The sequence below is a fragment of the Herpailurus yagouaroundi genome, unplaced genomic scaffold (genome assembly GCF_014898765.1).
Source record: "Herpailurus yagouaroundi ecotype Mexico unplaced genomic scaffold, PumYag 77, whole genome shotgun sequence".
Taxonomy (NCBI): domain Eukaryota; kingdom Metazoa; phylum Chordata; class Mammalia; order Carnivora; family Felidae; genus Herpailurus; species Herpailurus yagouaroundi.
Genome location: NW_024412388.1, coordinates 91,593,446 through 91,665,534, shown reverse-complemented (window position 1 = coordinate 91,665,534; position 72,089 = coordinate 91,593,446). Strand labels below are relative to the sequence as shown.

General features: G+C 36.6%; 1 pseudogene; it reads left to right on the top strand.

Annotated features, from left to right (window-relative positions):
* The first annotated feature begins 22,828 nt into the window (after positions 1-22,828).
* LOC121017907 (BRISC complex subunit Abraxas 2-like) lies at positions 22,829-51,506 on the top strand (annotated as a pseudogene).
* Positions 51,507-72,089: the final 20,583 nt, after the last annotated feature.

Below are 72,089 nucleotides of genomic sequence, written 5' to 3'. Positions count from 1 at the left end.
GGCCAGACATTTATAGGACTATTGGGCATAAATCTGAGTTGACACTGATGACTGGTCCCAGTGTCATCATGGCTCCCCTGCTGGAAAGATGATAGTTATCAACTGTGGCTGCCAAGGCAGAAAATGTAGTTCATTCAACTAACTTTCTTCTTGTACATTTCCTTAATTAACAAGACAAACCAGTGTTTGGCCAAACTTTACATTAGAAGGGAGTGAGCAGTGTAAAAGAATAAGAAGCGGATTATAGTGTTGCAATGGGCTGCCTGGATCCCTTCTCCAGTACAAAGGCACTCACTCCACCAGCTTCCAGGAACACTGGTTGCTGATGCTTACATCTGTATCTCTCACCAGTGTCTGCCCTTGGCTTAAGAAAACTGTCTTCCCCATGGTCGACTTGCTCTCATTTCTTTCCTTGAGCCAGCTTGTAGATGTGCCAGTTTAGAGTTTTAGGAGCCCATAATCACCTCCAGATGCTGGCTACTCCAAAATGTGCTGCCATACTGCTGCTGCTGTGAAATTAGACGGAGGCCCTGGTGAAGCCGGTGAAACTCAAACAATCCAGAGAAATTTAATACAATTAAATGTTACTTAATCCTTCAGGGGCTGCCATTGATGCTGAGCTGTGAGGCTGTCTTGAATGGTCTTTTTAGGCACTAGAGCTATGACCCAGACAAATTCTCCTAAGGTTGGGAGACCACTAAGATGGGAGACTACCAGATGATGGTTGCTCAAGAGACTTTGTGAGACTCTGTGGCTTCTATCATGACACAGCTGTCTCAGGTTACATGCACACACACACACACACACACACACACACACACATGCACACATGCATATGCAAACACATACACACCCCCCACACCATCATTTTTCACCTATAGAGCTACATGGTAGGTTGGAACTGGACAAGATCATCTGTCTGGGCTCCACTCTCTAAAAAGGAAGAAATTAGGATCCTAATCATTTTCTTCCTGGTTATATCTTCATGCCTTCTGCTATTTTTTTTTTACATTATACCCAGAAAATTGAATTCTACATACCAAGAAATTTGGGGTGAAGCAATTTCTGTTAAAAAACAGAAACAAAAACTCATAAAACCTGGTAAAAACTTTCTCCAAGGCAATGGATACTCACTATCTTTCATCTGTTATATGAGAGGCCACATGAGAGAGATTCTTTCCAAAGCAAAAACAATAATATCAAGGAGAGTTATATCTCTGTGTTAGATCTAAGGTCTGGTAGTCTTAAAAACTAGGTTTTTGCTAATAACAACAAAAAAATATTTTATGTACAACCTTATCAAACATTCTTTAACATGCATATTAACTTTGTTGGTGAAAAAGGAAAAACAAACTAGATGTAAGTGTTTGAAAATAGATTAATCATTATTATGTTATGCTATCCAATTAATCAATTCAAAAAAGACGATCCAGTGTAATAACTTGTGTCATTTAACTATTTCATTATTGAATACATTTTTCAATTTAATTTTCACCTGTTTGCTACAAAGTATACAAAACAAATATACAAACAAAACAAACAAAAATATACACATGTATATTTTTATAAATATATATGTGTATTTAAATATAATAAATATATACTGGAGGCAAAGTAAATGGTGGTGAGTTTGCAGCAGAAATGAAATGTTAGAACTTAGGTGATAACAATGAATTAGAAGTGAAGTCAAAGCTTCAAGAAAGTAGCTTCCCTTGAAATACACTGATTGGTTGTCTGCATTTGATAAATATATTTTTATAATTGCTCAAATCATATTTCAAACTGCTTCTATGAATATATCCTCCCTGGAATATTTTAAATCTTTCAATGCGTTTATTAGGAGCATATATTATAAAGTACGAAATGATTATTTAATGAACTTTCTCTTCTGCTTCAGCTCCTGCTATGACGCACCACCCACAAAGCTACATTGAAGTGAAAGCAATGTCATAAATAGAACATTCCTAAAGATGTAATATAGTATCATTTTAAAACTTTAAATTGCTAGCAGGTGATGCATGAGGTTCTAGATTAAAAAAAAAAAGCTTCGACTGCTGTTTTATTGGATGTCAGGGTGCAGTCTGATATGGGACTGCAGTGATTCAAAGGTAACGTTCAGAGCTGCTGCACCCAGAGGTGGTGTAAGATGGCAAGTGTTAGGAGGTCATGACTTCTGCATGGATGGAGGTGATTTTTTTGTTCATATACAGGACAGAAGTTCCTGATAAAAGAATAGGGACTACAAAATCTTCCAATCACTGCAATGAAATTCAAAAATTGATGTTTGAGACATGGTAAAAAATAAAGGCCCATTTAAAAAAGGCAGAAGAATATATAGCACCATGCAAAGAGAAATAGCATTTAGTAGCAGTGACCAGTGGCCTATGTTTGCAGAGTATACTGGAAGAACAAAAAAATCTCGGTAATGCAACCAAAGCTGTTCATAATTTTCCCTACCTGTACCTGTATCCCTACACAATGTACCTTGTAGTTTTTTGCAGGGGTGAGGATTTCAAGGAATAAAAATAAATATACAGAGTAACTCTGAAGTAGGCATTGGAGTAAACTCAAAGGCCACACTAAGGTGTTTCAATGAACTATAAGTAGGAAAAGAGGAGGAAATGGCAAGAAGAAGCATGGTCTCCACCGTGTTCTGTGATATATTATTGTTAATAGCAGTGCTGATAATCTGCCTAAAATATTTCTGTCTCTGTTTTTTGTTGAGTCCATAGGAGGATTATTCATTGCCATAAATTTGGGAGTGGGTTTGAGGGTAGAAACAGCACACATAATGAATAGTCCACTTAATCCTGTTAAATCTTTGGTACATTTTCTTCTTCTCAAGCAAAACAAAACCTAATACTTCAGGTTTACATAATAGTGTCATAGCCAAGCATTGAACAAAACCCATATTAATTAGTTCAGAATAATTAATGATTTTTCATTGTAATTACTTTCAGCCTCATCTTTCAAAAACAAAATTGTAAATATTAAGGACATAAAACTGAAATACAAATTTGGACTGGAGTGGTAGTCACTAATAAAAAGAAACACATTTCTGCAATTATACTGGGTCCTTGCTGACCTTACCTGGCCAAAATCGGAAAATCAGAACTAGAGTAGGAAGAAAAGTACCATTGAAATAAAGCTGCAAATTTCTCTTTTATTATTACAATATAAAGTACGAAGTTACTGAGGTTCAGAAATGTGTTTTAATTTCAACAAACAAATATTAGACATTTATTACCTGCCAAGTGCTATGTGCTCGTTGCTCAGGATAAGAAATGTAAATACTACACAATTTTTTGCCCTTGACTTGCTTACAGTGTAACTGTGAAATTGTACAAAGGTTCAATTAACAGTGTCAGGTGTCCTTGTCGTATGGGTGAAGTTGTGACTTAGCGTGACTGCAGAGATGGAGCCAGAAGAAGCTATAATTTTTTTAAGCTACGGCTCTTGAAAATCATGACTACATAGTCTGGGAAGGAAGGAATGCTGTCAATCACTAGCTTGAAGATCAGGCAGGAAGAGACAACAGGAATGAGAGCCACTACCAGCTTACATCAGGTTTCTGCAACATGGTTTCCTTACTTGAATGGGAGTGAATGCTAAGATTTTTGGAAATACCCATATAGAAAAGCTATACTCACGGCCCAACAAAACCATAAACACTTTTTGTATTATCTGATACTTTGTACTATTCACGCTTCAGCTCCTCTCCATTAAAATAAAGACTGCACGTTGAATACCGGTGCACTTGCTTTCCATTTCCCCTCTGTCAGTGTGATTAAAAGGTGAACACATATTATTTAGCCCCAGGCAACATCTTGCACAGGATCTCTGGCATTCAGTAGGGAATTATTTTGCAGTTAATGAACTACTGAAAACATTTCTAGCCAAGCAAAATATTTTATCAAACTCATTTTCTACTTTTAAAATATATACTCATTATTTTTGGCACATGAGGGAAATGCCAATTAAAAGAAAAGTCATTTAAAGTTAAAAATGGTTTCTAATCAAACATGGTTGGAGGGGAGAGGCAAGGTAAAAAGTAAAGCATTAAAATAGCACTGTCCCAAACAGCATCATGAGCATAGACTCCTCACTCCAACCCTTCTCGAGAGAGCCTGAATAAGCAGATGGCTTTGAATTTTGCTTACGAAGGATGAACATATATTTTTAAGAAAGGGAACACTCATAATATTCACCGGAGAGAGTAATCAAAAAAGAGTAACTTGCTATTTTCCTTTTTCCAAACATAAATACTTTTGCTGTTTTCACTTGTAAAAGTACTTCATGCTCGTTGCAAAAATCTGAACAAGTATGAAGAGAAAACTAGCTTCCCTGAATTCCACTATGAACAGTTGGGTGTAATTCACTCTGCTATTCAAGCTGGCTTCCTGTTTCTTCTAGAACATTCTATGGACTTCCCCTGCCTCAAGCGTTTGCATTTGCAATTCCCTCTGATTGGAATTCCATTCCTTAGCTACTTGAGTAGCTTTATCTCTACTCCTCACTTCTTACAATTTTCTTCAGACTTTAAAGAAGCCTGCTATAACCACTCTTACTAAAATACTAATTCCCACCCATGGCTCCCTATTCTCCTTACCCCCATGAGTTTTCTTCACAGCACTATTTTCCACCGAGAGAGGATATATAATGTATCCAAGTTCATACAGCCAGAAGTGGCAGCCTCAGGATTCACTCAGGTGATCTGGCTACAGGGTAGGTGCTTATAATTGCTATAAGATGCTGCCCTTCTGTACTAGACATTTAATACATCTTCTGGGGGTGAATTCAGTATATTTGCTGACACATTTCTATGTACATATACTTTCTGTCATAAGTGAAAGCATATGAAATATACTGTATTCTCATCTCTTAAAATATATCAAAAGTCAAATTTCTATGCTTCTATGTGGCTTTCTCTCTATATATCTGAATCTGTGTCTATCTATAAATCCTAACTATTTGGATCAGTCCATTATTGTTGGATACTTTAGTGGTATGCACAAGTTCACAGTTATGGTTATTATAAGACTGTTTTGAATACTTCTCCAATTGTTTTAGAGTAGATTTCTATAAGTGATATTAACAGGTCACATTTTGAAGGCATTTAAAACATTTTACAACTTTCAGAATTTCTGAGCTGACTTAAACATCCACTAGGAGGGCCTGAGAGGGCTTGTTGTGTCCTGCCTGATGGCTAATACTTGCCAGTTATCCATGGGCAGCAGGGCAGTCCAGCTGTGTGCCCCCCTGATGCTGCCTGAGTAAAATTCCAATTTTGTCATATCTTCACTTTCTTGGCTATATAATTTTAGGCAAGCTATTTAAACTCTGTCTTCTACTTTGTATTTTAAAATACTGCATTTACATATAATTAATACTTTATTGTACATGCTATATGATTTTGTCACTTCAATTTTTTTGTCATTTATCTTAGTTTATGGTATTTGTTTTCCACACACTTTACATTTTCTTTCTTTTTTTTTCTTTTTTTTCTTTTAAAATTTTTTTTTCAACGTTTATTTATTTTTGGGACAGAGAGAGACAGAGCATGAACGGGGGAGGGGCAGAGAGAGAGGGAGACACAGAATCGGAAACAGGCTCCAGGCTCTGAGCCATCAGCCCAGAGCGTGACGCGGGGCTCGAACTCACGGACCGCGAGATCGTGACCTGGCTGAAGTCGGACGCTTAACCGACTGCGCCACCCAGGCGCCCCTCTTTCTTTTTTTAAAAAGGGAGCTGTTTTTGAAGTTTTGTTTTAGTTTTTATATAGTCACATTAAGTAAATATCGTGATTTCTGCCTAAACATGAAAATGATAATTCATACAGGTATAGTCTCTTCATTATTATATCTTCCCCTGCATGTTTGGACTATTCTTATGTTTGGAAAGTTAGTCTTTATTCATGAATGTATTCTAGTACAACTTACACAAAATTTGTAACGGCAAATTTGTGAGAAATTCCAAATTCCGTTTGTGAGAAACTCAAATACAAAAGTATAATATAAGGAGCGGAAGTTCTAGTCTTCTTTTACCAATTCTAAGATTAATTGCTGTGAACAATTTCTTTGTATCCTCTGGACTTCCTCTGATATACAAATTCTATCCATTGTGCCATAATTTGCTCCTCACTTAACATGTAGTAGAATCCTTCCATGTCAACATATAACTTATTATTTTGATTGCCTATGTAGATTTCCATAATTTGAAAGTATTAAAATGTATGTAATTATTCTTAAGTGATAAACCTCTAGACTGACTCTAGTTTTCACTACTGTACAAGGTTCAGCTGTTTTTTTGTTTTTTGTTTTTTTTTTTTTTTTTTTTTACCTATGTCCCTGCACATTTGTACCAATATTTATGAAGGAAAACCTGGAAAACCAACTGATCACTCAAAGGATATGCACATTTAACAGTTTTGTAGAAAATGTCAAATTGCCCCCAGTTTGCCCTTCCATCCATCCTTAAAAGCATGTCTGTGGTTCATTCTTTAACAAATGTTCAGTATTTACCATCTGCTTTTCTATCTAATGTAACTAACTTATTTTTTTATTCTGAATATAATTTGAATTTCTTTTTATTCTTTGATGTCCCAGATTACATGAAGACCTGTCCTAGATTTGTCTCTAAGGAAACATTTTCTATACTGAGTATTTTATGTTTTCTCCTTTTCCATTATTTCTATTCCCTATTTGTAGTATACTTGAACTGCTTGTGAAATTTCTATTAGAGATGTACTGGATCCTTCCAATCTACCCTCTATGTCTTTTGAAGCTTTTTTATAGTTTTATATTATTTTTTATTTTGAACTGTATATTGGAAAAAAATAAGTATATCTTCTAGACTATGAATTCCATCTTAAATTTAATTTGTTCTTAAACTTATTCTCTATGTAGAAATTTGGAATTATTTTAGTAATCAGGTTTTTAATTTCTGAGAACTAAAATTAACATCTTTCCATGTATTAGTTACTGCTAGTTTTCTACCATTTCATCCTTCTCTTCTTTGTCAAGAGAATATGGAATGGTAATATGCTCAGCTAAAACAAAAACTAAGACAAAAAAAAAGAAAGAAAGAAAGAAAAAAAGAAAGAAAGAAAAGATAAAGGAAGGAAAGAAAGAAATGAAGGAATGAAAGAAGGGAAGGAAAGAAGGAGAAAGAAAGAAAGAGAAAGAAAGAGAGAAAGAAAAGAAAGAAATGAAGGAAAGAAAGAATGGAAGGAAGGAAAGAAAAAGAAAAAGAAAAAGAAAAAGAAAAAGAAAAAGAAAAAGAAAAAGAAAAGCCTTAATGTTCCAGCCTACTTGCAGCAGTATTGTGTTCTGGTAAACAGTTGACAATGGGCTCTATGGAAGTAAAAAGCACAAGCTTTGCAGCTTTTTCTGATTCCATGGTGTAAATACTCAGAGCTAGAGTTACCTGAGTTACTTCCTTAATTCTCTCTCTGGCTGAAAAGTCTGTTCTTAAACTCTGTCAAGGAACATGTTTACATTATCTCTCTATCTCTCTATCTATCTAGTGTTCACTGAGAACAAACACCATAGCCAGGCACACGGAATACTTGTCTGGAATGAACTAGCTGCTGACTACTCCTTGGTTTATTCACTCCCTCCAGCAGTGATGAACCTAGATCTTGGGTCCAGATTCCTGACAGGCAATTCCATTTAATTCAGAAACTATCCTATTAGGACCAATGGAATTGCATGCTGTTTTTGTTTGTTTGTTTGTTTGTTTGTTTTGCTCTAAGTTTCTGTCATTAATCCAGTGCAGTGCCCTTTGTATTTTCAGATTATTCCTCAGTGGATGGCTCCTTCTTGGTTTTATATTGAAACTGTGAATTGTTTTTATATTTATATTTCTTCTGTTACTGAAATCACCTTCTGGGGAAGAAGTGTGTATTTTATATGTTGAATTGGAACCAGGTAAACTTTAGACTCAGACAGCAACATTTTATTTATTTATTTATTTATTTATTTATTTATTTATTTATTTATTTAAATGTTTATTTGTTTTTGAGAGAGAGAGAAAGAGAGGAGCGAGTAGGAGTGGAGGAACGGCAGAGGGAGAGGGAGACACAGAATCTGAAGCAGTCTCTAGGCTCTGAGGCGTCAGCAGAGCCCAATGTGGCCTCAAACCCATGAACCCTGAGATCATGGCCTGAGCCAAAGTCATATGCTTAACAGACTGAACCACCCAGGTGCCTCAGACAGCAACATTTTAAAGGTCATGATCTCACAGTTCGTGAGTGTAAGCCCCATGTTGAACTCTGTGCTGACAGTGTGGAGCCTGGTTAGAATTCTCTCTCCTTCTTTCTGTCTTTCCACTCCCCCCCACCAAAATAAATAAATAAATTTTTAAAAATGCTAAAAAAAATCGTATGTTGAATAGAATTTCATAAATGCAGTACATAAGGAAAAAGACATTAAAGTTCTATTTGCTATGGTCCTACTTTGTGAACTTCTTAGTGCTTGTAATCACTTAAGATTTTATACTTGGTAAACACTTTCCATGTCATTAATATTTGAGAGTATTCTTTTATTCTACAATATTTTAGTTACTTGCCTCTTTTAGAGTTTTAGGGAGCTTATTTTTCTGTTGGTTATCTTGTTTTACTTTTTAAGCAATATCACGGTGAGCATCATTTTACCTAAATCTTTGGTTACATATAACTAAATCTTTAGTATAATTTTGGAGAAATGAAATCAGACCAAGAATTTCCATTTTCCAAATAAATATTGATATAAATAATTGAATTAATTGGATAGTGGTATTTCAGGTGGAGATGCTAAGTAAGACAAAGGATTGGGCTTAGGAGTGAAACAGATGTGGTTTTAATCTTAGTTCTGTTTACAGGCTGAATGAATTTGGGAATACCCTTTAATCGCTGTATGTAATTTGGAGACTATAGGGGCACCTGGGTGGCTTGGTAGGTTAAGTGTCAGACTCTTGATTTTGGCTCAGGTCATAATCTCATGGTTTGTGAGACTGAGCCCCATGTTGGGCTCTGTGCTGACAGCATGGAGCCTGCTTGGGATTCACTCCCTCCCTCTCTCTCTTTGCCCCTCTTCCACTCATGCACACGCATGTGGCTCTCTCTCTCAAAATAAATAAATAAACTTAAGAAAAAAGGAGGTTGTAATGTCTTGCACAGGGGAGTGTTGAGAAGATGAAATGAATGCCCTATGTAAATCACTCTGTACTTGGTAAATAGTGATTCCTCAGTCATGTTTAGGTATAGAAGTTATATGCTGCAATAGTACACATCTGTGTGGTCATACAGCATCAACTCTGGCTGAAAATAAATGCTCTTTTTATTGATATGTTATCAATAGTTTTACAGAGTTTCAATAGTTACCAAAGGTTTTGAACTCTTTTATCATTAGTGTTCTGAACTAAGCCATTTAGTCCATTACCTCAATTTTCTTCCAGTTATAGTTTCTCGGTTCTAATTTATAATTTGATTGAATTTCATCTTTAATTTTTCTATGAGTGAGCTCTGCTTTATGTTAACTGGCTTCATGCATATTTGCTCAGCATATTTTTAATGGAGCTTTTGTATCTTCAGAAAAATCACTATAATTGTTACTTCCACCCCTCTAGGCTTCTCCAGATTGTTTGAGAAGGCAGGGTTGACTCTGTGGATAATTACACAGTTTGTGGATAATTACATGAGAAAATTATTTGCTTTCTGGGAATTTTTTTTTTTTTTTTGGTAAAAGTCTAACATAGCAACACTTGAGACAAGATCATATATACCAACAAGAATTCATATTGTCACAGTTAAAGAATAGAACAAGTGCTATCACTGAATTTTGAAATAAATATTGAATACCTACCACGGAGCAGGCTTTTTACTAAGGATCATAAACAAGACACATATGGCCCGTAATCCCCTGGATTTTATATTCTAAAAAAAGTAACAAGAGTGACTCACATTCCAGAGCCAAATGGCTCCATGGCTCATTGAAGCTATACATGAAAATTAAAGTCTTCTATTAACCCATTAGAAGGCATCCAAATTAATGGCATATTCCAATACACTCGAACAAAGAGAAACCTGATAAACAGTTACTCTTGCCAGTGATCTACATATATATATATATATATATATATATATATATATATATGGAATAAATCACAAACTTCCCCTTCAGCTTTATATGCACATTACAGCCTTTAAAGGAGTGGGCTCAGCAGAACACCATTGCCGTTGTAACTGTTTTCCATTTCCCAGTCTGCAAAATGACATGAACTAGAATTCTTACTTCTCCCTGAATATCCATGACCTTAGGGAAGCATCTGAGGTTTTTTGGCAATGGGGCAGAATATTTGAAATTTTTATAGTTTTGAATAAATAGAATTTATATTATATTATTTTAACACATATATGAAGTGTAATGAACATAATATATTAATAGATAAAAATACATTTTTATATTTTATACCCTGTGTGCATGCTGCATGTTCCATTTAAATCTCTTTATCCACCTTACATTTGGATTTTAATAACCTATTAAAATTTGTTTAATACCATTTAAATGTTAAATGTTAAATTGATCTCACTGACAGAGAAAATGTATGCCAAATCATTTAATTCTTGTATGATCTTCCCATGAAGGTGGACAGGAATGTCCCTTGATTGGACATGGTAGCTTTTGAAAGCAGCCTAATAGTGAATGGGCCTTTTAAGCAAATTAATTTCACTATTGCACATATTGAACTTGTGGTTAAGTAAAGCCTTTCAGGGTTTCCTCACACACATTGCTGTCAGATCAGATCTCTGTAATGATCTGCCTGGCTCCTGTCCCCATTGCATGCCAATCCTGAGGGAATTGAGACCCCACAGTAAACTTTAAAAATCCTTTATTGGGGCCTTGACAATTTCTCATTTGTTCACCAGCAGTTTTGTAACGAGGTTTCTGTTTTTTTCTCTTCGCTTTTTGGATGGAAGTTTTTCCTAGAGAGCTCGGTGTTAACAACTGGCACCATCTCTTGTCTCTCTAAGTCCTGAACCGTATCTTCATTCCTTAGTTCAAGTCTTATTCTTAAACAAGATGTGTGTCTAATCAACAAAATCCTGTTTCTTTACATTCTCCCCATTGCATTCTTTTTTTTTTTTTTTTTAACGTTTATTTATTTTTGAGACAGAGAGAGACAGAGCATGAACGGGGAGGGTCAGAGAGAGGGAGACACAGAATCCGAAACAGGCTCCAGGCTCTGAGCCATCAGCACAGAGCCTGATGCGCCAGATCATGACCTGAGCCGAAGTCGGCAGCTTAACCGACTGAGCCACCTAGGTGCCCCTCCCCATTGCATTCTTAACTGATAGAGACATCACTCTTGATTTGTAAGCATGCATGCTAGACTTATGTTGTTAACATGTTCTGGTTCATTTTAAACTCCTTGCCTTAGGTACCCTTCACTGTATACTTATCTATTAGTCCTATTTCTAATTCTCCTTAAAAAAAAAAGTCAAGCTTACTGGGGTATAATTTGTGTAGTGGGCAGATCGTAAAATAGCCCCCAAAGATCTATCCCCTGGTATTCACATATTTGCATTATTCCCTCCCTTCATGTGTAGGCTGGATGTGGTGACTCATTTCTGATGAATAGAATAAGGCAAAAGTGGTGGACTGTCATTTCCAAGGTTAAAAATTATGGTGGATTCTGTCTTGGGCTGCCTTCTTTTGATCTCTTGCTTGGTCATGTTGTGGGAAGCCAGCCGTCGTGCTGTGAGCTACACTACGGAGACACCCACCTCTCAAGGAACTGAGGAAGATCCCTGGTCAACAGGCAGTGAGGAACTGAGTTCTGCCAACACCCACTGAGTGGGCTTGGAAGTGGATTCTACCTCTACTGAACCCGGCGATGACTGTAATCCCAACCCACCACTTGACTGCAGCCTTGTGACAGACTGAGCCACAGGCGCCCAGCAAAACTAAGCCTGGATTTCTGATAAACAGAAATCATGAAATAATAAGTGCTTATTGTTGTCAGCTACTACGTTTGGGTATACTTTGGTAGGGAACAATAGATAAGTAGAATAATTCCCATACAGTATACTTCACCTTTTTAGATATACAGTTCTTTGAGTTTTGGCAAATGCATACATTTCTGTGCCAACATCACAATTCAGATACGGGACTTTTCCATCCCTCATCCCGAAATGTTCCCTTTTGATACCTTCTTTTTCTTTCTTTTTTTCTCTTTAAGTCTATTCATTTATTTTTGAGAGAGAGAGAGAGAGAGAGCGAGCAGAGGAGGGCAGAGAGAGGGGAGAGAGAGAATCCCAAGCAGGCTCCACACTGTCAGCACGGAGCCTGACGTGCAGCTAGAAGAACCTCACAAACTGTGAGATCATGACCTAAGCCAAAATCAAGAGTTGAACAGTTAACCAGCTGAGCTGCCCAGGCACCCCCCCTCTTGATACTTTCAAATCAGTGTCTTCCAGCTTCTATAGCCCCTGGCAAACTGATCTGTCTCCTGTCCCTATGATTTTGTTTTTTCCAGAATGCCATATAAATGGAATCACACAGTACGCAGCCTTTTGTGTCTGTTTTCTTTCACTTGAGTGAAAGGAGTTGAGTCCTTTTTACTGCTCACCAGTATTCCATTTCATGTATGTAGCACAGTTATTTCTCTATTACCAGATAATGAGCATTTGGAATATTTCCAGTTTGGGGTGATTATAATAAAGGTACTATAAACATTTGCAAATGCTTTTGCGTGGCCATATGTTTTCCCTCTTGGTTAAATACCAGAGGGTAGGGATTATATGGTTGCATGTAAGCATAGGTTTAACTTTATAAAAACTATTAATGTATTTTCAAAAGTGAGTACACTTTACATTACCACTATTAATGTCGTGACAGTTCCAGCTGCTCTGTATCCTCAACAGGTGTTGGTATTATCAGATTTATTTTCCATTTTAGCCACTGAAATATATTTTCTATTTTCGCCATTGTGAGTCTAATTTGTATTCTCCTAATGATGATGTGAAGTATCTTTTCATTATTTGTTTAAATTTATTTATTTATTTATTTATTTATTTATTTAATCATTTATTTGAATTTATTTATTTCAATTGCTGAACCAAACTTGTGATCCTAGGATAAAGCACACTTACTTTTATGGTGGATTTTATGGATTCAATTTTCTAATAATCTATGTTATGAAGTATGTTGGTCTGTACACTTCTTTTCTTATAATAGCCATGTCTTTTTCATATTAGTATAGAGCTAGTGAGTTGGGAACTCACATGATGACTTGAGAAGTGTTTTTTGGAAGAATTTGTGTAGAATTGGTATTGTTCTTATGAGTATAGATATTATCAGAGATATATCAAAACTAGAAAATTTCTTTATTCTTCTTTCAGTTAAAAGTTAAATGATTCTTCAGGAGTGTTTTTTTTTTTTTTCTTCACAAACACTTGATTCTTTCCTCTTTGCTCCTTTGTAGTATAGATTAGGAAAATATAGTTTCTCTCTTTTATTTTAGAGAGAGAGAGAGCGGGAGAAAGGGAGAGAGAGAGAGAGAGAGAGAGAGAGAGAGAGAGAAAGAGAGAGAATCCTAAGGAGGCTCCATGATCAGCACAGAGCCTGATGCTCCAGGATCCAACGCCCTGGGATCATGACCTGAGCTGAAATGAAGAGTTGGACACTCAGAACTGATTCACCCAGGAGCTGCCCCTCTCTTGCTTCTCCATAAGGAATCATCCTAACACTCTTCTCCAAACACCAGGATTTATTCTTAGATTTGTCTCACACACACACACACACACACACACACACACACACACACACACACACTTTTTGTTAAATACTGGCATTTCCCTTTCTATTCAGAAGTATTTACTTGAGATTTCTCATTCTATTCACATGTTATTTGTCAGTTCCATAGCTCCAAATTATGTTACTATGCACAAAACTATATTTGCCTACTTGTGTTAAAATATTAAGCCCCAATTTCTCACCCTTATTTGTGCAATGACAAACATATAGTAGCAACAGTTAATTCATAGATTCAGAATTATCTTCTCACTGTGTACAGGTATTGTGCTTAGGCAATGAGGATAGGACAAGGAAGACAGACATGTTTTCTACTCTTATGGGACTATAGACAAGTGGGGAAGACAGTATTTTTACTAAACCACATAATTCCAATTTTGCTTAGATCATCCCTGTCTTTTGGGTACCTGGCTTGCTCAGTAAGTAGAGCATGTGACTCTTGATTTGGGGGTTGTGGGTTCAAGCCCCACATTGGTCATGGAGCCTACTTAAAAAAATAAATTAAAATAAATTAAAGAAATAGATCGCCCCCCCCCCTTTTTTTCATCCTAATATTGGGGGAGGTCATTGAAAGGACATAAGCATGGTCTGAACTTCAATCTAGACTTGGTAATAGGAGGCTTCTCACCCCCCTCCGCTGTCCTTGGAATGTGTGTTTTCTTTGCTTTCCCTGCTCCCAGAAGCTTCCACAAGGATATAGCCTTAAGATAGTGATGTGGTGTTGAGACCCTCTGGATGACATATGTGACTGAACCCGGTGAGGGCTTTGTATAAACTTTTACAATTTGGCTGACAAAGTACAGAGATAACTTATCCACTGTGCCTGTCCAAGACAAGCATCACACGTAAATTTCCTTGTCTATTAAACTTGCCACCTACCAATCTGGAGTGGCCTGCTCCTTAATATCTCCTTAACTGCTGTGTGTGGGTGCTGGTTTCAGATTACACCTGAGAAGCTTCCAAAGTTGCAAACGAGCACCTAAGAATGCTGGAAGTCTTCTTTACTGAGATTTTTCTCTCTCATCATTTTTTTCCTTTAGTATTTACTTTGCATACAGGTGAAAGAATGGAGGATTTTCTTCTTACCCTTCATATTTCAATTGAAAATTTTTTTGAATGGTCATTGAAAACACATTGTTTATAACCCCTTATATTGTTGACAAATGTGGCATAGGAAGTCAAATCCATTTGCTTAGTGATTTGCACATTGTTGGATTTTACGAAAGTCTCAGTCACAGTTCAGGAATAGAGCATACCTCTGTCTATGCCAGCAGACTTACATGGCAGTATTTTACCTATCCTGCAATACTTCTGTTTTTTCTTCCCCCTTCTTGGAGCAAACATGAGTTTCACTTTCTGGATTAGAGGATCTGAGTTTTTATGTCTTTAGCAATATTCCCTGGTACCTGTTTTGACTTGAAATGAGGCATAATTCCTTTTGACATTTAGTACAATCCAATTCATACCATTGGTCTCTTAAAACTGGGTTTCATTCCATTCCAAACTCACTGAAATTATGGTTTTTTAAATGTTTAGGGTTTTTACCATAAAAGCAATGCATATAGCTTAAGATATATGGATAAAAATGATGCAAAGTTAAAAAGTAGTCTTGGGTGCCTGGGTAGCTCAGTCGGTTAAGCATCCGACTTTGGCTTAGGTAGTGATTTCATGGTCCGTGAGTTTGAGCCCCACATCAGGCTCTGTGCTGACAACTCGGAGCCTGGAGCCTGCTTCAGATTCTGTGTCTCCCTCTCTCTCTCTGCCCCTCCCCCGTTCATGCTCTGTCTCTCTCTGTTTCAAAAATAAAATAAAACATTAAAAAAAAAGTAGTCTTGTGGATATCTGGTGGCTCAGTCAGTTAAGCGTCAGACTCCTGCTTTTGGCTCAGGTCATGATCTCACGCTGATAGTGCAGAGCCTTCTTGGGATTCTTTCTCTCCTCAGCTCTATGTCCCTCCCCCGTTTTCCCTCTTTCTCTCAAAATAAATAAATAAGCTATAAAAAAAATTTTAAATGTAGTCTCTTTTCAAAACTAATTTTTTTGAGGTGTGCTTACAGAAATTAAAAATGTTTAACAAGAAATAAAGAAGACCTCAAATATATATGAATAATTGCCTTTTAAATATATTTTTTCTGGGTATAGAATTCCAGAGTTTTTGTTGTTATTGTTGATAAAAACTGTTCCATTGTCTTCTAGCTTGCAGTTATTCTTAGGAGGAGTCTACTATTATTTTTATTTTTATTCCCTTTTATGCTATGTTTCTGACTGATTTTAATATCTTTTTCTTTGTCACCGGTTTTAAGCAATTCGACTGTGATGTACCTTAGTATAGTTTTCTCATGTTTGGGGTTTGTCAAGCTTCTTGAATATTTAAGTTTATAGTTTTCATCAACTTTGGAAAGGTTTGGCCGTTATGCCTTAAATTTTTGTTTAATTTTTTTTCCTGTTCTCTTATCCCTGTTTCAGAATTCCAATTATACATATGTCTGACCCATTAAAGTTCTCCCAAATCTCAATGATGTATTCATTTATTTTAGGATTTTTTTCCCTCTCAGTGTTTCATTTTTTATTCTATTGCTATGTTGTCACATTCTCCACTGTCTTATCCTATAGTATTTAATATGCTGTTAGTCATATCAAGTATATTTTTAATCATAGACATAATTTATATAATCCCTTAAAGTTCAATTTTTTAGAAAATATATTTCATGGCTCTGCTTAACATACTCATGCATGCTTCCTCTACTTTCTTGCATACTTCCTTTAATTTCTTGACACATCAAATATAGTTTAAGTTATTTCAAAATATCCGGGTCTTTTGATTCTATTGTTACTGTCATTCCTATTGATTGACTTATCTCATCATTATACATGATGTTTTCCTGCTTACTTGCCTGCCTGCTAATTTCTGATTGGATGCCACACATTTTGAATTTTAATGTTCTGAGTGCTGGATTATTTTGTATTTTATACACTCCAGTTTTATTCTGGTATAGGTAAATTATTTTGAAACAGACTGATCCTTTCAAGGCTTGTGATTAAGCTTTTTTAGATTGGATTTGAGTAGTCTGTAGTCTTGTTGCACTAATGAAGCAATACTACTCCTCAGGTGCATGTATCATGAGGCTTGCCACTGTCTGCTGGGACATGCGCTATACCTAAATTTGTGTTACCCCTAGGAATTCTTTCTTCAGTTCTTTTCCTGTGATTCTTTTCTCACCCTTGTATGATAAGTACTCAGCTGAGGACTCATGGAGAATACTCTCCAGCTTTCCCAAGTTCTTTCTGTGCAGTACCCCTCTCTCTAATACTCTTTCTGCATAGTTTGGCTGCCTTTCTCTTCTTGAGTTCTCAATAATGTCTCCTCAGTTCATGAAGAGGACCAGGATATGTTTATGGTTCCCTTCCCTGGGCAGTGGCCTGGAAATGCTAGTCCCCTGAGACAATGGTCTCATCTCATTGTTTCCATTTATTACCACAAACAGTGGACACTTTCTATTTCCTTACACACTTGGTAATAATGGATTTTGATATTCTTATCTGTCTATGCTCACTGTCTTGTGATATCTATTATTGAAGGTCTGAAAAGCATTAATTTACATATTTTGTCTGGTGTCTTACTTCCTTAAAGTAGGGGTTAAATCTGGTCCTTTGTTACTTCATCACAGAAGATATAGCCAAAGTCCCCCAAGATAGAGCATGTTTTAGTTCTAATATGCCACTATGTTCTTTTTCTAGAATTTCCAAGTTTCTACTGGGATTCTTTATTTGTTCACTCATTCTGCCATCTTTTGCTAAAAATCCTTTAACATATCTATTATAGTTCTTTCAAAGTCCTTTTCTGCTAATTTCTGCACCTGGGACATCTGCTTGTATGCTTTTGTTGACTTTTTTTCATGATTATGGGCTACATTATCCTGTAATTTTTAATTGAGGTGGCTTGCAGATACTCTGGATTTTCTTACCTCCTCTATATTGGAATTAATTCTAGCTGGCAGTTAAAGTTTCATAACCATTTATTTATGTATTAACTGATTTGTTAGATTTTGTTACAGATTCAGGATACAAACCTTTGGTGAACGGAATATATGTGTTACAAATACCTTTTCCAGGCATGCCTGGTTAGCTCAGTAGGTTGAGTACCCAACTTCAGCTCAGGTCATGATCTTGTGGTTTGTGGGTTTGAGCACCATATGGGGCTCTGTGCTGACAGCTCAGAGCCTGGAGCCTACTTGGGATTCTGTGTCTCCCTCTCTCTCTCTGCCCCTCCCCTGCTCATGCTCTATCTCTCTCAAAAACAAATAAACATTTAAAAAGATACCTTTCACACTCTGTGACATACCTTTACTTTCTCCTAATAATAACTTTTGATTAAAGAAGTTTATTATTTTGAAATAGTACAATTATATGTGGTTTTTTTTTATGTTACCCTCTATACATATTGTATCAATTTGTACTACCACCAACAGTGGATACTTTCTATTTCCTTATACATTTGGTAATAATGGGTTTTGATATTTTTATGTGTATCCATATCTTAGGTAAGAAATTGTATATTATTTTTTCAATACATTTTATTCAATAAATATTAATTCAGAATCTGTTGTATAGCTAAAAAATTTCTTTCTGCATTATCTGAATAGACTATACATCATATCTGCAAAGTTACAACTCTCAAGTATGTTCATTCCAGCTCCAGGATGGGATGGGATTGGAGGGATTGGAGTGGGAGAGCTAGATATAAACCAATAGCAAACACAATAAGGTGGTAAAACTATGCAGGAAGTTAAAACAGAGTTATGTGACAGACATTGGATAGTTGGCAATTTTATTTTGGGTAGACTGGAAATGCTTACTTGAGAGACCGATTTTTAAGCTAAGATTTAAAAAAACAAGAAGGAGCCAGTCATAGGAAGAAAGAAGGAAAAACTACCAGAAAGAGGGAAGTGCTAGTGCAAAATGTGTTACTCAAGTATGAATTTTATTTGTGAAACAAAAAGGGAAAACACTGTGGCTATGGCAAACAAATATGTGGGGGCAAGACAAAAGTGATCAGAACTCAAATTTAGTAACTGGCACATTAAAGTTGAAGGATGGAAAGATATGATAAGAAAGGTGCTCAGGACAAAGGGATGAATTGCAACAGGTCCAAACAAGTTCTAGACATTTAATTCTCAATTTCTAAATCTTCATTGCATCTAGGGTTGGAAATGCCAACTAGTTCTAGCCAATAATGTATATGGGGAAGTGAGCTGTGGAGGGGCACATTAGTAAATGCTTTTGTTCCTAGATAAAAAAAACAAAACAAAAGAAAACAAAAACAAGATGTGCATCATGTGTTCTTTCAGCATTGTTTCCTGGCTTTGAATATTCTGATGATGTCAGACACTATGGTGGCTTTCTTCAAGCCGTGTGCTTATAAAGAAGCCAAAAAATATTTTAATTTATTTATCCAACAAATATTTGGCTTACTGAAAGGGGGAGAGTGGAGTTGCCCTCCATCGTGATGGAAATTTGGTAGTTGAGCAGAGTTTCAATGGTAGATGAAGTGTTCAGTTTTAGACATGTTAAATTTGTGATCCTATTTGACAGTCAACCAGTTGAACTCATGGGAGAAGTGGATGGTAATAGGGACGTTCATTGGAGAACAGTGTAAAAATGTGAAATATGGGAAACTGAACAGAGCAGGGAAATGCAGGGTTATTAGGAAACACTAAGCCATTTAATGTTGGAGATCATGAATTTACATGAGTGTGGTTATAATGAAAGACTGTGGAATTTAAGTTTAACAACGATGGAAGTCAGGAACTGAGGGAATTGAGGGACAGCAAAAAGTAACTTTAATGCATTAAAGTCCCCTGGAAAAGAGACACTAAAATGGAATAATTGGAAATTGTCTTCAGGGACTGGATGAATGAAACTTGGTTTACAAATTGGATGTAATTAGTAGTAATGTTGAAGTCTAAGGAATAAGCCATGGGATCAAGTCACCAAAGTACACTGTAAGATCAACTTGTTGGAGGGGAGGTCAAGGAACTGAGAGGCCAAGGGATTGGAAAGATCACATGAATAGATAATTAAGTTACCCAGAATTATGACAGGAGTGGCATTGGTGAAAGTGATCATGATTCAGGAGCTAAAATATTTAGAGAGTTACAGTGAGGGTCTGTGGGTGACTGCAATATGGAGGGATAGCTAGCGGCATAGTTTAATGGTATACAATTCAAAGTTGGGAGAGGTAAGGAAGAAGGGAAATAGTGTCATATTAAACTGAGACTGGAGAAGTAGATTCATGGATTTAAATCAACTGAGCCCTTCCTGACACTGTCAAGTCCCTGGCCTACATAAATCTTGTCTCCTATTACGTAACATTATTTTTTTTAATTTACTTTATTTTTAAAATTTACATCCAAGTTAGTTAGCATATAGTGCAACAAATGATTTCAGGAGTAGATGCCTTTACCCATTTAGTCCACTCCCCCCTTCCACAGCCACTCCAGTAACCCTCTGTTTATTCTCCATGGTTAAGAGATATGTTTTGTCCCCCTCCCTGTTTTTATATTATTTTTGCTTCCCTTCCCTTATGTTCATCTGTTTTGTCTCTTAAAGTCCTCATATGAGTGAAGTCATATGATATTTGTCTTTCTCTGACTAATTTTACTTAGCATAATACCCTCTAGTGCCATCCATGTAGTTGCAAATGGCAAGATTTCATTCTTTTTGATTGCTGAGTAATACTCCATTGTACATATATATCACATCTTTATCCATTCATCCATCGATGGACATTTGGGCTCTTGCCATAATTTGGCTATTGTTGATAGTGCTGCTAAAAACATTGGGGTGCATGTGCCCCTTTGAAACAGCATACCTGTATCTCTTGGATAAATAGCTAGTAGTGCAATTGCTGGGTTGTAGGGTAGTTCTATTTTCAATTTTTTGAGGAACCTCCATACTGTTTTCCAGAGTGGCTGTACCAGTTTGCATTCCCACCAGCAGTGCAAAAGAGATCCTCTTTCTCCTCATCCTCACCAACACCTGTTGTTGCCTGAGTTATTAATGTTAGCCATTCTGACAGGTGTGAGGTGGTATCTCATTGTGGTTTTGATTTGTATTTCCCTGATGATGAGTGATGTTGAGCATTTTTTCATATGTTGGTTGGCCATCTAGATGTCTTCTTTGGAGAAGTGTCTGTTCATGTCTTTTGCCCATTTCTTCACTGGATTATTTGTTTTTAAGGGTGTTGAGTTTGATCAATTCTTTGTAGATTTTGGATACTAACCATTTATCTGATATGTTGTTTGCAAATATCTTCTCCCATTCTGTCAGTTGCCTTTTAGTTTTGCTGATTGTTTCCTTCTCTGTACAGAAGCTTTTTAATTTGATGAGGTCTGAATAGTTCATTTTTGTTTTTGGTTCCCTTGCCTCCAGAAACATGTTGAGTAGGAAGTTGCTGTGGCCAAGATCAAAGAGGTTTTTCCTTGCTTTCTCCTTGAGGATTTTGATGGCTTCCTGTCTTACATTTAGGTCTTTCATCCATTTTGAGTTTATTTTTGTGTATGGTGTTAAGAAAGTGGTCCAGGTTCATTCTTCTGCGTGTCACTGTCCAGGTTTCCCTTCCCTTCCCTGAAACCAAGTGTCCAGGTTTCACCACTTGCTGAAGAGACTGTCTTTATTCCATTGAATATTTTTTCCTGCTTTGTCAAAGATTAGTTGGCCATACGTTTGTGGGTCCATTTCTGGGTTCTCTATTCTGTTCCATAGATCTGAGTGTCTGTTTTTGTGTCAATTATCATGATTGTAAATTCTGGTTCAGACATCTTGCTTCTATTAGTGTTGGTTAAGTCCCTGGCTGTTGTTTCTCCCTGCTCTTTCTTTTGGGGTGAATTCCTTCATTTTGTCATTTTGAAGAAATAAAAGGAATTAATAAGGTAAAAAAATTAAAATGAAAAATTAAAAAAAACCCACACATACACAAAAATCAAATAAATGATGGTAGATCCTGGGTGTGTTTTGGTCTGATATTGCAAGGAGCTTGATAGATTAGAGGAAAAAAAGGGGGGGGGAGGAAAATGTTTGAAAATTTACAAAAATGAATAAAATGAAATGATAAAAGTAAAATAGAATTTTAAAAAAATTACAAAAAAGTAAAAAAAACAGTAGAATAAAAAAGTTAAAGAAAATATTTTTAATAAAAATTGAATGCAAAAATAAGGTTTTTCTTTCTGTATTCAGGAAAAAGAAAAATGAAAAAGAAAAAAAATTGAACAGATGGACCAGAGAATAGTCTGAAATATGATTGAAATTACATCGTTTTCCCTTAGAAGTCAACTATGAAGTACCTTCTAGTCCGTAAACTAAGCAGGCAGAGAGACTTGTGTTCTTAAAGGGAGATTGGCCCAGTTAGGCGGGGCTTAGTGTAATGGCTCCATTCTCCACTAGATGGCGCTGCTTAGCTCACTGGGGTGGATTGTTGTGGCGCTCACAGGTGAGTATGGGTGTGGGCAGGAGTGTGGTAGTGATGAAAATCGCCCAGCTACCCAGTGTCTACTATCCCAACGCTACTCTCCTGGATCAGCAATTGCCCACCCGTCCTTTGTCTCTGGCTTCCGTCTACTCCCTGCTTTTACACTGTTTGCAACCAAGCCGTCAGGTTGCCAGGCAGTACCTCCCTCCTGAGTTTTATCTCAGATGCGGCTATGTTTCCCAACCCCTCACTTCTGAGGGACTGAGGCTTTGACTCGCTCAGACCTTCTGGGAGAGGGTCTCACCAAGCACTGGCTGGGTGCTGGCTGCACCCAGGAATATTCACAGGACTGTGCTCCTGCCAATGCCCAGAGACTGTTGCTGGGTACTAGCCCACCCCAGAAAAAGTTCACGGGATAGTGTAGCAGCAGCGTTTCAAGGATTATGGAAAACCACAACACACAACTGGCACCAGGCTTCACCCTTTACCACCTTGTTCCAGCATCAGCGAATGTGGTTGTTCTCTGGGGTCTGCTGGGACCACTGGGGTTTGCTGGGGTGGCTGCTAAATGTCCTCCCAGCAGGGGAACCACCTCTCCCCAAGTGACCCGAAGATCCCCGGACTCAACTCTGCTCTTGGGGATTCGCCCTTGTCAGGAGCACTGCCAGGTATCCAGCTGTGGAGTTTCAGACTCTGTGCTCCCCCTGTTTATAGAGTCTTAATGGAATTTAAACCCTCCCCCCCCTTTTTTTTTTCAGTCCCTGCGGCTGTTTCCACTTTTCCACTTTCTCTCCAGCTACTTTTCGTGGTGGGGGTGCTTTTCCTGAACTTCCCCCCCCCACCATCCTCTCTCCTCAAACAAAAACAGATTCCTGCCATCTTTGGCTTCTCTCTCCCCCCAGTTCACCTCTCTGCACCACATACCTGCTGAGTTCTGTGGTTCAGGTTGTGCAGATTGTTGTGTTAATCCTCAGATCAGTTTTCTAGGTGTGCATGATGGTTTAGTGTTGATCTGGCTGTATTTCATGGATGTGAGATGCAAAATAAGCTTTCATGCTGTTCCTCCATCTTGGTCCCTGAGTAACATTATTTGCTTTAGCCTCTGCTTTTTCGGTTTGTTGTTATTTGCAACCAAATTGATCCTAATATAACAGATATGGGTTGTTTTTTAGCAGGTGTCTGATTTAATCTAATGTAAATTTTAAAAAGAACATTTTTGCTGCCCCATGGAAAATGTGATACATGGAAGCAAAGATAGAGGCAAAATTACTAGTGGCCAATAATTCAAGAAAAGATGCTCAAACTGACTTTTAATATTTGTTGGCCATTTGCTTGTTTTTATGTCAGTTGCTTGATGTGTGTTTTAAAACAACAGAAATTAATTTTCTCACAGTTCTGGAGGCAAGGAATCTGAAATCAAGTGCTGGAAGGGCCACACTCCTCTGAAGCCTCTCAGATAGGATCCTTTCTTGCCTTTTCCAGCTTCAGATATCTCCTGGCATTTCTTGGTTTGTGGCAGCAGTAAGTCCAATCTCTACCTAATTCAATGGCCAGCTAACCTACCTGTCTTTGAGCCCAAATTTCCCTTTGCTTATAAGGACACTAGATATTGGGTTAGGCCCCAGCTCAACACATAATACTTGGTTATATCCTCTGTTTAGTATTTTTAGTGGACTATTTGTTTCTTTCTTACTATTATTTTGTAAATTCTTTAAAAATCTAATTTAAAAATATGCTGCAATTTTCCCTTTTTTTAATTTAAAATTTAGTTAACATATAGTGCAATAATGGTTTCAGGTGTAGAATTCAGTGATTCATCACTTACATACAACACCGAGTGCTCATCACAGCAAGTGCCCTCCTTCCTACCCATCACCCGTCTAGCCCATCCCCTGACCCACCTCCCTCCATCAACCCTCAGCTTGTTCTCTATCATTAAGAGTCCTGTGTGGTTTGTTTCCCTCTCTTCTCTTCCTTCCCCCTCCCCATATGTTCATCTGTTTTGTTTCTTAACTTCCACATATGAGTGAAATTATATGGTATTTACCTTTCTCTGACTACTTATTTTGCTTAGTGTAGTACATTCTAGCTCCATCCATGTCATTGCAAATGGCAATATTTCTTTTTTTTTTTTTTTAATTTTTTTTTTCAACGTTTATTTATTTTTGGGACAGAGAGAGACAGAGCATGAACGGGCAAGGGGCAGAGAGAGAGGGAGACACAGAATCAGAAACAGGCTCCAGGCTCTGAGCCATCAGCCCAGAGCCCGACGCGGGGCTCGAACTCACGGACCACGAGATCGTGACCTGGCTGAAGTCGGACGCTTAACCGACTGCGCCACCCAGGCGCCCCAACAAATGGCAATATTTCATTCTTTTTGATGGCTGAGTAATATTCCATTGTGTATATATTCTACATCTTTGTTTTCCATTTGTTAGTTGATGGACTTTTGGGCAGTTTCCATGATTTGGCTATTGTTGATAGTGGTTCTATAAAGATTGAGGTGTAGGTACCCCTTTGAATCTGTTTTTGTATCCTTTGGGTAGTTAATAGTGCAGTTGCTGGGTCATAAGATAGTTCTAGTTTTAGTTTCTTGAGGAACCTCTATACTGTTCTCCAGAGTGGCTGCCCCAGTTTGCATTCCCACCAATAGTGCAAAAGGGTCCCCTTTCTCCACATCTTTGCCAACACCTGTTGTTTCTTTTGTTGTTAATTTTAGCCATTCTGACTAAATTTGATTTGTATTTCCCTGATGGTGTGTAATGTTGAGCATCTTTTCATGTGTCTGTTAGCCATCTGGGTGTCTTTATAAACATTTTTTTAAGTTAGTTTTTACACTTCATTTAGGAAAAAATAGCTATTGGAAACCTTTACTTTTTAATAAGTAGTAGTCCTTCTTTCTTGAAATGATAGCATTTTGTTACTTATGATATATCTATCATTCCAAAGTTGTCTTCGATGTACACATTTTAATCAATTATCTTTTTTTTTTTAATTTTTTTTTTCAACGTTTATTTATTTTTGGGACAGAGAGATACAGAGCATGAATGGGGGAGGGGCAGAGAGAGAGGGAGACACAGAATCGGAAACAGGCTCCAGGCTCCGAGCCATCAGCCCAGAGCCCGACGCGGGGCTCGAACTCACGGACCGCGAGATTGTGACCTGGCTGAAGTTGGACGCTTAACCGACTGCGCCACCCAGGCGCCCCATTCAATTATCTTTTTAATATTTAAAGAATTGAATTTTTGATTATTTTGGAATTTACTTTTATTGATATCCTAGTTATGTTATATTACATCATGGTCTTTAACCCCTTTTATTAGCAAAGAGATCAACTTGTGTTTATTGTCCACATAACCAATTCCTGCTTCAGGCCAGGTTGATGCATAATATAGGCCCTTCCTTCACCTGGAATGGTCCCCCAATGTTCTTTCTTCCTGTTTATCAGGATGAACTGAGTTATTTATGATATATTCCCAAAAGCTTCTTGCTAAGCCAACTTGGAAATTTCTAGGCTTATTCCTTCTAGTCTGAAGTACAGGTTTCTCCCGGGAAATTCTGCTCTTGCAAATTTAACTTTTCCATGTGTGTATGTAGACAATCACTAAATGGGTATACTCTTGAGGGATTTAGGGGAGGAAATATCCTTGAATGGAGGGGTAGGGCATGGATTATAGAGTAGAAGAAACTCCAAGTCTCAATGCCCAGGAGAAAAATGTTAGTGAATAGAGTTCTTGAACCGATATGAATCACAAGTTGTTACTGTTTGCACATAGATTTTTCTTTATTTTTCTTCTTCTTCTTCTTCTTCTTCTTCTTCTTCTTCTTCTTCTTCTTTGTCTTCGTTGTCTTCTTCTTCTTCTTTTAAGAAATAAAGACTTTGCAGTCAGGCTTCCTTTAGTGGCCATAAATCTCTCCCAAATGCTAAGAACCTGCTCAAATTTGGCAAGCCAGCTGAGTGAAAAGGTCATCTTCTTGCCTACTGGCAGATTCTGTAGTTTTTACCACACAATTCCCTTTATGGTCATAATTGTCCCTTGCAAAAATATAGTGTTACAGCAGAACTCATAAAACTGCTGCCTCTGGAATAAACAAGAAAGGGCACATTCTTATTTCAAAACAACTTATGCACCAATAGAGTTTAGCTTCAATTTAAAATGGAAAGTAGTGATTCCACTAACAATGCAATATCTTTGATAGACGGCCCGTTTGACCTTTTAGTACATAGATGAATCTGTTTGCACTTATTTGGATACGTATGTCTTTTAGATTGTATCTAACAGATGATTCTCTCATATATTTACAGTTCCTATAGGGCAGCAATGCTCTCTTTCGTTAATCCAGGACTCAGCACACTTTTAAGTGCAAGGAGGAGCTTAATAATACATGTGTTTTCAGCATTTTCAGTCTTGAAAAGAAGCAAAAAGAAAAAGAAAGAAATAGTGCATGGGGAAGAATGGGTGCAGCCTCAGCCTGAAAGAGAATTTAAATTGACCTCCATACTTTGAAGTTGGCAAGAACACGATGTGTGGGAAAATAAACGATGAACAGTAAGAATCACATATGCAAAACTACTTCTAAATCGGGTGGGGTTTCAGTGAATTATTTCACAGATACAGTAGCCAAAGCCCTATTTTTTGATGGAGGTAATAGTAACTTTTACATTCTGGGACATGAAAAAGGAAATAAAAATTTTGAGGAGCAGGTTAACGAGGCAATAACTTTCCTTCCCAAGGTACCTGACCTGTAGGGAAAGAAGATCCCACAGATATTAGTGACAGGGAGGAGAGGCCATTAGACCACATGAAAAACATAAGACAGGGTATAACTTTTGTGTTTTAAGCCCTGTGGCCCAGTTGTGCTTTGGCTTTGGTAGATGATGGTGTGCAGATGTTGAGAGCTCTAGACCTAGACTGGCTAGATCCGAACCCATATTCTCAAGTCCCTATTCATGTGAGCAAGTCACTTAACTTGGTTCTACTGCAGTTTGATCTATCTATAAAACGGGGCTAATGATAGTGTTTACTTTATGGGGTCTGTGTTAGTATTAAATGGGTTAACATATGTAATGCCCTTAGATCAGTGCCTGATACTGCATAAACACAAACATTTCAGTTATTGGAAGTAGTTGTAGCAACAGTAATACAAGTTGCATTAGTTTGCTTGGACTGCCATAACAATGTGCTGCAGACTGGGTGGCTGAAACAACAGAAATTTATTTTTTCAAAGTTCTGGAAGCCACAGCTCTAAACTTAAGGTGCCATCAGGGCCATACTCCTTCCTTGCCTCTTCTGGCTTCTTCTGGTGGTTCTTGGTGTTCCTTAGCTTGTGAAGACATTACTTCAGTCTCTGCCTCTGTTTTCACCTGGCCTTCCTCCCTGTGTCTCAATATCCCTCCCCTTTATCCCATTTAAATTCAAGATGATCTCTTCTTTTTTTTTTTTTTTAATTTGTTTTTTCAACGTTTTTATTTATTTTTGGGACAGAGAGAGACAGAGCATGAACAGGGGAGGGGCAGAGAGAGAGGGAGACACAGAATCGGAAACAGGCTCCAGGCTCCGAGCCATCAGCCCAGAGCCCGACGCGGGGCTCGAACTCACGGACCGCGAGATCGTGACCTGGCTGAAGTCGGACACTTAACCGACTGCGCCACCCAGGCGCCCCAAGATGATCTCTTCTTGAAATCATTAACATTACATCTGCAAAGTTCCTATTTCCAAATAAGGTTAAATTCATGGGTACCTGCGATTAGCACTTGGGCATATCTTTTGTGGAGGGACACAGTTCAATGCACTGCATACCCCATGCCTAGTGGTTCAGGTATGGTTTATCACACACAATATCCCCACCTCCACCCTGTGTAAGTGTTTTTACACCTGAATTTTTTTAAAGTAGCCTGTCTTTTCAATCTCAGCAATAGGTTTAGAATGGGTCAGTAATTCTAATTTGGCCAATCAAACCTTTCCTGGAGTTCTAAGACTTTTCTGATATAATGATTTACTATTGGTCTTACATAAGCAGGAGTTAGTTGAGGCCATTAGGCCCAACCACACTTGAAGAAGCCATTTACTTTCCAGTATGATGAAGGCAGCTTGCAAAAAGAAGCACAACTTTGGCAGTGGGAAGCTGGGAGGGAGGCAGGAAGGGAAGGATGAAAAGGACAAGAAAAAGAAAGAGAATACTTTCTTTTTGTGGTTTAAACAAAAGTTATCTCTTCCTCACTTATAGTGCTTATCACTTTATGCCATTGTATTATAGACATTGCCTGCATGTTTCTCTCCTTTATTAGGTGAAGGATTGAAGACTCCTTGAAGGTCAAGCCTGAATGTGATTGATCTTGGTGACCTCTCACAGTTTCTATTCCATTCCACTGGGAACTCAGAAGAAATTTATTGAATGAATGGGAATGGGTGGGATTAAGAAAACTACTCTTTTAAAATCTCTTACTATGTTCTACACAGTGTGCTAAGTACTTTCTGTAAATTATGTCATTTAACCCTTGTAACATCTTTGGAAGGCAGGCATTATTATCTCGCTTTTAGAGATAATTGAGCTGCCACTCAGAAAGTTTCTTTGGATTTCTAAACACCATTTAGTCTCAGTGGTAGAGTTAGGATTTGGACCCAAAGCTGCATAGTTTTAAACTTGGCCTTCAAGTCTACCTGGTCCCCAAATTTAGTGTTCTAGCAGAATTTATAACAAGGAGGAACATTTTGGTCAATTTTTATGAGGATAAATGATAGAGGTGGGACACTTGATTTGAACTTTGAAGAATGGATATAATTCCTATATCTAGAAAAGTATTTTGAAGATGCTTAAAATATATAAAAGAGCTCAAGCAAATTCCTAGTTCAAAACTCTTCAGTAGCTTCTCCTTATGCTTGGGATAAAATCCAAACTTCTGACTGTGTCTTAAAAAGCCTTTCATGACCTGTCATTTGCCTTCTAGCCTAACCTTATGTATGCCTTGTTCCCAGACATTCTAAAGCTTCCTTTCTGTTCCCCAAACACACTCAACACACTCCTGCCTAGTCACACTAGCATTCCTTTTCTCTGATGCACTCCCCTGAACTCATGACTGGTTCTTTTCTGTCATTCAGATCTCAGAGAGGTCGCACATCAAAAGCAGCTTATTCGCTGTCGTCAAATAAAACTATTTTAATTTTAAATTTTAACACTTCACTCTATTTGACATTTTCTTGTTAGTTTGCTTACTTGAATGTGTTTGTCTTCTATTTTCCCACTCCACTTGGAGGGAATGTAAATTATCTTAAAAGCTAGACCACTGTCTATTGGTTGCATCTCCTCTCCCCACATCCCTGGCAATCATATGGCTTCAGCAGCTATCTTTTGAATGAATGAACGAAATTATAGTAGCTTGAAGTGGCTATGGATTGGCAGGACCCACAATAATTGAACTCAAGATCAAATGTAACGGAATAAATATTTGAAAGTAATTGGCTGGCGTACAAGGTGCATTAAGGATAGCAGGAGGTAAAGCATTTTCATATGGCCATTTGGATGCTGCAGTTTTGTTTTGTTTTATTTTGTTTTTTTGATGCATTTATATCAAAAACGGTTCTGGAAAAATAGATGCGACAGTGATGAACATACCAGATGGCAAGTATTCATAGGCTTTTCTTTTCTTCTGCCTGCAAAGGAAGGCATTTTCTCTGCTCATGTTCTTGGATTTCGTTGTGTTGATCAGATAATGGGAGTTACCTCCCATTGGAGAGGTATCTTTAATATCTTTGTCTCTGATAGAGAAGAATGGGAGGAAAAAAAAGACGTGGATTGATTTATATAAGAAAGGTGATGTAGTAAGTCATGAAAGGAAAGCATTTATCAGGAAGGCAAAGAGGGAAAGAGGGCCAGTGTTCAGAGAGAAACAAAGAGGTTGAGGGAATAACAGCTGTCCTGCAAAGAGGATTTTTGAGGGTTTGGAGGGATAAATAGAACTGATTAGGACATTTGGAGTGCTTTCTGTGATGTGTTTTCCCTGCTTCTTCACCTCTTCAAGGTACTCCAGTACAGAGTTGTATGATTTTTTTCAAAGCTACTGGAGTTGGATTTGTGTTTCTCCTCGATGTGACAAAGCCCAGAGAAGCCTCTAAAATAAAAATTTTACAACATAGATCCATCTGCTCCATGTGTATGTTTATTTTTAAGTTTATTTATTTTTATTTTTGAGAGAGAGAGACAGAGAGAGTGAGTATGGGAAGGGCAGAGAGAGAGAGAGGGAGAAGGAGAATCCCAAGCAGGCTCTGAATGTCAGCACAGAGCTCAACATGGGACTCAAACTCACAAACCGTGAGATCATGATCTGAGCTGAAACCAAGAGTGGGACACTTAACCAACTGAGCCACCCAGGCGTCCCAGTATGTTTTTATTAGAAAGGAAGTCATGCTACAACGTGTATCTCAGATGTTAACTTCTTTCTTACCCCCATTCCTGCTGCTCAGTGAGCATCACTTCTTTAAAGCCAGAAAACAACCAATACCAGGTTAGCATTTTAAGAGTTTAATGCCTGATGATTTTTCATCATAGTAAAAATATTTAGCAAAATAAAATACATTGTATGTATGCCATTGATTATTAAGGGAAATAACAAAAATGTTACTGAGAATGTTTTGTACAATTTGATGCTGAGATAAGTAATCATACCATGACCCAACTCTCTGCTGTGTTTTCCAATAATGCCACTTTTCTTTCAGATAAATATTCTCAATGAAATAGCATTGGTCAAATAAGGGGGTTTACCAAAAGCAATTTCCCATAGATATAAATAGGAAAAGTACTATCACTAAGCTAGTTGGTCTATCTATTCCCATTTGGAAATGATATTTCTAAGTGAGGAATAAAAGACCAAGAGTCAGGCCATACAAGGTATATGTTAATATGGAGATAATAAGGAAACACTTAGCTTATATCGATTAATGGTCTTTCCTGAGATAAACAAGGTTGGTGACATGTCTCCTGATGATATGTGATTTGTCTGCTAGACATTTCTCACAAACCAGTTCATTTTTCAGTCCATTTCTTGCCTCATATGTCTGGCCTCCATGTCATCTCATTATCTGCCTTGGGTTGATCATAAAGTGGTAGAGTTTAAAGATGGAGTGAGGCTGAAAGTGAGGTAAAAATATATGTTTTCCAGAATTCAAAGAGTTGAAAGTTTGGTTTTTCACTTATTTATTTCAAAATAACCACATCAAAGACATTCAGTTAAACTGTTGTGGGTGTTAGTAATCAGCTGTATCAAAGTAGCCACTCTAAATGCCACATTTCCAGGGGAAGAGCTGGTAAGATTCATAAAGGGCCAAGATTAGATTTAAAAGACACATTTGTGTTAGATTCTGGATGTTTGAGTAAAAAACATATGCATTTGGCCTCGATTCTATAAGAAATAGGAAAATAGAAAATTTTCTTTTTTAATCTGAGTCATAGAAATAAAGTGGCATATTTACTGTATCCAGTAAATTCCAAAGTTAGTTTCTTGGGTATTAAAAAATCTTACTTGGAAAAATAAAAAGAAATTTAAAAAAATTCCATAGTCAAATATATTTGGGAAACACTAAGTTAAACACAGCCAAGCAAGCATATTTCCAAGCTGCAGGGTCTCCAGGGCCTTCAGAGACTTTTGATACTCCATAAATGTCCCAAAGGGGGATAGTTGACAGTGTTTCCTCAACTTGGGGAACTAGTGGTTTGAAAACACACTAGTCTACAGGATGCAAATGATTTTGAAGGTAAACAGAACTGGAAAGTAGAGGAAATAGTAAAAGGATTATCCAAATAACTCAGAAGGAAAATAATAATATCCTGCCTTAGAAGTAACAGGATGAGGGGCACATGGATAGTTCAGTCAGTTAAGCATCCAACCCTTGATTTTGGCTCAGGTCAAGATCTCATGGTTGTGGGATTGAGCGATGCATGGGGCTCTGTGCTGAGCATGGAGCCTGCTTAGGATTCTCTCTCTCCCTCTCTCTCTCTGCCCCTCCCTCACTTCCTCACTCTCTCTCTCTCTCTCTCTCTCTCTCTCAAAATAAATAAATAAACATTGAAAAAAAGAAGTAACAGGATGAGATTGAAAAGGAAGTTCTCCATGCTGGGGTATATAAGAAGTATTCAAAAAATTGGTGTAAAATAGACACTCTTGATATTTTAACAATCCCTTTTATAGGTATATGTGTATACATACTTAATTTTTTATTAACCTATACTTCTGTCAAATTGAACATTTCTATCGTTAATTAAATGTGACATGTGCCAAACTCCTTATACTTTGCTGTACCTACTCGCTTCCTATGTGACTTATTCACCTAGTGCCTCAGTCTCTCAAGCTCTAACACATCAGATTCTTCTATGACTCCTCCTTCTCACCGCCTAAAAATTCACAAAAAAACTGTCACTTTTACCTCCTCATTATTACTAATCTTTGTCCACCTCTTCATCTTCTCTAACTTCTCATCAAATTCTCTTTCCAAAATTATCTTCTTAAAAACAAGTTTGATGGTGTCTGTCACCTTTGTTCTGTGCTTGAAATGCCCTTCTATGTTGCCTAATGGATAGAGTCATCCTTCTAAGTGAAGGCTCACATAACCTGGTGCAGACTGCACATTAGCCACATTAGCCATCTCTTCCTCAATTGAGCTGGGGCTGTTCCCTGACACAACACAGCAGGCATTAGGTCCCTGTGCCCTGTGCACATGCTGTCTCCTCTACCTGAAGTGTCCTTCCCTCTCCTCTCTATTTGCTGAAATCTTGCTCATTCTTTAGAATTGTTTGCTTCCTCTTCCATATCAGTTATGAAGATATTAATCTGTCCTGTCACTCTCCCTCACATACTTCAAAGCTGCTATCATATAGGCAAAGAAAAACAATATGGTCCTACCTTTGTTTCCTCTACCGAAGTCAGTTTGCTCTTCATGAATGAGTAAGCATTTTCTCTAATCTTCTGGTGAATTTGTCGGTCTGGAATCTTCCCAAGACTTTCTAAAGGTTGAAATAAATTATTCCCATTGGTTCCCCTTTGTCTTCTTGTTCTCCAAAATATAAACACCACTTAGTTAAATTTAATTCCATTTTTGGCCCATTTTGCCTTTTTAAAAACAATTAAAAACTGCTTATTTCATTACTAATATTTATCACATAATTTACTAATTTTCAATTCGGTAGCAGCAAACCAATTCCAAGGTCACTTTCCAAGTCTTTTTAAAAAACGAGATGGCAAAGTGCCAACAGTTTGGTGCAGTGTCCAATTCTAATGAAAGATTAAGCATTTTAGCCAGCAATTCCAGCGTCCTCTGACTGCTTTAAAAACATTTGGTTGGATGCCATCTGTTCTTGGTGATTTATTTATGTTTTGTTTGTCAATTTTTTCTAAAGTATCCTCTCGACTTATTCATTTATTGATCAATTTCTCTGGCCTATGCACTATGAAAGTCACTAAGAATGTATTAAACAGCTAACCTGTGCCCAGCATAGTGCTGGGTAAATGTGGGAAAGGAAAGACATTTGAGATTATGCATCCGTCCTCCAGGAGCTTGTCTTTAGTTGGGGTAATAAAGCAAAAACAAAAATATGTAGACCATGTGACTTAAGTGACCCAGGTGCTATTAGCTGCAGGTACAAAATACATTAAGGTCCAGATTTCAATGTCTCTTGGGCTCCTTCCAGCAGTCCTCTCCACTTCCCTGCCAAACCCGTCCATTTCTCTGTGGTGTTTCTAAGAGGTGGTGTTTCTAAGAGGTGTTCTCATGTGCTCAAGAAAAGTCTACTCATATTCTTTTGTGCTAGCATTGTCTTGGACATTTATTGCTTCAAAATGTTTTGAGAGAGATATTTCACTATGGCCACTGCTGTCAGTGGTCTTGAAATTTTTGCTTTCTGTCAGGCATAGGTGCAATTGCTGATGCTTCTTGTTTTCTCTACAAGCTGGCTTGATGCTGCCGTTTAGTTTCATGGAAAGATTGGAAGACTTTTGTTCATCCTAATTCTGTTCCCTGGGCTCTGAAGTGTTCCTGACTGCATACCTCAGCTCTCACTATCTTTTGAAGAAGCAATCCCTCATTTTCTGTCTTGTACCTCTTTTTCATACCTTGGGGTGGCTGGACGATAGACTTCATCTTTTATTTCCTCAACTTGATTTCCTCTGCCTCTGGTCACCATGCACCATTCTTTTCCTTCCTCTTGCAACCAAAAATAAAACTCCTCATTCATATAGACTCATGCAAAACAATGCTGGGAGGTATCAGTGATCCTACATGTCTAGTCTTTGTTACTAAATCCACAATGCATTGCAATAATCCTCACAACGACCCTACAAGTTGGGCACTGCTATTCATGCTTTACAGCAAAGTGTACTTAAGTTTAGAGAAACTAGGCTTAAGGGTACAGGACTAGTGAGATTCCATTATTAGAAAACATTGGCAGTCTATTCCATGAGTGGGAAACTGCAGCAGTGTGATTGCTTTAATTTGCATTCCTTTTTGTTATATATATAAAAATAGTAATGTCTTGATTATAGAGAAACCAACAAAATGAATTTTATTTTGATAGAACTTTAAGATAGAACATGGTATTACTTTAAGTTACATTCATGGTGGCTGATTGGTCCCTCCGTCGGAATCTTTTTTTTTTTTTTTAACTCTAATGTAACCCTCTAAGCCAAATTTGAAATCAGTAAACAATAAGGGCACTGCTCAAATCAGGCATTATCTGCTTCAGAACTTGTCATGTCTCAGTTTCTGATTGGCAAGTGAATTACAGCCAAATACTTATTAAATGGTTAGGCTCCCTTCCAGTGCAGTCTTCAATTATCTTTGTTATTGTACAGCAAAGAACATTTGCTTGATGAAGTAGGGCTGATTTGCTTATTGTATGTCTTTGCATTCTCGTTAATCTCTTCAATTCTGCAATTTGTATTGGTTTTCTAGTTATTAGTGTGAATTCATGAGACCATGCTTTATTATTAGTGCTATCTCCTAGCAGTACGTAACCCTTTGGAATATGCAAAAAACATGACAGATCTCTCAGCCCTGAAGTCTTTGCAGGCTGAGTATGAATGGCTCCACTACAACAAACAGACAGGGAAGAGTGCTAATGTTTTAACTGGTAAAGTGAAAGAGTGAATAGGAATCTATTAACATTCTTAGACATTTAAACAGTCATCTCTTCCTTGTTCTCATCCCTGTGGCTTAAATGTAGTTTAAACAACGTATTTTCATCTGTGTGGGATTGTCACTTCTTTGCTGGTATTTGGTAGATTCATAAAGATGCTAGACCTAGTCTCAATTTTACTGTAGGACTTTAATCGGAGAACCCCTTGAGCTTCTTAACAAAGATTTCCCTGTTAGGTGACCCACATGAACTCTCTAGCTTATAATTAAATATTGATTAAGAAATGGTCTTAGTATATGTCTTCAGAAAATCCCAAATAATCAAATGGTCACATTCTTGAACTTGGGGGATAACCTGTCTTTTCCTTTCACCAGACATTCCTAAGCATCGTCAGACAGTACCTTACTGAGGACAGATATAGGTAGAGAGATCTTGATATCTCTTGAACACTACTTCAAGGAGAAATACAACACTAATGAATTTCAAAGATATTCTAATCAATTCTTCTCAGTGGTGAATTATTTCCATAGGACAGTAGAATTCTTACCTTATGACTTGAGAAACGTGAAGTTTGGCATGGGATATGGGGATACACCTGCAGCTTATAATGTTGTGACATGTGAGTAATTACAAAAATAAGATTACTGGAAATAAGTTTTTGGACAATGTTGACTATTATATCTTTTCAGATGCCAGTGAAAAGTGATCATTTCTCCATTTCTAATCAAGTCTTTCTATATTCAATATTGTGCAAAGATGCCCTGAGAGGTAAAGTGTATGAATAATGATATTTTATGACTGCAATTATTCTTCGGTTGATTATTCATTACTCATAGTGTGAACTCTGAGTGAAATTTACATTCTCTTCCTATAGTTAAGTGTTACTATCAATTTAGTGTTATAAATTTCTGCCGGATGTAAACTAATCACGCCTCATTTCCAATATCGAATTGTCTTTGAGTGAGTGATCATATGTCTTTACCAAGCCTTTTCTATTAATTACTAATATTTTCAATCTTGTGTAGAACCATAAATCTTATCATTAAATGAAAAATCATGGTTAATTCTGAATCATTAAATGAAAACGAAAGACTAAATCTAACTCAATTCATGATAGTATCCTTCTAAACTTCGTGTTTGCCCTAATTTCCGTGAAACCAGATGCATTTATATGCTTGCATCACATTTGGGTTTTTTTTGCAACTGTTTAGCTTTTATTTATTTATTTATTTATTTTTAATTCAAATTCAAGTTAGTTAGCATCTAGTGCAACAATGATTTCAAGAGTAGATGCCTTAATGATCCTTACCCATTTAGCCCATCCCCCCTCCCACAACCCATCCAGTAACCTTCTGTTTGTTCTCCATATTTAAGCATCTCTTATGTTTTGTCCCCCTCCCTGTTTATATATTATTTTTGCTTCCCTTCTCTTATGTTCACCTGTTTTGTACCTTAAAGTCCTCATATGAGTGGTCATATGATATTTGTCTTTCTCTGACTAATTTCGCTTAGCATAATACCCTCTAGTTCTATCCACATAGTTGCAAATGGCAAGATTTCATTCTTTTTGACTTCCGAGTAATACTCCTTTGTGTGTGTGTGTGTGTGTGTGTGTGTGTGTGTGTGTGTGTGTGTGTGTATACCATATCTTCTTTATCCATTTCATCCATTGATGGACATTTGGATCTTTCCATACTTTGGCTATTGTTGATAGTGCTGCTATGAACATTGGGGTGAATGTGCCCTTTGAAATAGCATACTTGTATCCCTTGGATAAATAGCTAGTAGTGCAGTTTTTGGGTCATAGGGTAGTTCTATTTTTAAATTTTTGAGGAAGCCTCATACTGTTTTCCAGAGTGACTGCACCAGTTTGCATTCCCACCAGCAATGCAAAAGAGATCCTCTTTCTCTGCATCCTTGCCAGCATCTGTTGCTGCCTGAGTTGTTAATGTTAACCAGTCTGACAGGTGTGAGGTGGTATCTCATTGTGGTTTTGATTTGTATTTCCCTGATGATGAGTGATGTTGAGTAGTTTTTCATGTGTTGGTTGGCCATCTGGATGTTTTTTTTGGAGAAGTGCCTATTCATGTCTTTTGCCAATTCTTCAATGGATTGTTTGTTTTTTGGGTGCTGAGTTTGATAATTTCTTTATAGATTTTGGATACTAACCATTTATCTGATATGTCGTTTGCAAATATCTTCTCCCATTCTTTCAGTTGCCTTTTAGTTTTGCTGATTGTTTCCTTCACTGTGCAGAAGGTTTTTAATTTGATGAGGTCCCAATAGTTCATTTTTATTTTTGGTTCCCTTGCCTCTGGAGATGTGTTGAGTAAGAAGTTGCTGCCCCCAAGGTCAAAGAGGTTTTTCCTTGCTTTCTCCTTGAGGATTTTGATGGCTTCCTGTCTTACATTTAGGTCTTTCATGCATTTTGAGTTTATTTTTATGTATGGTGTAAGAAAGCAGTCCAGGTTCATTCTTATGCATACCACTGTCCAGGTTTCCCAGCACCATTTGCTGAAGAGACTGTCTTTATTCCATTGAATATTTTTTCCTGCTTTGTCAAAGATAAGTTGGCCATACGTTTGTGGGTCCATTTCTGGGTTCTCTATTCTGTTCCATAGATCTGAGTGTCTGGTTTTTTTTTGTTTGTTTTTAACGTTTATTTATTTTTGAGATAGAGAGAGACAGAGCATGAATGGGGGAGGGGCAGAGAGAAAGGGAGACACATAATCAGAAGCAGTCTCCAGCCTCTGAGCCATCAGCCCAGAGCCCCACGTGGGGCTCGAACTCATGGACCGCGAGATCGTGACCTGAACTGAAGTCGGACGCTTAACCAACTGAGCCACTCAGGCTCCCCCGAGTGTCTGTTTTTGTGCCAGTACCACACTGTCTTGATGATTACAGCTTTGTAATAAGCTTGAAGTCCGGGATTGGCATCATATTTGTGTTTTAGCCTTTTTCCCAGTTTATTCCTTCCCCAATAGTTCTATATTTGTAACTTGAATTCTTACAAAAGATTTTAAAGTAGCTGTCTGCTGGGTTCACTATGGTTTCAATGTCTTTTCTCAGTAGCTTGAATTTTTTTTTTCAAAATATTTGAATAGATTTTCCATTTATTTCCAATACCAAATGTGTTCACATGTTTGGCCAAAAACATTAAATAGTGATCATATAAATTATTTGCTGCAAACACATAAAATAGTCTTAATCACATATGCCCTTTTCTTCATTTTTTTTCTATTATAGGTAAATAATACTTTGATGAATATTCTTGTACATCATATTTGTACTCATTTCTGCTTACTTCTTTCAGATAATTGTTTAGAAGTTATATCACCAGGAAAATGCTCTTACTTGGGCAAATTTTAATCTTTGTCCAAATTTGGTATGTGAATACATATATGAAATTAAGTCATTGCATATATTTATTAACCACTTATGTTTCCTCAGGTATGAATTACCTGTTTACTAGTTTATTTCATCCACATGTCTTTGAGTTTTCATATTCTTACTAATTTGTAGGAGGTATTAATAAATTTGTGAGAATTATCCTTTGTCACATATTCTCCTTGTATACACATTTTATTTACTCAACTTTATTAATCCTCTTTTAAAAATATTTCCTTCCTTTTCTTTTAAACTAAGAACTTATTGGGGTGCCTGGGTGGCTCAGTCAGTTAAGTGTTTGTCTTCAGCTCAGGTCATGATCTCACAGCTCCTGAGTTTGAGCCCTGCGTCGGACTCTGTGCTGACAGCTCAGAGCCTAGAGCCTGCTTCAGAGTCTTTGTTTTCCCCCTCTCTGCCCCTCCCCTGCTCAAATACTGTCTCTCTCTTTCAAAAAATAAATAAATATTAAAGCATTTTTTAAAAGAACTTATTTAGCACTGTGAAATTAATATTTGCCCATAGTTTCTTTTAACTTTTTTCACTTTCCCCTATTTACTACTTTAATAAATTTGTAATTTGCTTTGTGTCTCACAAAAGTGACCTATTGAACCCACACTCTTGCTTTCACCATTGGCCACAGGTTTAGTATGCAATTAGAGTTGCCTTTTAGAAAGTTTGATTAATTTTAAACTCCTGCTTATAATGTTCTGTCACTGGCAGCTTTACTTCTCTGACTCCAGCTTGTTCCCAGCACAAATAAGAGGTACCATAGTGATGGCCCACAAGAGATGCCCATGCCCTCAGCTCTAGAACATGTAAATATGTTACACTACATGGCAAAAATAACTTGGAAGATGGAATTAAGGTCATTACCCTTAAGATAGGGAGACTATTTTGGATTATTTGTGTGGACCCAACATAATCAGATGGGCCCTTCAAAATGGAAGAGGAAGGCAAAAGAGTCAGTCAGAGAAATGTAATATTAGAATAGGCAGGAGACATTCAAGGCGTGAGATAGACTTGACTCTCTGTTGTTCCAGTTGACGATGAAGGAAGGAAGCCTTGAGGCAAAGAATGGTTTGTCTTTAGAAATGGAAATTGTCCTCAGCTGACAGCCAGTAAGGAAATGGGGACCTCAGTCTGACAACCACAAAGAACTGAACTCTGCAAAGGAACTGAATGAGCAAAGAAATGGATTCTCCCACACAGAAAGGCACACAGACTTGATAAATGTTGACTTTAGTTCAGTGACATCATGCTAGACTTCTGGCATACAATACTGTATAATAATAAATTTGTGCTGTTTAAGCTGCTGAATTTGTGGTAATTTGTTACAGGAGTAATAGGAAACTAATACACAAGGCTTTCTGGACTTTGGTATTGGGCGTATCTGGTTCAAATTCTGACTTAGTCCCATAAGAGCTGAGTAATTAAGGAGATTTATTGACTACCTATCTCATGGGGCTGTTGGGACCCAGAAAATACTCCAATAATGATAGTAATAGCAACAATGTCAATAATAATACTAATAATATATTAACAATACAATAATATAGGTACATACATATATTTTCTAAATAATGATTGTAGGCAACACATTGAATGTTTACTGTATGTCAGAGCCTTAAATATGTATTACTTCTTTTAATGCTTATATTAAATCTCTTATATTAGATGGTTTTGTTATGATCCCCTGTACCTATTTTTTTCTTACACATGAAGGATAGAGTTATTTTTAAAAAACAAAAAGGAGAGGAGCAGAGATGGTAAGTAACTTGCCTAAGCTCATGCAGTTAGTCAAAGAAAGTTGGAGCCAGTGCACTGACCTAGTCAGTGTCATTCAGAACCTGCATGCTTAATCACCTTGCTACTGCTGCTCTATTAATTTTTTTTACTCTTTTAATATTAACCATTATGCCACAGATGCTCAATTATCATTGTTTCTGTCCGTACTATATTATTGTTACCAACCCAATATCAACAAAAAGTCCACAGGTAATACAAAGGTAATAGTGGGAAGATTCATGTATGGGGTTTTGACTTTGAGCAAAGATTGCCTTTGAGCCTACTGTATGGTTTGATCAAGGGGCCAGTTTGGCTAAGCAGAGCCTTTGCACCAGGTCTAGGAGTTGGCAATTTATCCTGGAGTCAAGTGATCTGCCTTTAAGTACCAGCAGTTTTTTAATCAATCTGTGAATTTTGAATAGTTTATTTAACTTCTATGTTCCAGTTGCATAACTGATATAATCATGAATTCAATGAGAATGATGGTCATCATAACTATGAAGTTACAAGATCATTCAAATATGAGGCTTTGTATCAGCAGAACATTTTTTTTAGAGTTTTGGAAAAGGGCAAAAATCCAAAATTGTTGGATTTTTCACATATATCCAGAGGGTTTATACGTTTTGTTCATCAATGTAGTTGCTTTCATAACACATTTCGTCTGGTTTTCACAGTATTTAGCCATGGGACTTAAGGCTGACAAAGCAGAAGTGTATGAGAAGTGAGACAGTGAGAAGCAATGCCCAGCTGTTTAATATTATGATACCGCAAAAATGAATCAATCTATCTTCCTGTGGGAGACACAAGTACCTTGCTCTGCAGAAGCACTGTGTACAGAGAGGAGATGCTCTGAGTGCTGAGGATATGATGACAAAGACAGGGCTGGAATTCACTGATGAATTCTCAGTCAGAGAAGACCCCTGCCCCTACTAAGTAAATGCTGCACCCTCTTGGCCTTGACCATCTCACAGATGGTGCTTGCATTTCAGCCTTTCCCCCCAGTCTGAACAAAAAGGATAATTGGGAGACCTTGGGTAGGGGAGAGATTATTCTAGTCAAATCTGGAAGTCCTATAAGCCTGGGCCAGAGGATACAACTTTAATCACCTCTAGGCCCCTCCTCACTTTGCTCAGTACTCATCTGGCTTCTCAATTAGTGTTTCATTTCTTTGGCAAGCTATTTAGTCTGCTTATAGTTTATAGTACTCATTTATTTTCAGTCATGGGCCATGGTAACTCAGCAAAAGCTCTAGCTTAGAGGTTTCAACATCCTCTTATTCACCTTCTTGGTTTAACTTTGCCAGCTCACTGCCCACCTAGAAATCAGTGAGGTGTCTTTGAAAGGCAAGTCTGATTGTAATATTCCTTGCCTACCCCCAAGCCAAAATTAAAATCAGAGCCTCTTAATATCAATTGCTTTATCATGAGGAGAAATTCCACATTCCTTAATATATCTTCAGAAGTCTTTATGCCTACTGTCTCTCTCTCTCTTGTTCATTTCTCCAGTCCCATATTTTCCTACAATCTACCCCTGCTTTGACCCTCTGCATGTCCACATGAGCAAGATTCTCAAATCTTTGCAGTCTGGTAAAAACTTGCCAGCATGTCACATAATTGCTTTTCTTATAAGCTAAAGACGTAGCATCTTTTCCTTAGTAAGCAGAATGCTAATGCTTGTACATACACACATACATACATACATACGTATATGTATGTATCATCTGTTTTTAAATGCTCATGGAAATTTCATGTGCGTTATGTTGTTTATTCCTCATAACACCACTTGGAAGTAAATAGTATAATTTTTATCATCTCTGTTTCATAGATGACAAAACTGGGTTCCATGTACTTACTATTTAGCCTGAGTCACCAGACAGTGGGTGACAGACTACGTACATCTGGTTTACTATGTAGAGTCTAGTTTCTTTTCAATTCTGGGTTATTTCAAGATGCCTCTAGTTCAAAATGAGGAATAATTCAGACAAAAATCAACCCCATGAGAACAAAGTCCATGTATGTTTCCTTCACTAATGTGTTGCCCATTACTGGTCTTGGCAGAGAGCAGGTACTTAATAATTATTTGTGAAATGAATGAATGAACCTATATTGGGAATTATCTTCATTGCCTTTTGAGCTTTTTATTTTTGCAAATGGCACACAGAGGAGAGATGTGATTTTCTAAGGTACTTAACATGCAAGAGGGACGTAGGACATTGAAGTGTGAATAGATAGACTCAGAAATGAATCTTGGCTCTATTTATTAGTTGTATGTTTTTGGACCATTATTTTAATTCCAAATCTCAATTCTATCATCTGGAACTTCAGTCATCTGGCTAAAACATGAAGACAACATTATTTGCTTCATAGAGTTTTTGTGGGGGGGTAAATAAGATACATATAAAAAGCATGTACCGCAGGGTCTAGCATTTAGAAGATGCTAGATAAATATTAGTAGTTGTCTTCCTGCTGTGAGAAAGAAGTGTTAATTCATAGCCATTTAGGTCAGCAAGAGATCCAATCATTTAACTTTTTTTTTTTTCTAAATCGTCATTACATATTTATAATTTCAGGCTGCTTGATTTATATGTGTTCCTGTTAGCTGCGTCTAAGCGGTTTCCAGCTTTTACATACCCCTAGAGTTTATCTCATTCTGCTATATGTTGGAAATAAATTTTGAAAATCATACCAATATAACTCAACAATCTTTCAGACTGGTGGATTTAGTTGTGAGTCTTAGATAGGAAAAATAACAACCATAGTAAAATGTTTTGTAAATCCATACCTGATTGGAGAGAGGATATTAGAAGTTAAGCTCTTGATTTTAATATATCTGGGCTTTAAGCTACCTTTTGTATTTTGCTTGGTATGCTAATCCATACAGAAAGGACTACAGAAATTTTGATTTTATGAAGGCCTCTCTAAATGATTCTTTTAACCATGTGAGTACTGAAATGTGCAGTTTTGCAATCCATTCCAAGTACTCAAGGATTCAGGAAACAGCACTGGTTTTGCTTTTAAATAAAAATTATTCTAGACACGAGTTATGTTCAGGGGTTTCAGAAAAGATAATGATATGTTTCTTGAATCCTTTATGTTGCAATATTAATTAAGTTAGTTCAATTTGTTCCTTTCCTTCAAATGCCTTTTTTAAAACAAGTTGAACAAAATATGTTTTTAGCCATTTCTCCAGCTGATTATTGCTGCTTGTTAGGTTTTGGCAACTCCTTTCCCTGGTAAAAACGTGTGGATTTCGAACCAATGCACAATTTACATCAATAGCTTCTGTAGAGTCTTCGCAGTGGCTCTGATTTGTTAGCAAAGTCATTTCAGCTGATATAAGTCTCAATCTCCCCATTGGTCAAAAGCAGCAATTAATATCCACCTAACCAGTCCATTGTATGGATGAAATGATATATGCATATCTCTGTGTATACATGGAGAAGAGGCTCTCTATTAATCCTTTTTCATTCGTTCTCTGTTAAGTATTCTTTCACCATCTATATGCTGCTGATGGTTTTATGTCTGGTAATAATACCATTTTGCATTTATGTACCACTTTCAAATTTGCCAAGCACTCTCCCGTGTTAGCTTTTCATCCTCATAACAAACCTGATAGGTGGGTAGCACAGTGATTACCACTTCCATTTGGAGATTAAAAAAAAAAATGTCACATTGTAAACTTTTTGCGTGTGAAGGACTGTCTTTTGCTCTCTTTTTTGTTCCTCAGGTTGAGCTTAGCACTGAACTTGGCATATATTTGAGGCTGTATAAATATTTGTTGTATGGAACTGATTGATGGGAAGGACAGTAACTTCTGCAAGGTCAGACAGAGGCTATGGCAAGACCAGGACAGTCTTTCAGAATTTTCCATTAGACAAATGGTGAACAACTTTTAATTTTTTTTTCCCAAAAGGGTCAATTCAGGGAAAATAAAAATGTTTATGTGCCACAATTTTCCAATTAAAATGAAAATAGCTTTATTGAGTCTCAAGGAAAAATATATTCTTTCTACTTAGATTACTTCCTTCTGCAGTAGGAAAGTGCCAATGAGAAATATTAGCACTCCTTTTTCACCACTAAAATGTTAATATCTGAGAATATTTGAGAAGGAGCCATGGAGAGGCAGCTTTCCAATCTTTTATCCCTTATATTTGCAGAGCACTTTAGAGTTCACAAAGTGCTTTCATAGGCATCATCTAATTACATTCTTGAAACAATCCCAGGAAGGGGTATTATTACCAACCACACTATACAAAGGGTACACTAAAGTTAAGGTTGGGAGGAAATGACTTGCCTAAAGTCACACAGCAAGTGCATATTAAGCAAGGTTAGATGCACTGCCTCACATACCATATACACTGAGCACTAACTCCCTTCACTTGTTTAGCTATTGGGGGTGGATATAAAATAGATTCCTTTCACCCAAAACCCAAAACAAAATCAATCTGGGCATTCTTTCCCACTCTCTCTTATCTCTGCATGTGGGGGTTTCTTTTTTTTTTTTTTTTTGTCCAGCTGATTACAGAAACCTGGAAATGAACCAGTCCAACACAACACAACAAAACAAAACAAAACAAACAAAACAAAACAAAACAAAAACATACTACTATATTTCCTTTCCTGGAGGGTTTCTGCCTTAAAGTCTCTGCTTTGTATGGGTGAGAAGGCTGCCGTAAGAATTATACTATGAACTACAAAGTGAAGTCCTGTGGCCTTCAGGCTGTTCTGCGTGACCTAGTTGGGTGACTGATGCTACCAAATAGAGGTTTGTTCTGGTGTATGGAATGCCAGTGATCCGGTACAGTTTTGACTTCAAAATCTAGAAATTAATTTTGTGGTGATATGCAAATATAATATGAAACATTTTTCACTAAATATGCATGTAGTGACCTTTCTTTCCCACATTTATCCATTCCATTTTTTCATATACTCCTCATTTGCTTTTGTTTACTTGCAACTGGAGATTGCAATAAGAAATTTATTTAACTAGGTTGCCCACTGTGAGCAAGTGAACAGAGGATATCCCCCCTCCCCCCAACATCACCATTGCTCCTCTGGGGAATTCTCCAAGCCTCTGTGGAGAGTGGAGGGAATCTGTGGAACTATGTGAAGCAGGTGTACATTTACATAAGGTGCCAAAGCTGGGAAGTATGATGAGGGAGAGGGAATGGCACAGGGGGCATGGCTTTCTGCTGATGTGACTGTCTCCCTATATACTGTCTCATCCCACTGGTCTCCTCCTTTATCTCTCTTCTGTGGCTTCTTATTTGTCACAGCTACATGAGGTAAGAATTAATTTTAAAGTTCTTTTTTTAAGGGTACTTTTCTTTTTTTTGCTACTACATCTGCTCCCTCCCTCATTTACATTTCACAGTTTATCTGTTGTAAGTGACATCATTTTCCAAATTCCTTTGAAGAGGACAGAGTTGTCTACCCCATGGTAACTGATAATATCTTTTGCAGGGAGAAAGCATACTTGTGGAAAGTGATGTTGGCCTCAGATAACTCACTACCCTTGAAATCCAGAACCGCTCTATATTTGATTTTCTGCTTTCTGACCCAATAGAAATAATCATTGACTTGTTTTAGACATGGTTGTGTTTGCCAGCTGATTAATGAAGTCCACATTTAGTGGACTTGCTGGATTTTTCTGTTTATTCTTTGAGTAATGCTGCTGAAAGTGAAATTAGACCCCGGATAGGCAGATAGATTTAGTCCATGGTAGGGAGGTCACCTTAGACTTGGGTACATATACTTTTTCTTCTTCTCATATTTTCTTACATCTGCATTTCTAAAATATCACTATGCTTTTTTAATCAAAAAGCATAAATGCAAAGATAAATCAGTTAATAGTTCATTGAATTAGAAATCTGTGCAGCATGCAATTTGCAAGTATATGTCACTTTTGTGATGTTTGTCATTTTCCCTATTTGCAACACGCTAGTGACTACATAAACAAAATTTAGCCCCATGTATTTTTATTTCATAAGAATCAAAATCCCCAAAACCTATGCTTATGTCCAGAATTTCCCCAAAAGATAATTAGCATAATTGGTAAGAAAAGCTTATACTGTACTTTCTTTTCCCAGTGTGGTAACTCAATTGATTGTCAGAAATAAGATTCAGCCTAATAATGTTCACATTTTGCAAATATTTATGAATCACCTAACTCCCCAAGGCCCAATTGTTCAGCCCTCAAATACGAAGCCATTTCTGACTCCTCCTTGGAATTATCTCAGCCTGTCCTTGTTTAAGGCGCAACACTTACTCATGTTTAACAGCATGTGATATATGTTATCATTGGTTAATGTATTCAATACAGATGATGCAGATAATTAGTTACTGATAATTAGTGGCAGATACAGATGGTTCCCTGGCACCCCCCTCATTTTTAAAATAGACTGTTGAGTATAACATGCATACAAAAAAGTGCACAAATCACAATATAGTTCTCTATAACTTTTCACAAAGTGAACATATTCATGAAACCCTTTTCCAGAGCCCTGAGTAGGACATTACCAGTTCCTAAACAGTGGCCTCTGTGTTCCCACCCAGTCATAGCTCTCCTCATCAAGATGAAACCACCCCATCTCTCTTGTCACCATAGAGGAGTTTTAGTTTTGTGTATCTGGATTCTTTTGCTCAATATTATGTATGTAAGTATGTGTATTATTAGCAGTACATTCTGTAGTACTGTTATTTAATATCCCATTTTATGGATATGCCACAATTTATTTATTCCTTCTACTATTGCTGAACATTTGTTTTTGTTTGCTTTTTTGTTTATTCATCTGGGCTATGAGAAAGAATGTGCTGTTATGAACATTTTAACATATAGCTTCCAGTAAGTGCACACATATGTACATTTCTATTCATTATTAATCATCTTCTTGGGATATAGAATCACCAACATGAAATCATGTTTTTAATTTTTAAAATTAAATGCATAAAACCATGCATTTTAATTTTTTAAAAAATACAAGAATGTGTTGTGCAAATATTTGAGTTTTGAAAGCAACTAAAGAAACTTCTTTTTTTTTAACGTTTATTTATTTTTGAGACAGAGAGAGACAGAGCATGAACGGGGGAGGGTCAGAGAGAGAGGGAGACACAGAATCCGAAACAGGCTCCAAGCTCCGAGCGGTCAGCACAGAGCCCGACGCGGGGCTCGAACTCATGGACCGCGAGATCGTGACCTGAGCCGAAGTCGGCCGCTCAACCGACTGAGCCACCCAGGCGCCCCCTAAAGAAACTTCTTAAGTTGGTCTTCTTCCCCATTCCAAACATTGGGGCTTTTAAGTCTGTTTCAAGTTCTGTTCCCCAGAAGCAAGCAAGCTAACTAGTAGAGAGTATTCATTTAAAGAAAACCTGTTCTCAGTTTAAAACAAAGAAACAAACAAAATATTTTGAAGCGTCAAAGAAAAAGGAGATATCACAAAAAATACTAAAGGTAATATGAACTCCTAAAGAGAAACTTTCATGTGAATTCCCAGAAACTTCTTTAAAAACAACTCATACCAACGCTTAGTAAACTTAACCCAGGTCTTAACAATGAACCCAGAAACGACTAGAATGATTTCTAAGATATAAAATATGAAATCAGCATTGGAAACATTCAACATACTATGGTAGAACTGTCTCTGAGGAAAATAACGCAATGAAATAGAAGTCAGACTGGAAGAATTTTAACAGTGTACATAAATAATCTCAAGAGAAGATGGAGAATGAGAATATACTATGTGAGTAATAGGAACCAGCAGATAGGAACAAAGAACAAAGAGAGGTGAATAAATTAGCAATGACATAATAAAATTAAAAAAAATACATTTTCCTTATGGTGATCCTTTTTTTTCTTCTGTTTCAAGTTTTTATTTAAATTCTAGTTAGTTAACATGTAATGTAGTATTGGCTTCAGGGGGTAGAAGTTAGTGATTCAACACTTACATATAACACCAATGCTCATCCCAACAAGTGCCTCCTTAGTGCCCATCACCTATTTGGCCCATCCCCCACCCACCTCCCCTCTAGCAACCCTCAGTGTGTTCTCTATAGTTAAGAGTCTTTTATGGCTTGCCTCCTTCTCTTATTTTTCCCCTTTCCCTTACATTCACCTGTTTTGTTTCTTTTTTTTTAATTTTTTAAAATGTTTTTTATTATTTATTTTTGAGAGAGACAGAGACAGAATGTGAGTGGGTTAGGGGCAGAGAGAGAGGGAGACACAGAATCAGAAGCAGGCTCCAGAGCTCTCCGCACAGAGACTGACACGGGGCTGGAACTCAGGAGCCATGAGATCATGACCTGAGCTGAAGTCAGAGGCTCAACTGACTGAGCCACCCAGGAGCCTCTCATCTGTTTTGTTTCTTAAATTCCACATATGAATGATGGTATTTGTCTTTCTCTGACTGACTTATTTCACTTAGCATAATACCCTCTAGATCCATCCACATTGCAAATGACAATTTGCCATTCATTCTTTTTATGGCTGAGTAATTTTCTATTGTATATATATACCACATCTAAAAGAAAAAAAATTTAGAACAAAAGTAAATAAATTCCCAAGATTGGGACTTGAGAGACATTTAAAAAGGCCTATGTGCTAAGTAAAATGTATAAATGCAAACTACTATGAAAATACATTAACAACTTAACACTTTAAACTCAGCAATGATGTCTTTTTCCTTTTTCAATTTTCCTAGCACCTAGTTCCCTGAGTACATGCTCCTATTTTTATCCAAATTGATCATTCTTGAGTCTTGTATAAACACATATTCTGTAGATATTATCTCTATATATCCCAAGATATCTCAAGGAGACTCATGGGATCAATGATGAACATTCAAGAGTTAAATAATACTGATATTTCTAAGCATAGGTAAAAGTTTGTTCCAATTATGGACTAGCCACTTAATGTGATGTTTTTTAAAAGAAACACTTGGATTTAATTAAATAACATTATAAAAATAGGAAAAAGACCAATAAAAATAAATGAAAATACAGAACACCAAAATTAAAGGAGTGCTAGGGCCAAAAAATCTTAACTGGTATAACTGTTAGAACTAAATAAGATATAAAAAATAAAAAGTGAAAATTAATAGACTCTACCTTCCAGATAAAGATATATGGGAAGTGTAGAAGGTAAGAGAGAAGCTATAAAGGTGTTCAACTTTCTTTTTTCAAAGACATATATGAAAAAAGACTGTTCTTGTATTTTAAATCTTCTAATACATTATAAAATGATCAATTATGCTATTAAGAAAGGAATAGTAAAATAAGAGCATAAAATAGAATTACAGAAAGTGACATTTAAATAACAATTAGAATATGGTTAAGTTGTTTAAAACCTCTATAGAAAGATGAAACTTGAATTGATAAATATACAAAATATATATAAATACATTTTTAAAGTTTATTTCTTTATTTTGAGAAAGAGAGAGAGAGAGAGAGCTCTTGAGGGGCGTGAGAGGCAGAGAGAAGGAGAGAGAGAATCCCAAACAGGTTCCATGCTGTCAACATGGAGCCTGATGTGGGGCTTGATTCCACAAACCATGTGATCATGACCTTAGCTGACATCAAGAGTCTGACACCTAACCCACTGAGCCACCCAGGTGTCCCTAAACACATTTTTAAGGAAAACTCTATTTAAACACTCATGGGGACCACTCTGGCCCTACATTGTGGTACATAGATCAGTGTGGACCTGGGTCTGCCTTCATCTGGAGCCAGGAGTCCCAAGCACAAACATGGGCGAACCTGAGCCTCAGATGCCTCCCTTTGCCCTTTCCTGCCAGGACCAAATTGACCCTCTCTATGGAGGTGCCAGCCTAAGCATCACTATATTTGGGGACTGCTATTTTTAGGGGATTCAAGGAAGACTTTTTGCTGTAAGAGGTAAGACAACATGAAACCTGAAGCACTGGGGACTTACAAAGCAGCAGCACTGAATTTTTGCAAACAATTGAGATCCATCCTCATCAGTCTTGTTCAAAACTGTTGAGTTTTTATGACTGCCCAAGCAAAGTTAATGAACAGTTTGGATGGGATCCTTAAAGGTTGGAGAAAGAAAGTTATTGATGGTACAGATTCCAGTGAAACATATAGTAGAAACATGCAGAGAGGAGGTTATTCATAAGCAGCTCACCCACATCCCCCGTGTGCTGGATCTCATCCTCTTTCTCCTTGGCTTCATCTCTATCCAACAACCCCAACATGCTTTAGAAAAAATGCATTTTCTTTAGAGCAAATTGAAGGAACTAAAAGGAAATCTTTCATTATTCCCAGTCTAGGCAATAATAGTCAGCAAGATTGCCAAGTACCTGAAGTCATACTTCCCAGAGTTATGTCAAAATTATTAAAGAACATGGTAATGATTTTTTTTACAAGGATGGAATAATGAAAGACATCAGGATGATTTACAGGTTTCTAACACACTTCACACAAGCCAGTGTGTGCAGGTGTGGAAGAGTGAGCTAGTTGTTCAATCTTGTCAGGCAGAAGGGAACATATTAAGAAGATAAATTACTTAAAGGGAAAATATAAGGAACAGAAGAATATTGTAGCAGGTGATGATGGTAAGCAGACAGATGCCATCTGAAAATCTGGAACCAGTGTTCAGATGCCATCTGAAAATTTGATTGTCAGATATCATACCTGGGTTGTAGCTCAAGGTAGAAGCACCCTGGGAGACACAGATGCCTCTGATGCCCCTCTCTCTTCCTTTTGATTGTACCCGTAGAACAGTCAAGAAAGTACTTTGAGCCATTCTAGCATAGAAAGTAGTATCTTTATGCCTGGACCTCAGATCATAGGCTCTTTGAACTCTGCTTCTACTCTTAACTGAAGTATCCAGGAAGTAAAGGAGACCTTCTTCCTCCCCCAACAGTAGCAGGAGACAGAGTTGAGACATCAGATAACAGTGATAATGAAAATTTGATTGACACTCGTAGATATCTTTAATAAGGAATACCCACATTTGAGGGAATGACAACCCATGATACATTCCCATGGGGTCCAGGAATACTCAATCTTACCATATTTAACTAAAGAAAAGGAAGTGTCCACTTAGCACTGTTTTCTTAATTAGTTGTGGTGAAAAAAAATTTTGAGGAGTTAATCTGGGGGGAGGATGCTTTCTCAGACCCCTGGACTCTGGTGAGGAGAATCCCTATGCACAGAACTATAAGAGCCTGGCATTTGAGGGTCCTCACCTTCTGACCCAGTGTGCAGGTTTCAACAGAGAATCATTAAGAATATCAAATTGTCCTAATTTTGGTGATATTCGTGGATATACTGATATATTTAGGCAAAGTAAAATTTATGAACATAGTTCCTATTCTTTAAAATAAATTGGAAATTAAATACTAAGCACAAGTAGTCTATGAATGTTCCATAATTAGTCTTAAGTGAAAAACTTACCCTTTGCACTATCATGTCTCAAAATTGATTTTTTCAAAAGAAAGTGAGCTTAGCAGCAGCCTCCAGAAAATCTTTCTATGATGAGCCAAGATCATCTTTGCAGAATTTTTTTTTTTTTTTGGTAAGAAACCTGATTGGAACAAACCAGATTTGCCTTCTCTTGTCTTATCAGATAGGACTTTGAGAGTTTGAAAGAGAGGGCTTTGTTGCAACTTCTTTCTACTAGCCTAATATGTATTGGCACTTAAAATGGTTGCCTTTAAAAATATATACAAATGCTACTTACCAGTATGTAATCATCCAAATAAGTATGTCATAAAATAAATTAATTAATTTTGTTTTGAAGGATTACAGTGACTGTGATCTTGCACTAGCCACATTTATGGTCTCTGTTCTGACGTTCTAAAGGAAGGCCATACAGCTGTAGATAACAGACAGTCATTATGTACCAGATCCAAATTTTATGACAGACAGATTCCAGACACAATGGATTTAGTTCAGTTCATATGTAAGGGATATGATTCATTTAGACCTTCTGACAAATCCTAGTGTTAACTTGATTTGTAGAGGAAAGATATTTAATAAATGGAGTCTTGATAAATAAAGATTCATCTTAAATCTGGGGGTGGGGGGAATTCCTTATGAGCTACAGGTTAAAGTAAGTGGTGAGGATCTATATTTTATTCTTATAATCTATTTTTTTTAAATATAGAGATTGTGTCAATGTTTCTCAGATTGGAGAAAAATAAAATACATTTTTTGGTCTAGTTGTAGTTCATTCTGAATTCAGGGAATATCAAACAAACTCATAGCTTTCTACTTTGAGTTCATAAAATTGACAGTAAAAAAAAGATGAAATAAACTAAACATTCCATTTATAATTATAGAAAAGTAAAGATAAAAATGAAAAGAAGCAAATTTTCAACATCTGTTTTCAAGATAATAGCCAAACTGAATAAGTTTGCCTGTAAATATTGATCAAAGTGTCTGGCTAATTGCCTTTGCACCACTATGTAATGTGTAGATGTGATAAAATTGAACCATGTTGGCATTAATTCTTATTTAGGTTTCCAGATTACATATTGGGGCTTTAAATCAATGGATTTTAGTGGCACAATGGGTGAAATGTATAACATGAGCCAGAGGTACTTATTATGATATAACGCTTAGTATATTTAAACTTACTAATATAGTAGATAAGGTCTTCAGAGGAGAGTCATGGTGTTCATAGTTGCAATGAATGGAAATTGCCAACATAAGATTCACACTAACAAGTTTGCATACATTTTGTATTATTATATTTACTTTATAAATTTATTTCAAATGTAGCAGAGAAACCTAACATGAGATTAAACGAGTCTTCTGAAAGCTGTGTTTTCCTTTGTTTATAGCAATTGGAAAAATCCCAGGCATATTCATGAAAATGAATACAATGATATAGAAAATATAGCAGTAAGAAATCCATTTTATGCATCAAGTTCTTGAATACTTTTTTGAATGCTTGTCTTGCTCAATTTCATCAACCCCAGCACATAATTTAAGGTTTGGAAGCAACATTTCATATCATCATTTGGTTTTAACATCTACCCTGAGTATTTCCTTGATAACAAATGTATTTGACACTATCACAGATGAAATTTTTTTTTGGTTACATATAAACCTGCCATTTCCCCAGTGCCTTGTTTTCATATATTGAAATTGGTGGTTTTATATACAATTCATGCCAATCTACCTAAACTATGTTGAACTATAATCCAAAAATATAAGCTCTAAAATTTAATAAAATATTTTTCAAGTGATGATATATATGCTTTTAGTCATCACCTAGGAATTAAGTTGGAGAGGCCATTTGTCACAGACATTTTGAAACCCCACATAGTGAGATTATTTTTACTGTATTTATGTTTTATTATGTTCGTATAGTCAAAGTGTACCAGGTTAATCAGTTTTTTTATGTGTTTTCTTAAATTATTTTATTTTATTTTATTTTATTTTATTTTACGTTTTTTATTTATTTTTGAGACAGGGAGAGACAGAGCATGAACAGGGGAGGGTGAGAGAGAGGGAGACACAGAATCTGAAACAGGCTCCAGGCTCTGAGCTGTCAGCACAGAACCCGACGAATTTACGGACCGAGAGATCATGACCTGAGCGAAGTCGGCCGCTTAACCGACTGAGCCACCCAGGCGCCCCTGATGTGTTTTCTTGTATCTGTTACTTAAATAATATTTTAAACTCTGTGTCCTCTACCATACGTATACTAAGTTCACCATTAACCCCTTTGAATTTGTTTCAAAATACATTTCATCACTGTATAATCTAGACTGGATTTAACCTTGGTAACTTTTTTTTTTTTCACATTTTCTCATTAAAATAGACCAAGATATATTTGGAGATATAAACCAATTTTTAAGAGGATAAATATAGTCCATGTCAAGGTAGTAAGATGCAATGAACTTATAAAAAAAAAGTTGAAGAAATACTATCTTCTGAGAATTAAACTAGTAAAATAAAAGAGTGTGGTTGGAAGTTTATGGTTGATAATAAGACAGGGATACTTGCATATTTGCATAACAAAGTAAATGATGTGGATATTGAGGGGAGGCGGTCATTAGGTCATTATAGTGAATAACTGAGAGCCAAGACCTCCTGGGAGAGGAACCAGGTATCCATATTTTCAACAAATTCCCCATGTAATTCTTTTGTAAACTGTGGGTGTTTGTATGGAATTTAAGTCTGATACATATTTTACTCATTTTGTTTTTGAGTGAAGTTTTTTTTTTTCCAGTACTTTCAGAAAGAGTCTTGGTTTAGATAATTTATCTAACCTCACAGAGTTTTTTCTTCTACACACTTGAGTGTGTGTGTGCATGTGTGTGTGTGTGCATGTGTGTGTATGGTTAATGTTTATATATATATATATATATATATATATATATATATATATATATACATACATGCTTGCTTTGTAGGGTTTTATGTCTCTGTCAGCTTTCCCCACACTGGATTATTTTCTTCCATTGCTTCTGTTCTGTCCTGGTCAATTTTGATCCCACCATTAATAGTTACTCCTCAATGTGGGTTCCTATTCCAGAAGGCAGCTCTAGTGGGTCAGTTTGAGAGTTCATAGGGGACAGACAGTCTCAGTCCCTCAGATGATGTTGTTGTGCCCTCCTTGAGTTTACTCAACATACTGTAGAGGGGAAAAAACCCTTCAGCTTTGGCCATTGTTCTCAGTGGGCCCACTGCTTGTCCCAGCGAATATCTGTTGGCTATTTGGTGTCCTCTTGTATTTAAGCCTGTCAAATATCACATTGCTTCTATTGGACTCCATGCCATGCTTCTATCGGACTGCATACTTGGAATTTCATGCAGTTCCTAAGGCAGTTGGCAATTCTTCGCCACCTGCATATGTATTGGGGGATACATTATGGAGATAACTCATCCCGTAGTTTTTTGTTGTAAATGCAATCTGTATGGTCTTGATTTTACTATCCAGTTACTTTGCTCGTTTTTATGTGGGAATTCAAGATAAAAACTATGCCTGCTATTGTAAATTTATATTTTTCAATAGCTCTATGGATGATTCTTTTACACCACTGCTGTATACCATAGTATCTTAGCTCCAGTGCCTACCACCAACTAACCTCATTCTTGTTTTTCTTAGTCTCAATACATGAGAGAAAACCCAAGTAATTATTAGACAGAAAAGGTTTGCTTGCTCTCATGTCCAGCCACGACTAATGAACAATGGGTCGTTATAGGAACTATTACCTATTTTTATTTAAGACTGAAAAGTACAGATCAACAGAGGAAAAAGAATTGGTTGCTTAACAATTTATCACAGTGGTTTTCCCTGAAATATTAAAAGATGTAACTGAAAATAAGAAAAGGACTCCCTTCTCACAGGCTATTGCCTCTGCCTGAACTTACCCTATGCCCCACCATTTGGCTGACTGCTTTCAAGTTTTCATTACATATCAGTCCTGATCCCTGAACCTTCTGTGATCTATCCTTTTCCCTCAGTCTGAGTTAAAAGTTTTCTTATTCATCCACTAAGTTTCAATGTTTTATCTTCTTGTCTTTCTCCATATAGGACACTAACTTCCTGAGGGTGGAAATTACATTTTTCTCTCTGTATCTCTAGCACCAAGCATGAAATTTTTCATGTAGAAAGAATAATGATGATGAATGAATAATTGATGAATGAATGAAATGAAAGAATGCATGAACATAAATCATTGGTAATTTTACCACTTAGAAGTCATCATTGACTGTTTATAGCAGACTGAATAATGCCCTCCACCCCAACTCCAGGATATCTATGTCCTAATCTCCAAAATCTGTGAATACGTTGCCTTATACATCAAAAGTGTCTTTGAAGATGTGATTAAGGATCTTGAGATTCAAAGACTGGTTATCTTAGATTATCTGGATGGGTCTTAAATATAATCACAATGGTCCTTGAGGCAGACCATGTGGATGTTACTATAGGAGAAAGAGGTTGTACTGAGGCTGGTAAGTGGTCACTAGCTAGGGAATGCAGGCAGACTATGAGTTGGGAAAGGCCAGGAAACAAATTCTCCCTTAAAGCCTCTAGAAAGACACAGCCCTGCCAGAAGCTAGATATTAGGCTTTTGAACTCCAAAACTGTAAGAGTTGTTTTAAGCCACTTATTCTGTAATAATTTATTATAGCAGCCATAGGAACTAAGGCGTATTTTGGTACCTAAAAGTGGACTCCTCCTTAACAAACACCTAAAAATGTGGAGGTTGTTTTGGAACTGTATGAGCAGAGGCTGGAGGAGTTTGAGAGAATGATAAAAAAAAAAAAAAAAAAAAAAAAAAAAAAAAAAAAAAAAAAAAAAAGACCTAGATTAAATGATAAAAATGCCTTAAAGAGACTACTAGTAGAAGTGTCAATGTTAAAGACATTGCTGGTAAGGGCTCAGAAGGAAGTGAGGAACACAGAAATCTTGTATCTTTGTAGGGAATACCAAAATAGTTAAAAACAATGTTTATGGATATATGAATGTTAAAGTTACTTCTGATGAGAGTTCAGAAGGAAATGAACACCAGAGGGGGATTCTTACTATATAGTGGCAGAAAGCTTAGCAGAATTGTGTCCTACACTTGTGTTAGAAGCAAAATATGTAAAAGATGAACTTGGATATGATGAGCTGAGATGATTTCCAAGCACATATTGAAGGTAAAGTTTGGTTTCTTCTTGCTGCTCATAGTAAAATGCAAGAGGAAGGAGATAAATTGAGGGAACTCACCCAAAAAAGAAACCAGAACTTGACTTGAGAAGTTCTCAGCCAATCCAGATTATAAAAGATGCTAAGATTAGGAGAATCATTGTAAGGAAATCATACTCCAGAGATAAAGTCAAGGGTATGGCTGGATAATCTCTTGACAGTGTCTCCAATGGATCAAAAGGTCAAAGTATCCAGCCACACAGAGAGCTCCTTGAAGAGATTAGGCATGCCACTCATGGACCCCCTCAGCCATCTCAGCAGAAGCAGGGAATAGAGATAGGATTATATAGGAAAGATCTGTGCAGGAATGTCTTATCTAATGGAGTGAATCCCTGAGATATACATGGAAGACCCACAGTTTATTTAGAATGTTATACCGCCAGAAACACTGTCAGCTTGGACTGAAAAGGACAGAGAGAGGGTGAAATGAAAAGAGGCTTTAAGAGTTCCAAGATTCTACAGAAAGAAAATTGGTTAAAAGCATGACTCAATCGCAAGCATGTGCTACCCTTCATGAAAAAGGATGGTGCAGAGGGAGCTACAGGCCTAGAGGGTAGAGCTATGAGCCCAGAGGTAGAATCCAGAGCCAAGAAGGCAGAGTGCCATGCCAGAGAAGAGCATTCCCAGACCTTGCAACCTAACCAGGCTTGCCCAGGTGGATTTTGAAATTGTTTGGGCTGAGGACTCCTCTTTCCTTTCATTCTCTTTTTTTTTTTTTTTTTTTTTTTTTTTTACATGAGATTGCCTAAAACTGTTAACCTATGCTTGTCACCAGTATGGCTTGGGAGCAGATAACTTGTTTTTAAGCTTTGCAGATTCACAGATGAAGAGAAATTGTTTCCCAGGATGTATTAAAGTCAGACTCTCATTCATACCTAATTTAGATAAGTTAAATGGTGAGATTTGGGATTTTTTGAACAGTCGAGACTTACTGAGATTTGGGGCTTGAGTTAATGCCGTAATGGTTTGACACTTTGGGGGAACTTACAATGGGGCAAATGTATTCTGCATTTGGGATGGACTGAATATTTGGAGGCCAGCAGATACCTGGCGGTAGCTGAATATTACTCCACACTTCCACCGGATGACTATTTCCTAATTCTTGTAACTTGTGAATATGTTACCTTATATGTCAAAAGAGACTTTGTAGATGTGATGAAATCAGGAATTTTGAGATTCTCTTGGGTAATCTGGGAGTAGAGGATGAGGCATATCTAATGATAATGGTCTTATAAGAGACAAGAGGGTAAATGAGGAGTAGAAGATGAGCTGGTAGAAGTTGGAGTTTTGTAAAGAAAGGACCACCGGCCAAGCAATGCAAGCAGCCTCTAGAAGCTGAAAAAGGAAAGGAAATAGAATTCCCTCAGAAGACTACAGAAGGAACACAACCCAAATGACACACTGATTTTAGACTCTGGACCTCCAGAACTGTATAGAATACATTTGTATTGTTTTGTGCCACTACATTTGTGGCGATTTGCTACAGAAGTAATTGGATACCAACACACTGTTGCATTTTTGTTGCTGTTTCTGATCAGTAACATACACTTCTAAGTTACATAAAAATCAGCTGACAATTGTTTTGTGTTATGTAGAGAATATATTCCAGTAAATATTTGAAGACATTCTTCATTTTAATAACTGCATGAATCTATGAGTTTTCACAAGGTACTTTGGGATAGATTCTAGTCCCATAAATATGAAAGTCACTACCAGATGTTTCTTTTCTTATGAAATGTTTTTGCCACAGGTAAGCTTTTATCTTCTTCCTCACCCTTACTTTGCATTTTCAATGTCTGACCTTCAGAGATAGAGGCATCTCCCAACATACTTTAGACCACACAAGGGCACTTAATCATGTAAACAGTAAAATCAGTCTCACTGCTAATCTTTTATCTAATGGTAAGTTTCTTAGCTGTGTGTACTTTGATGGTGATGATGAAAGGAAATAGGTTTTTATTTTATGATTCCACCATGCACATTCCAACTCAAGAATCCCAACATGTATTGGTTGTAATTATAATAAAAAATTTTTTTGTTTCTTTTTTTCTTTCTTGATTGTGGATACATTAGCATTGCTTTGGAATCGAATGCCACTCCAATTTCACTTTTCTTTCTGGAATGTGTAATGTAAAAAAAAAAAAAGTGATGCAGTTAGTGATATTTTATCCATGAAAAGGACATTCGTTTTTCCTTTTTCCTTTTGTTATGTTATGGGCTATGCTGGAGATAATGGATTACAGTGAAGCCATCTTCACAGTGATTCATCAATCTTGGTGGGTGGGGGCAACATCCATTCTGCTCTTAATAATTGGTTTCTAAGTGACCTGGCCTTTTGTGGCATGAAAAAAAAAAAAAAAAGCATTTCTAAGGCTTGAGAATTACATCTAGCAACAAGACAGAAAATGTACTTATTGTCAATGAGTAAATGAAGACGACAAAAAGGACGCAGAACTCTTTCAGTTTCATGTCTTAGAGAAATGAGAAGTAGAATGGCTTCTCACAGAGTCACATATCCACAGTCCTTTTACCTGTAGAATAATTAAACAACAAAAGCAGTTTGTGGTTTGAAGATTCCACATTGACGAGATCAGCCAAACAGAACTGCTTGTTTTAAGCTGCTAGTCTTAGACCCATGTTTCAACTCTGAAAAGAAAGGTTTAATTCTAAATCTGATTTATAAATTACTCAGTTTAAGTAACTGGGCAATTGACAAGACAATTAAAACAGCTAGATTAGCTCTTATTTTAATATCTTAATCCTCCAAAGTTTAAAATGCTTTGATCATCACGTGTGATAAGCTCAGTCACATACTAATGCTATTAATTACTTGTTAAAGCAAACTTTAAAATTCATCATTTTATTAACTTTTCCATTTATTAATGGGTCGGTCCTCTTATTAGCTCCATTTTTTTTTTTAATTTTTTTTTTTTTTTTATGTTTTTTTTTTTTTTTTGCAAAGTTTAAAAATGTAGGCTATAGCCTATAGACTTAGGGCACTAGAATGAGTCTTTTCACCTTCAAACTTTAAAAAGATGACTTAAATTTGGATTCAGGAAGATTAAGTTTCACTGATCTCTCAAGACAACAAAGTCATCCCTCCAATAACTACAACCCATCTCTGGACAATTTCTCACCATTTTGTCTTCTGTTAGATTATACTCCTATTGTCAAATCAATGCTGACAGTCCTATGCTTCCTGCTTATGATGTCATAGAAGGTTTAGTAAAGGGAGAAATTAAATATCTGGGAAGGATTAGAATACAATCACTGAAACCTACTCACCCACCTGCACCACTTCTAATATTTGACCTCATGCTTGCAACCCCTTTGGGTTTCAACAAAATCTCTTGATTATTAATTGAAATACTGAGATTATTATTATGTTAATTACTCATTATTTTGAAAGAAAGTTTGTTCCCCTTAGGATTTCTAATTTATTCCTTTGGATAGCTAATGTATAATTATGCAGTATTTCTGATGAGAAAGATAAATGAGATAGAAACCATGGCTATCTTGATGAGACATCCCACAACTCTACCAAGCTGACCTCTTTATGAGCCTTGTTAGTTTTATTTGAGAAAGCACACGTTCATCTCATTATTTACTCTCTTAAAGTTCATTATACCTAAAAATTAGCCCCACAAGTTATAGGTGAATTTAATAGATTTAATAATTTTCTAAATGCATTTTCCATTGACACAAATTCAGAGTCAAAGGAACCTAAATCCTTTCATGAAAAATACTCCCTCTACACTCCCAATGAAGGGCATTTAAAATTCCTCTTAAAATTATAAGGGAAATATACTTTTTTTTCCTTAAGCTTATTCATACTGGGCCACTGGAAATGAGGAATTTTATCTGGATATTTAATGAGCAATCTTTTCCCCCCACAGATTAAAGTGACTACTTTATTAGGCTCTTTAAGATAGGGAAGCCTGGATGGTAGAACTTTGGATTCTGCTATCTACTTTGCATGGCAGGGCCAAAGAACCTAGCTATGTCATCGAATTGACTATATCTGATCCAGGTTACATCATTTTATTTGGACAAATTAATTCTGCTTCTTTTTCTATAAAATCAAGAAGAAAGATATACCTCACTGTAGATCAAATGAAACAATCCATATAAAACACTCAGTATGCTGGCACAAAGCAAGAACTCAATGTGTTAGATGGTATTTATTATTCATCATGACACAATTCATGGTTTTATACTGGCTTTCCAAATCTATTATGAGAATGTAGAATATTCAGCACAAATAACCTGATCAGCCAACTCCTGGTTCTATTCTATGAAAATATAAGTTAATAAAATAGAAAAAATGAAAAAGCCATTGAATGCCTTTATTTCAAAAACAGACTGAACTATGGATTTCTTTAAATCATTAGTCCTCCTAATGCTTTTAAAAGATGAGTCAATTTACAAAAATCCAACTTAGAAAAATCTTTTTGGAATTGAACTATTGTGTGGAGGTAGTACACCTCTTTTAAGAACATATTGATGCCATTTTTCCTCTTGCTTTGGTGGTGGTGACTGCTGGGTTGAAGATAGAACTCCATGAATTCAAGTGACTTGTCATATTTCAAGCTCCCATTTTGTCTGTCTTTAAAAGACAATTTTTTTGTTTCTTTTCCCTCCAAAATGAGAAGGCTGATGGTTTGGAAAGTAATAGAAGCAGGTTTTCTAGATCCGATTGTGCTGTACTTTCTTTTGTGGGACCACTCAGATCAGTGTGAGTACTGTGCAGGAACCACAGAGCTTCTAACTTCTCCTGCATCATTCCTTGTGCCTAGAATTGTGGTTTTTTTTTAATGCAATCATTAAATTTAAAATGTCTCACTAATTAAATCATGCTTTCTTAAGGATAACTATTAAATTTTTATGAGTTTTTTTTTCTTTTGAAAATGTTAATATCTAGTAGGAGGCCTTGAAAATTATACAATTACAGGAAATTTTGTGCAGTTTATAAATTAAAAGAACACAGGGAAAAAAGGATGTAGAAAATCCTTTTGGATTTTCTAAATTTTTAAAGAAATTTAAATTGCTTTGTGAATTACTATGATTAACATAATTTGATAAAGTAAATCATTTCTATTTTTTACCATCTGCTTTCAGTAGGATTTGAAACGGACATTTTGGACTCAATGGTCTAGTGAAATATACCAAATCACACATAACATACATTCTGAGTTCTCAAAGCTCAAGTTTAAACTTCTAGATTTAAATTTCACTTCCTTTGATCGTTTTCTATGTTCTTGATACCTTTATTACTATTGCTACTATATAAAAATAAGTGTTTTATATATTTTACCTCATTTACTCCTCACAATCCAACTTTGTGTTAGACATTATTCTCATTTAAAAGATGAGATCAATTAAACTCCAAGTGGTTAAATAACTGGCCCGAGGTTACACAGCTACTAAATGATGAAGCTAGATTTCAAACCAGGATTCCTAATTACAGTGCAACTTGATTACAGTTTCATATGCCAAGAATACTATTTGTCACTAAGGAGAGAGATAAGACACACAAAATAACTACCATCTTGATCTAAAGTATGATGTTGGTGATGGAGGAATCACAGAAGGTAAAATGGGACAGAGAGTTTTCCTGGAGGCAGTCAAAACATTTTCACAGAGAAGATGGAAATTGGGCTGAGTCTTGACAGATGAGTGAGTTTACCAGGAAAGTAATGGTACCAGAAAAATTGTCCAAGACATAGAAATAAGAAAAAGAGATTGTTGGTTGTCGTTTCAGAGGAGTGCTAAGTGATGATGTTTAGTGGGTCAGAGCTGTGCACCTTCAGTCGACTTCCTACTCAATAGGCTATATTCAACTCTGAAGGGGTAGGACTTAACTTTTAGAAAATGAAGAGTCATATAAATGATTCATTCATAAGAATGAAAATTGACTTTTCCCCAGGAAATATAGAATTGATTTCTATCCAGCACATATAATAACCCTAAACATTGCATTTTATCACCTTATGGGATATGAGATATTAACTAGACTTGAATATATGCAAACTTATTGCTGCTTCCTAACTAAATACTGTGTACGTGTGTGTGTGTGTGTGTGTGTGTGTGTGTGTGTACAGGACCAGTTTTCATTATATATATATATTTTTCTATTATATTAATATGTAGTATATATTATAATATATATTTAATAATATATATTTTATTTTATGTTATATATTTTATATGTTATATTTTAATTATATATTTTAATTATATTAATAATTTTTTCTCACTTTCTCAGGTTAATTTTATTTTTATTTTATTTTTTAAAAATATTTATTTATTAGTTTTGAGAGAGAGAGTGAGAGAGAGACACAGCACAAGTGGGAGAAGGGCAGAGAGAGACACAGAATCTGAAGCAGGCTCCAGGCTCCGAGGTGTCAGCACAGGGCCCGATGTTGGGCTCGAACCCACCAGCTGGAAGATCATGACCTCAGACAAAGTCAGATGCTTAACCGACTGAGCCACCAAGTCCCCTCTCAGGTTCATTTTATATTTGCATGACAGCCATGCAAATTTTTTTTTGAAAATTATATTTTAGCAATGAATTATGGAAATTTTCGTTAGAACAACCACCTGAACATAGAACAGACTCATAAAATTGTCTGACATCTAGGGATTGCACATACATCTGAGAATATAGTTGGGGGAATGCATGAAGCAAGGGAGGCAAGCAAGTCCCACTTTTTATAGGCTTTGAATGCTACGCTAAGTAACTGGAGCTGTCATGTAAGTATAACTGTTAGGTGGAACTAAAACACATAGGCTAAAATCAGAAAAGAGCTGCATCCTTGTTTTATTGCCTTGGTAAGCCCACTTAGTTGGAACCACTATATTCATGGGATTCAATTAAAGAAAAATTGCAGTGCATTTTCTGGACACTCGAATAATAAATTCTAGTGAAAAATATCAATGCAGTCATTAATATGTTCAGTCCTAGGTGATCATTAACATTTCCAACCTCATTCAAGGCTTCTCCACACTGTCGCTTGGCCCCGTGGCAGATTGGCTACCAGGCAGAAGGGGGCATGGTCATTATCTCCCTGTTTTCCCTATAGAATCTGTGCTCTGTTTCTCCTCTCCACTTTTCAGGTGGTAAGTAATGCCTCCTGAATCTTATTTGACTGGTTCTATTGAGATTATCAAGGGTTGGTCCTCTCTTGGCTTGCTGAGCCTTTAAACCTATTTTCCCATATGGCACTCTTGAAGGTAATTTGGAGAACCTTCTATTACTGGAATTCTCTTAAGAACTTGCAGGTCCTTCAATATAATGTGGTCCATCATGCTTTGAATGACTACTATAATGATTTTTTTAATGAATATAAAATACACAAAGTACAAAATAAATGATCAATAAATGCTTGTTGTTATTATTGTCAATTTTTTTAAGTTTTGAAATATCTGCAACACGTGATTGTAGCCACAAAAGAGACATGAATGTATGTTTGAAAATTTCAATTTCCTGTTTTATATAGTCTTAACTATCTTAACAGTGATTCTAAACATAATTTTAAAATGATAATAAGATACATATACAAATACTGTTTTGAAGGATTATAAACATTTATGTAAAAATTCTTTGCCAAATCACAACGACTTTCTGGCATAGTCATCTTGAGTTACTACACACTTTTGATTTTTTATTACCAAACTGATTGGAATTAATTTTGTTTGCTCTTTTTTCAGTTCCCAGGCACCAGCCTAATTGATACTGTGTTTCTGCTTCAGTTGATTAGTTTTTCTGTTTATATGCAATTTGGGGTTTGAAGGGGAACAATGATAAGCAGATTGAGTGTCAGTAAGTTTATCAACATATGGCTTTTCTGTCTGAATTGAATGGGAAATGTAAAAATGTATTAAAACTTACCTTTGAAACCTATGAAGAAATAGTTCAGAAAAGTATCTAATGAGATGGAAACAGAAATTCTCTAATTGCAACTTCAGCCATTATAGTATTTATTAAAATATAACAAACCAGTTGACACATTTTTCTTTAATTCTTTTCTCATCAGGGTAGAGATGCAACCTCCAGAATCCTGAATACAAGAAGGAAGGTGGTATTCTTCTTGATTCCCTGCAAGCTCTCTTGTTTTGTTACCTCCCTTCACTCTTTGGATTCTTGCTCCGCAACCTTCTCTAATCTTTGTTTCTGTTTTCAACACTTATCCCTGAACAATACTTTGACTTCCTTGAAGCCCAAAGCATGCAGATACATTCATCTTCTGTGTGGTCATTTTTGATGACTTAGAAAAAAAAAATCTCTATCCATAACTTTTCTGAAATCCTGCCCACTCAATTACTTAATCTCCCAAATTGCAATGAACTTTTTCAGTATCTCATTTCAGCAACCCACTAATACCTTTTAACTCATTATCAAGCACACACAAAGCAAAACGAAACTAAACCCTACTACTTTCAAGACTTGAACCCTGAATTTTCTAAGAAATTCAACTTAGAAATTATATTATCTGCCTTTTATATTCCTTATTTTCTTTTATTTGTAAACTATTATGTAGTTGAAGGATTCTCGAATACACTTATTTATTTTTTTATTTATTTAAAAAAAAATTTTTTTTTTTAACATTTTATTTATTTTTGAGACAGAGAGAGACAGAGCATGAACGGGAGAGGGGCAGAGAGAGATGGAGACACAGAATCGGAAACAGGCTCCAGGCTCTGAGCCATCAGCCCAGAGCCCGACGCGGGGCTCGAACTCACGGACCGCGAGATCGTGACCTGAGCCGAAGTCGGACGCTCAACCGACTGAGCCACCCAGGCGCCCCTCGAATACACTTATTTAAACATGTTAAGAGACTCCACTGTGGGCAAGCAGTATATGGGCAATCTCTGTATCTTCCACTGAATTTTGCTATGAACCTAAAGCTGTTCTAAAAAAAAAAAAAAAAAGGTAAAAAAAAAAAAAAAATTTCACAAAAAATTTTTTCATTTTAATTTTTTTGGGGTTTTTAAAAATAAAAAAAAAAAAAAAAAAAAAAAAAAGAGTTCAGCAATCCCTGTATACACCTATATAGGCTCTTTTGAGGCTGTTATAGATCTTCCCAGATAGTCTCAAGGTCCTAAACTATTTTGTCAAACAACGGCCTTAATAGCAGACATTAGGTATTATGTCACTGAAAACCTTAAGACCATCCGGAAGCGGTTCCTTAAAGTTTGCTCTTCATTATTTTTTAGGTCTCTTTACTCATTTTTCTTTCCAATATATAGGATGAAGTCATATTGTTCCTCCATTGCAAGCTTTCTCAGCTTGTACACTCATTCCATTACTTCACACTTCCTCCTTAACTTACTTGGTTTGACTGTTTTCTAACCTATTTTGGACTTTTCTTTCTTGATTTCTTTTCCTCATACCTATGAATACACTTTTTCCCCCTATTTTAAGTTGAAGACAAAAAACAAAAATATTTATGTAGATATTTCTATGCAATGAACTTATACAAAGGATATTATCTTTATATCTCCCAACAGGAATACCTTACTGTGTTGTAACTTTCAAGCTCACTTGTAATATTATTTCAGAATAAATCATATATTAATATTATGACTCAGTATAAGTCAAAACAATGGGACAAAGTATTATTTTTTATTAGCTTCTGACTCCTGATACCCATGTCAAGTTTGAAGTGAGGTATGGCGTGTGAGTTTTGCAGACCATTCATTTATTAAATAGATTTCTCTGAAACTCTAAATTAGAAAAAATAAGTTTCCAAGTCTCAGACTTAACATTCTGTATTATTTAGCATTACTTTTATAATGCTGGTTACACAGTCTCCTGAAATTTTCCCTCGAATGTCTTTCTATATCTTGGGAGATTTTGTCTTCTATCTTCAGACCCTCTTCTTTTCCTTTCCTTCTATAAATAGCCATATTCAACAAGGTCCTTCTTGATCCAAGCTTCTTCTTTCCTCCTCCTCTTTCCTTTGGTGCTTTCAATGATTCTCACAATTTTATTCTTCCTCAGAGCAAAATGATGAGCATATTTATACCTCAAACTGTCTTCTTTTCTAGGACTTTTGAGATACAGAGTGAACTTAGTTGGCTGGATCTCCTCACACTTACCATGTTCAAGGTACACCTATCACCACCCTCCCTAATCATGTCCCTCCTCCTGCTACATTTGTCTCAGTTAATGGAATAACATAATATTCTTCCAAGGCATATATCTTCCTGCTCATCTTTGACTTTTCAACATCCTCTAAGTGCTATGTCTAGCAACTCACCAAGATACTATGGGTTTTACATGAGAATAGCAATGTGGCTTTCCTCAAAAAGGTTAGAAGTTGTTTTTTTTTTTTAATTTTTTTTTAATGTTTATTTGTTTTTGAGAGAGACAGAGACAGAATGTGAGTGGGTTAGGGGCAGAAAGAGAGGGAGACACAGAAGCAGAAGCAGGCTCCAGGCTCTGAGCTGTCAGCACAGAGCCCAATGCGGGGCTTGAACTCATGAGCTATGAGATCATGACCTGAGCCGAAGTTGGGCGATCAACCGACTGAGCCACCCAGGTGCCCCAGAAGTTGATTTTAGTTAAATTATAATATGGATCTTCTAGACTAGGACCTAAAATGTAATCTTAAAAGAACTTTATTTCCAAGATCTTATTTAGGACATTTCGAGAAGACAATAACAAAAGGTGTATCAGTCTTGGTAGGTGGTTCAGCAAAGGCAAAAGAGCAATGAGACATAATAGTTTTAAGCAAATTTCATAGAAAACAGTATGAAGCTCTGTGTCTCAGTGGTGAAGATGGGTGAATTACATTATCAAGGCTCAATAATGCCAGTCATCAATCCATTTTAATATCTCTACTTGTTATGTTTCCACTTTCAGCCAGCCACCTTCTGATAATATTTTCACTTCCTATGTCATTTTACCAAAAAATTTAGTTAAGGCAGTTGTTCAGTATAAATAGTAGTTGTATTTCTCACTATAAATTAAGACATTGGCCTTTTAAGTTGTATAATATGATCCTGGTGAATGTTGATATATTTCAGAGAGATGGCCAGTTTCTTTTTATTTTGCTTTTTAATGAATATACATATATGACATATAACTGTATAGCTCCATGAATTTCAGATAGTGATAATACCCATATAAATAGAATCCTGATCAATAAGCAGAAATGACAGTACTTATAAAATTCCCTAGCCCAAGCCTCTGGAACCTTTTACATAGGCCCTCAGAACAGACTTCACAGCAGTCTTTCTCCTCTTCGCTGGCATTTTCTGAATCATAGTGTAATCATAAAATTTCTCTGCTTGCAGGCACTCACTGCTTCTAACCTATCTCATCAATGCCTAACTTCTAAGGCACTTTGAAGTCCTAACCTACTTTTCCTGCTCCAAATCCTATTACTTCCCTATCCAAAATAAATAACTCTCCAGACTTAGAGTTTCATCAGGAAAGCAAAGCAGTGGAGATTACATCAAGATAAACAGGAGTTGCCACCAGACCAATGATTCTTGACCAACATTGCACTTGGCAAATATCAGAGATACTTTCAAAAAATATATATATCTGGCACAATTTGTCTGTTTGACTGTTTTCTTTCATAACTGACAACCAATCTGCCAGCAAATTCTGTCAGCTCTACTTTCAAAACCTATCTAGAACGGAACCATTCCTTACAGCCTCCATGACCAACACCTGAGCTACTACCCTATGTCATGTTGGATATTGCAATAGTCTTCAAATTTGATCCTTTTCCATGTTTCAGTCTTTAAACACAGTAGTCAGAATGATCTTGTTAACATATGTGAGTCAAAGCAGTCGACTTTTTTGTCCTAAAACTCCTCCTGTAGCTTTCTAGAGCTTTCAAGCCCCTACGTCTATACTGTCCAGCACAGTAGCCATCTCTACATGTGGCTACTGAGTGCTCCAGATATGGAGTCCAAATTGACATGTACTGTAAGTAGAAATTACACAACAGATTCCAAAGACTTTGTACAAATTTTTAAAAATATGTCAATATTTTTCATTCATTATAGGTTAAAATGATAATACTCTTGATATATTGGATTAAATAACATTAAAATTAATTTTGCATGTTCTATTTTTTACTTTTTAATGTGGCTACTGGAAAATTTAAAATTACTTATGTGACTCACATTATATTTCTATTGAATGCTGCTGCTCTAAGCAGTCTGTATTATCTTTCTGACTTTCTTTCTTGCTTTTCCTTCACTATTTCTTACAATATCATCTTCCTTGCTCTTCTTTGAGCCTACCAGGCCTGGTCCTGCTGCAGGGCCTTTGTATTTTCATTTTCCTTCAGTCTGGAAGGCTCTTTCCCTTAATATTTTGTGATATCTTCCTCATTTCCTTTAGGCCTTTTTTAAAAACATTATCTTTATAGTGAAACCGTCTGTGACTACTTGATCTAAAATTGAAATCCGTAGAACTTTGTATCTCTATTCTCTGCTTTATTTTTCCTTGTAGTTCTTATCTTTACATAACACAGATTCATCTGATACAGCAAACCGAATCCTAGAGAATTTGTTTAAATCTAGCAAATCTTGTTTCTGTAGGCCAAAGCATACAACCCAAAGGTTTCAGTAATTTTTCCTCAAAGTTTATACAAATAATATGTTTTTTTTTTTTTTGAGAGACAGAAAGGGGGTGAGTATGAGAGCCAGGGAGAGGCAGAGAGCAAAGGAGAGAGAATTTTAAGCTGGCTTCATGCCCAGCATGGAGCCCCAGTGTGGGACTTGACATGGGGCTTGATCTCACAACCATGAGATCATACCTGAGCTGAAAACAAAAGAGTCAGACGCTTAACTGACTGAGCCACCCAAGTGCCCCAATAGGGGCTTCAAAATAAGGAGAAATTCTCTCCAGGACTTCAGAGTCCACATGAGTGTACCTTTCATGTTCAGGGAGTATGATCATAAACAGCAGAAGCCCAGGGCTTCATCTCCTGAGAAGGACAACTGCAAGAATGTTGTGGTCACACTTCCAGTCTAGCAGGGGCCTGGGTTGTTATAAAAGAGGAACTTACAATGCAGACTGAAGCTAAAGGCCAACCTCTTCCTACCAATGGTCACAGTGATTTGTGCATTACTAATAATGAGAAGCATTTTCTGAGAGAATGGGTCTATTTAGGTTGTCAGACCTCTAGAGACCTACACTTAGCAGTTATGACCATTTCCTTATACCAGAATAATGATCATATAAAGTGATCTGAGGAGACCATTCTTCTGTGATGATGGACACTTTAGTGCCCATCATATTTTGGCTGTCCAACACACTACAGGCCAGTAATCTGATTGTCTGGCAGCCTCATGCATTCTTAGGTCACTGCATGGGTCCTTGCACACAGCAGGTTTACCAAATGTCCCAGATGGGCAACAGTGTTGACTGCATTTCCACTTCTATCCAAGACTGGAAAGAATTTGTTGCTCTTAGCCCTTGTGTCCAAGAGCATTTCATCTTATTAGAGAATTCGCTGTATGCTTCCCTTGAAAAAGTGTTACTAGATACATTGCCCCCAAAAAGAGTTGGTAAAGAAAGATCAATTATCCCTGGTCATCTTTCAGGTTTAAAAGTATGTTGAAGTGGGATTTCTGTTCATTACATCTAATCTTACAAGCCAACAGATGTGATCATGCTGCCAGCAGAAAGAATAAGATGGGAGTCTTCCAGATCTATGGTGGCTTATTTTATTGTAACTAGTAACAATAGCACTTACTTTAAAAATGGAAAATGCAGGGCAGGGGCATCTGACTTGCTCAATAAGTTAAGCATACAACTCTGGATTTCGGCTCAGGTCATGATCTCACTGTTGGTGAGTTTGAGTCCTGTGATGGGCTCTTTGTTGATAGTGGGGAGCCTTCTTGGAATTCTCTCTCACCTTCTCCTTCTGCCCCTCCCCTGAGTGCACTCTCTCTCTTAAAACAAATAACTAAACATTTAAAAAAATAAAAATGAAAACTGCAGGGCAATTGCTGAAATCAGGACACAAGGTTACCATATCCAATTGCCATTCACTTCAGAATATACACATACTCCATAACAAAAATGCAGCACACAAAAAAATTCCAAATCTAACTGTATAATAGTCACCAACAAAGACAATGAAGCATTTTAAGAAAAGATAAAATGAGCCAAATTAGTGGGGCTGCTCGTGACATCCATTGTGTACACTTGCTCCCTTTGGCCCATATTGGAGACCAAATATGGTGCAGACTATTGGAGTAAATTTTTGATGCTCCCCATATACAACATGTGCAGTTGTTATCCCTTCTTATTTCTACTTATTTCCCACTGTGATTTCCCCATTTCCCAGAGGATTTCTATTCTTCTCTAGTAGCGCTCCACAGTTTCTTAAAAGAAAGCCCTCAAAACAAAAATACTCTAAGTATATTTCTAAGAGATAAATATGGGATGCGTCACATACTGCTTTATAGTTTAGAGGTGAACAGAAAGATACAAGTGGGACCGAGAAGAGACAGAACACCACAAAATCAAATATAAAGTGCCAGGATGTTGTTAACTCTTTTAAAAACTGGGAATCACTAGCATAATGAATTATGGGTAGAAGAGGAAGTGACTGGGCAGCTTACTTAAGATTTCTGAAACTCACTTTCCACTGTGGTAAAGCATATTTACATAAAGTGTTTGCTGGGAGGAGAAAACAATGTAATTCATGTAGAGCACTGTGCCTGATCCATGGCAACCATTCCCTCAAAGTATATTTTTATTATTGCACTTTCATCCAAGGGATGGGAGTCAACCCAGATTCTTCTTTTATCATATACTTTAATGAATACATCAAGCAGCTAAATATTTTTCCTGACTTTAACAATGATAGTACAATATTATCATGAAGGAG